This window comes from Pteronotus mesoamericanus, unplaced genomic scaffold (assembly GCF_021234165.1).
Source record: "Pteronotus mesoamericanus isolate MK-2021 breed Mesoamerican mustached bat unplaced genomic scaffold, CSHL_Meso_final contig_116, whole genome shotgun sequence".
In the NCBI taxonomy this organism is placed as follows: domain Eukaryota; kingdom Metazoa; phylum Chordata; class Mammalia; order Chiroptera; family Mormoopidae; genus Pteronotus; species Pteronotus mesoamericanus.
Genome location: NW_026555027.1, coordinates 39,634,730 through 39,706,818, shown reverse-complemented (window position 1 = coordinate 39,706,818; position 72,089 = coordinate 39,634,730). Strand labels below are relative to the sequence as shown.

At 38.4% G+C, this 72,089-nt stretch overlaps 1 protein-coding gene across 1 annotated transcript; it reads right to left on the bottom strand.

The window, feature by feature from the left end:
• Positions 1-31,326: 31,326 nt before the first annotated feature.
• On the bottom strand, positions 31,327-61,329 carry KCNMB2 (potassium calcium-activated channel subfamily M regulatory beta subunit 2). Its single transcript, XM_054577074.1, has 4 exons — positions 61,259-61,329; positions 46,273-46,443; positions 43,703-43,898; positions 31,327-31,782 (listed from the first exon to the last, which is right to left on the bottom strand). The coding sequence occupies exons 1-4, from the start codon at positions 61,312-61,314 to the stop codon at positions 31,498-31,500; spliced, it is 708 nt and encodes a 235-aa protein (XP_054433049.1). The 5' UTR covers positions 61,315-61,329; the 3' UTR covers positions 31,327-31,497.
• Between the last annotated feature and the right edge of the window lie 10,760 nt (positions 61,330-72,089).

Here is a 72,089-nt window from a genome sequence, read left to right as displayed (position 1 = left end):
TGCACAGAGACCTCTGGGGAGGGACTGGAGACAGAAGTGTTGGGGAAAGAAAGGGAGGAGGAACTGGGGAGTCCCAACTCCTTCTCCTTTCCCTAGTCTCCGTTGTGCGGGAAGAGGACACACCCCCGAAGAGCCAAAAGCTGAAAAGCACACAATAGAGAGCCCCAAACCACCCAGTGCAGGTGCGCACATTTGTGCGGAGTGGCCGGTGAGGGTTGGCAAGTGTGTGTGGGGACCCGCGTGGGCTGGCAAGGCCTGCCACAGGTTGGCACCTAAGGGGCCTGCGAGGGAGTGCACAGATCAGCTAGGGCAGGTGTAAATCGACCCCCACGGGCCGTGAGTGCAGAGCAGTCTGCAGAAATAGTAGATCCCAGGCAAAAGGGGTCACAGAGCTGCCCAGAGTCCCTGGAGGAGAGACTGGAGACAGGATTAACGGGAGAGTCCTGGAGCTGACTTCCTCCCATTTCTGTAGTCTCCATTTGGTGAGGGCAGGCAATGCATCCAAAGAGCCAAAAGCGGGGAAAGCACACAATAGAAGACCCTAAACAGGTGCCGGGGTGCCCCCGGGCCTGGTGGGCCAGATGAGTATGCAAGGTCGTGAAGAAGCCCCATGGGCTGGGGCAAGCACACACTAGCCCAGGTGGGCGGGGGATCCGCTGGGCCGGGGAGCCGTATCAAGGAGCCGGTGTGAGAATGCAGGGCGATCCACAGAAATAGTAGATCCCTGGTCGAAGGTGTCACAGAGCTACCCAAAGTAGGAGTCAGACACAGACAGTAGACTCCTGGAAGGCTCAAACAAATGACCCAAGGTCATATAGGGTCAACAACTGACATCATCAGAGGCAGGCCCAGAAAGAAAAGGAATAAATAAATAAATAAATAAATAAATAAATAAATAAAAAGACCCGTCAACTACCATAGAAGTTTAATCCACAAAGTCAGGAAATCTAGACGGCCCAATTGAAGCAGAAGCAAAAACAAACAAACAAACAAACAAACAAATAAATTACTTAACAGACTCTCACAAAAATGGGAAGAAAAAGAAGTTCCCCCCAAATGAGTGGAAAAGGGGACTCCCCACAGAGAGAGCTAAATGAAATAGAGGCAAGGGAACTATCAGATATTGAATTCAAAACAATGGTTCTAAGGAAGCTCAATGAGCTCACTGAGCTCAGAGAGAATTACAAAAGCCTACAAGAAAACTACAAGGAACTTACTGCAAACTATATCAGCATGAAAAAGGACATAGAAACTATCAATGAGAGGAAATGAAGAATACAATTTCTGAATTGAAGAACACAGTAGAAGGAATCAAAATCAGGCTAGATGAAGCAGAAGATCGAGTCAGTGAGCTGGAAAACATGGTAGAAAAAGCTCCCAGAAAGAGCAAGAAAATGAAAAACGACTCAAAAAGAATGAAGAGGCATTTAGGGAAATGCAGGACAACCTGAAACGCAATAATATCCGCATAATAGGGATACCAGAATGAGAAGAAGAGGAGCAAGGGATAGAGAACCTCCTCGAAAAAGTAATTGATGGAAAATTTCCTTAATTTGAGGAGAGAAAGGCTCTCATGGATCCAGGAGGCACAGAGGACCCCACTCAAGAGGGACTCAAGGAGGTTCACTCCAAGACACATCATCATTAAAATGGCAACTATCAAAGACAAAGAGAGAATCCTCAAGGCAGCAAGGGAGAAGGAGAAAGTAACATACAAGGGGGCCCCTGACAGGCCTAGAAGCTGACTCCTCAACAGAAACACTACAAGCCAGAAGGGAATGACAACAAATATTCCAAGTAATGAAAAGCAAGGGTCTACAACCAAGGCTGCTCTACCCAGCAAGGCTCTCAATTAAAATAGAAGGGGAAATAAGGAGTTTCCCAGACAAAAGAAGGCTAAAAGAATACATCTCTACCAAACCAGTGCTCCAAGGTATGTTAAAGGGACTGGTTTAAGATGAAGGAAAAGAGTGAGAAAGAGAAAAACACAGGTACAAAGAGAAAAATAATAAGTTTCTATCAGTAATAACTCTCAATGTAAATGGACTAAATGCCCCAATCAAAAGACACAGGGTAGCTGAATGGGTAAGAAAACATGACCCACACATATGCTGCCAACAAGAGACACACCTCAGAGCAAAAGACCTACACAGATTGAAAGTAAAGTGATGGAAAAAAAATATTCCAAGCAAATGGGCAAGAGAAAAAGGTTGGGGTTGTCATACTTGTATCAGACAAAGTAGACTTCAAAACAAAGGCCATAAAGAGAGACCCAGAGGGGCACTTTATAATAATTAAAGGAAGAATCTATCAAGAAGACATAAACATTGTAAACTTATATGCTCCCAATAGGAGCCCCCAAGTATATAAGGAAATTGTTGGATGACTTCAAAAAAGATATAGACAGCAACACACTGATAGCAGGGGATTTCAACACCCCACTGTCAAAAATGGACAGATCTTCGAAACGAAACATTAATAAACATATTGTGGCGCTGAATGACACACTGAATCAAAGAGACTTAGCTGACATATATAGAACCTTACATCCCAAAGAAGAAAAATACACATTCTTTTCAAATGCTCATGGCAGTTTTTCAAAGATAGACCACATGATAGGACACAAAGCAAACCTCAGCAAATTCAGGAAAATTGAAATAATATCAAGCATTTTCTCGGACCACAAGGGCTTGAAACTGGAAATCAACCTCAAAGAGAAACTTCAGAAACTTGCAAACTCATGGAGACTGAACAGTAGACTATTAAACAATGAATGGGTCAATAATGAGATAAGAGAAGAAATCAAAAAATTTCTGGAAACAAATGAAAATGAACAGACAACAGTCCAAAACCTATAGGACACAGCAAAGGCAGTCCTGAGAGGGAAGTTCATAGCAATACAGGCTTACCTAAAAAAGATAGAAACATTTCAAATAAAAGACCTAACACTACAACTTCAAGAACTGGAGAAACAACAAATAAATCCCAGAGCAAGTAGAAGGAAGGAAATAGTCAAGATTAGAGCAGAACTGAATGATATAGAGACGAAAAGAACAATTCAAAGGATCAACCAATCCAGAAGCTGGTTCTTAGAAAAGATAAATAAAATTGACAAGCCTTTAAGCAGACTCATCAAGAAAAAAAGGGAGAGGACCCGAATTAATAATATCAGAAATGAAAGAGGAGAAATAACAACTGATATCACAGAAATAAAAAGGATCGTCAGAAACTACTATGAACAATTATATGCCAAGAAATTTGAAAATCTTGATGAAATGGACAAAGTTTTAGAAAAGTATAATCTTCTAACACTGAAGGAGGAAGAAACAGAAAGCTTGAACAGACCGATAACAGCTGGGGAAATTGAAGCAGTCATCAAGCAACTCCCAGCACACAAAAGCCCTGGGCCGGACGGTTTCACAGGAGAATTTTACAAAACATTTAAAGAAGAGCTAACCCCTGTCCTTCTCAGACTATTCCAAAAAATCCAAGAGAAGGGAAGACTCCCAGACTCCTTCTATGAGGCCAGCATCACCCTGATCCCAAAACCAGATAAAGACCCTACAAAGAAAGAAAACTGCAGGCCAGTTTCGCTGATGAACATACATGCTAAAATCCTCAACAAAATATTGACAAACCACATCCAGCAATACATTCAAAAGATTATCCACCATGATCAAGTGGGATTCATCCCAGGGGTGCAGGGATGGTTCAATATACGCAAGTCAATAAATGTAATACATCACATAAATAAAAGAAAAGACAAAAACCACATGATCATCTTGATAGATGCAGAAAAAGCATTCGATAAGGTACAGCACCCATTTATGATCAAAACACTCAGCATAATGGGAATAAATGGGGGCATTCCTTAATGCAATAAAGGCCATATATGAAAAACCTACAGCCAACATCATCCTGAACAGGCAAAAACTGAAAGTTTTCCCACTAAGATCGGGAACACGACATGGATGTCCACTTTCATGCTTCTTTTCAACATCGTATTGGAAGTCCTAGCCACAGCGGTCAGACGAGAAAAAGAAATAAAAGGCATCCATATAGGAAAGGAGGAAGGAAAGCTATCATTGTTTGCAGATGACATGGTAGTGTACATAGAAAACCCTGTAGACTGTACCAAAAAACTACTCAACCTAATAAGTGAATTTGGCAAAACAGTGGGATATAAAGTCAATATTCAGAAATCAAAGGCATTTTTATATACCAGCAATGAAATAGAAGAAGAAAAAAATACCATTCGATATGCAACAAGAAAAATAAAGTACCTAGGAATATATTTAACCAATGAGGTAAAAGACCTGTATTCATAAAACTATACAACATTGAAGAAAGAAATTAAGGAAGACACAAATAAATGGAAGCATATACCATGCTCATGGATTGGAAGAATTAATATCATCAAAATGTCCATATTACCCAAAGCAATTTATAGCTTCAATGCAATCCCTATTAAGATACCAATGACATATTTCACAGAAATAGAACAGACATTTCAAAAATGTATATGGAATCATAAATGACCCCGAATAGCTGCAGCAATTTTGAGAAAGAAAAACAAAGTAGGAGGGATCACAATACCGGATATCAAACTTACTACAAAGCCATTATACTCAAAACAATCTGGTACTGGCACAAGAACAGATCCATAGACCAGTGGAACAGAATAGAAAGCCTAGAAATAAGCCTAGATCTATATGGGCATCTAATATTTGACAAAGGGGGCAGAAGCATAAAATGGAGCAATAACAGCCTCTTCAACAAATGGTGTTGGGAGAGCTGGACGGCTACATGCAAAAAATTGAAATTGGATCATCAGCTGACACCATACACAAAAATAAACTCAAGATGGATAAAAGACTTACATATAAGTCGCAACACCATCAAAGTCCTAGAGGAGAACATTGGCAGGAAACTCTCAGATATCCCACACAACAATTTTTTCACCGATATGTCTCCTAAAGCAAGGGACTTAAAAGAAAGAATAAACAAGTGGGACCTCATCAAAATAAGAAGCTTCTGCACAGCTAAAGAAAACCAGCAAAATGAAAAGGGACTCAACCGTATGGGAAAATATATTTGCTAATGATACATCAGATAGAGGTTTGATCTCCAAAATATGTAAAGAACTCACACAACTCCACTCCAAGAAGACAAACGATCCAATCAAAAAATGGGCAAAGGACCTGGGCAGACGCTTTTCCAAGGAGGAGATACAGAGGGCCCAGAGGCATATGAAAGGATGCTCAGCATCACTAGCCATCAGAGAAATGCAGATCAAAACCACCATGAGGTACCATCTCACACCAGTCAGAATGGCCATCATAAACAGATCAACAAACAACAGGTGCTGGCAAGGCTGTGGAGAAAAGGGAACACTAGTACGCTGTTGGTGGGAATGCAGACTGGTGCAGCCATTGTGGAAAGCAGTGTGGAATTTCCTCAAAAAGCTGAAAATGGAACTGCCTTTTGATCCAGTGATTCCCCTGCTGGGACTATACCCTAAGAATCCCAAAACACCAATTCAAAAGAACCTATGCACCCCAATGTTCATAGCAGCACAATTTACACTAGCCAAGTGTTGGAAGCAACCTAAATGCCCATCAGTAGATGATTGGATAAAAAAATATGGTACATTTACGCAATGGAATACTATGCAGCAGAAAGAAAGAAAGAACTACTACACTTCACGACAGCATGGATGGAACTCGAGAGCATTATGCTATGTGAAATAAGCCAGGGGGCGAAAAACAAATACCATATGATCTCACCTATAAGTGGAACCTAACCAACAATACAAAGATGCAAGGAAAATACGACCAGCAATACTGAAGGGAAAAGAAACCAACAGAGAGAAGAGGGAAGGAGGGAGGCGGGGCAGGGGAAAAGGAAGGGAAGGGGAAAGTCAAGGAACATATAGCAAGGACTCATGGACAAAATCAAAGGGGAAAAGTTGAGAGAGGGAGCATGGGAAAGTGGTGGGGGGTAGGCAGAGACAAATGTATTTGAAAAAAATAAATAAATTAATTAAAAAAACCCAAATAAAATTACCTCCACCCCCCCAAAAGATAACAAAGGTTAGAGCAGAAATAAATAAAATAAAATAATAGAAAAAAATAAGAAATCAGCAAAACTAAGAGTTTATTTTTTGAAAGAATAAACAAAATTGACACTCTTCGACTAACTAAAAAAAAGACTCAAATAGCCCTGGCTGGTGTGGCTCAGTGGATTGAGCCCTGGCCTGTGAATCAAAGGGTCACCAGTTTGATTCCCAGTCAGGATACATGTCTGGGTTGTGGGCCAGGTCCCCAGTAGGAGGTGTGTGAGAGGCAACCACACATTGATGTTTCTCTCCCTCCCTTCCCCTCTCTCCAAAAATAAATAAAAAAAATATTTTTAAAAACCTCAAAATCAGAAATGAAAGAAGAGACATTACTACTTTTGTCACAGAAACAAAAAGGATCGTAAAATACTATATGAATAGTTATTTAACAAAAATAGATATTTTAGAAGAAATGGAAAAAATTCCTAAGGACATAAAATCTATTAAGGCTGTATCATGAAAAAGTAGATAGTATGGGGATGAATCAGTAATCCAAAACCTCCAAATAAATAAAAGTTCAGACTAGATAAGTTCTACCAACACTTAAAGAAAAACAGATACCAATCTTTCTCAAACTCTTCCAAAAAAAAACTGAAGAGAAGGAGATATTCCCAAACTCACTTTATGAGTCCAGAATAATACCAAAGCCAGAGAAAGATACTACAAGAAAATAAAGCTACACTACAGGTCAATATCCTTGATGAATGTAGATGCAAAAATTCTCAATAAAATACTAATATACTGAATCTTACAGCACATTAAAAGGATCATATACCATGTCATGGGATATTTATCTCTGGGATATAAGGATGGTTCAACATGCAAAAATCAATTAATGTGATAAACCACATTAACAGATTAAAGGATACAAATAAAAATTACACAATCACCTCAATAGATACAGAAAAATATTTGATAAAATGTAATACCTTTTCATGATAAAAATTTTTAATGAAATAGAAGAAAAGTATCTTAACAAAATAAAGTCCATATAAGAAAAGCCCACAACTAGCATTATACTCAATGGTGAAAAACTGAAAGTTTTTTCTCTAAGATCAGGACTAAGGCATGGATGCCCGCTCTCACCACTTCTAGTTAACACTGGAAGTCCTAGCCAGAGTAAGCAGGCAAGAAAAAGAAATGTATCCAATTCAGAAAGGAAGAAATAAAATTGTCCGTGTTTGTAGATGACATGATCTTATAGAAAACCCTAACTCCACTAAAAAGCTGTTAGAACATACAAATTCAGTACAGTTGCAGGATACAAAATCAATATACAAAACACAGTTACATTTTTATATACTAAACATTGAATTATCTGAAAAGAAAATTAGAAAACAATCCTATTTACAGTAGACCAAAAAAAAGTTCCTAGGAACAAATTTAACTAAGACGATGAAAGACTTGTATACTGGAAGCTACAAGAACATTGATGAAACAAATAAAAGAATATACAAACAAATAGAAAGACACACTGTATTGATGAAATGGAAGATTTAATATTGTCAAAATATCCATACTACTGAAAGCAACCTATAGGTTCAATGTAATCCCTATCAAAATCTCAATGGATTTTTAATAGAAATAGAAAAAAATAATTCTACAATTCATGTGGAACCACAAGAGACTCTGAATAGCCAAAGCAACCCTGAGAAAGAAGAACAAAGCTGTAGGTATAACAGGTGGAGGAGAGCAAAGAGGGGAAAGTTGGGACAGCTGGAAAAGAAGAACAATAAAATTAATAAAATATAAATGAATGAAAAATATATTACTATATTTTATGTTAACCAAAACAACATATAGATGGATGGGACAGAATAGAGACCCCAGAAATACATTCATGTACATATGGCCAACTTATTTTCAAGGGTGTTGAGAATACACAGTAGGGGAAGGATAGTCTATTCAACAAATGGTGTTGGGAAAACTGGGGATCTACATGAAAAAGAATGAAACTGGACTATTATTTTACATCATACATAAGACCAACTCAAAATAGATTAAAGACTTAAATTTTAGACCCGAAACTTTAAAACTGCTAGAAGGAACTGCTAGAAACTTTGCTTAAAATTTAAATCTTGGCAATGATTTAGTGGAAATGACACCAAAAGCACAGGAAACAAAAGCAAAAATAAACAAGTGGGATCACATGAAACTAGAACTCTTCTGCCTAGCAAATCAACAGAGTGAAAGTGCAAAGTATGAAATGGGAAAAAATGTTTGCAAACCATATATTTGATAAGGGTTTAATATCCAAAATATATATGAAATGCCTATAATTCAATGGCAGAAAACCTAGTAACTTGGTTAAAAATGGGGTAAAGAGTTGAATAGACATTTCTCCAGAGAAGACATACTGATGGCTAATAACTGTATGAAACATTCTCAATGTCAGTAATCATTAGGGAATGCAAATCAAAACCACAATGAGATGGTTCTTTACACCAATCAGGATGGCGTATAGATATATCTATCTATCTATAGATAGATATATCTATTTCCCCAAAGACAACAGTACTGGAGAGGATGTGAAAAAAATGAAACTTTTGTTGGTAGAAATAGAAAATAGTGCGCATCTATGGAACACACTGTGGAGGTTGCTCAAGAAATTAAAAATAGTACTATCATATGATCCATCAATTCCACTCTTGGGTATTTATCCAAAAAGAACTGTCATCAGGATATTGAAGAAATAGCACCCATATGTTCATTGCAGCACTATTCATAAGCTCCAACCTAAATGTCTACTGACAGATGAATAGATAAAATGCAGTATATACGTACAATAGAATTATATTCAGTCTTGGAAAAGGAGGAAATTCTGTGATAGATGACAACATGGATGAACCTTAGAACATTATTTTAAGTGAAATAAGCCTGTCACAGAAAGACAAACATTGAATGATTCCATTTATATGAGGTAACTGAAACGGTCAAAATCATACAATTAAAGAGTGAAATGGTAGTTTCTAGGGGCCGGCCAGAAGGAGGAGGGGAATGGGGAGTTACTAGTCAGTGGGCATAAAACTAATCAGGATGAATAAACTCTGGAGATACAGTGTACAACATTGAATCTGCAGCCAACAATAATAAATTAAACTTTTAAAGATTTGTTGAGGGTGGATCTCATGTTAAGTGTCCTTATCACAATATAATAAATTAAAAAAGAAAACTATATTTTCTTCAGAGAGTTTTATGTTTTCATGTAAATCACTAATCCATTTAAAATTTATTTAGATTTAAGTTTTGAAATAGTGATTTAACTGTATTACCTTTCCCCAAACTGATAGTTATCCTAATGCCATTTGGCATCATCATTATTTTTCCATTAATTTGAAATCCCATTTGTGTCAAATATTTTATGTGTTTCTGGATTTTGTATTGTTCCACTTATTTTTCTTTGTGTATCTGACACTGGTACAATGCTGGTTAATTGTTCCATCTTTACCATCTGATATGACCAGGCTCTCTGTATTATTTTTCTTTTAAAATTTTCTTGAGTAGATTTTTAGCTTACTCTTGCAGAGGAAGTTCAGAATCACATTGTCAAGTTCCCAACAAATTCTTTTGAGAGTTTGAAGTGAATTGCATTAAATACAAGGATTAATTTACTGACACTTGTTTACAAGTATATTCATACAGGAATATGGTCTCTCTTTAATAAAATCTTTCAGGTCCTTTGGTTAAATTTTAGCATTTTCTTCATGTGGGTTATATGCTTTTCTTTTTGCCACTGGGGAATGACTTTTTTCCATTATATTTTATAACTAGATATTGCTGGTATAAATAAAAGCAATAGTTTTTTTGTTACATTTATTAGGTAATGGCCATCTGCAAAACTTGATTATTGCTTCTTACAGGTGAGAACATTGTAAGTGTTTTAAAGAGGCGAACAAGTGCCTTGGGAGCCAGGAAGGGGCTGCTGAGTGGCCACCGTAGAGGCCTCACAGGTTGTGAATTTCAGACTTGCAGTCACAGAAACTTAACCTTCAACAGTAACCACTCAGATGGATATATACCACATTAGCAGAGACCTAATGGATAAACAAGAACATTAATTTATTAATATCCTATTAAGGATCATCCCTTTGTAGGGATAGAATGATCTTATGTCTCAACTCAAGGCACTCTGATACTTTTTTTGTGAGGTAATTAGGAAATAAAAGTAACAAAAATTTGTTTGGGGAGCAGGAATTCATTTCAGCTGGGTCATATTGGAATTGAAATTTCTCAAACCCTAAGCGTATGGCAAAGATTTCTCCAAGGTTCAGAGTTCTGCCTGAGCAAATTCCATTCTCCGAGCCTACGTTGGGCAGGTGCTCTGAAAGTTTGCCTTCAGGGCCCAGCGGTTTTCTGCCGGCCACTGATTTCCGTGAGTCCATTCTTTGTTTACTTGTATTCTTGCCACCAAGAAAGAGAGCTGTTTTTAGAAGAACGAGTCTTTCTCTGAGGACAAAGACACCTCGTCTCTCTCATTATGTGTTGATTTAATTAGATTAACATTCAGAAGTTGGCCTTAATTTTCTAATTTCCAAGTTTAGGAAGTGTGGGGGAAAATTACCTAACAATGGATCCCTCCACCCATGGCTTCTATAGCCATAGTGAAAAAAATTAGGATAGGTGGCCATAATTGGTTTTATTCTTTTTGTGCCGATTAAAATTGTTAAAAACACAAAGGTAAAGTTAATTAATACATTTTGGTAACAGAGGGGGCATTGTCGAAGCTGGGAAGGAAGGGCCAGATAACCTTGAGCGTGTGTACCTATGCCCTTCTTCACCTCAGTTCCCTTTCTGTGCTGACACCAACACCACGTCTGCAAGATCTCTAATGACAGGTGAGGGATGCTCCAGGGAACAAAAGGCCCAAATACTTTCTAGAATATGGTTGGATGGTGAGCAGAGTGTTCTGTTCCTGTCTATGCCTCAGAAGAGTGTATTTTGTTTTTTCCTGAACCAGAGGAGAATTAAGCCCTTTTAAGAAAAACTAGGCAGATAAAACTGCTCATCAACTTAGTAAATAACTATCATTTCATTACAGTTGGGCTTAATGCGATTTATTGTAGTCAGTCCATTGACTATTATCTGAAACATTTGCCAGAAAAATGGTTTCAGCTAGGCTTGCTTAGGCTGAGAGAACATGCAAAATATCCACCACAGTCAACAGAAATACAAATCGAAAGAGGAGCCAGATAGAATGTAACGTGCACTGTACACATAACCTTAGAAGGCATAAGGGCTAATTAGTCTAAACAGGTGCATTTTACTTGGTCCTTCTGTTTGAACATCTATTGTTGGCCCTTTACTTATCTTCTTTATGATTTACATGTTTTCTACTTACAAATTATACTTTAGATTTCCCACGTGCTGCTGAAGTGGGTGATGGTCTTATTTCCACCTTACAAACAAAGAGCTTTCAGAGGGTGCCTTCCTGGGCTGAAAGTGTAAAAGTGAATAGCCCTCCCACAGCCCGTGTTTCCTGTACCCTTTTCCAGGACCAGCAAGGCTGTCACAGTGCATTTCACTAGGGTACCTTCACCAGGTGGCAGTTGGCATGCCATGGCCACATCCTGAAATAGCTTCCACATTTGGTAGAACAGAAGTTTCAGAAACAGAAGAAGAAAGCCTCGAAAAACTGTTGTTGAATTACTGAAGGTGTCCTATTAATAAGATTGATTTTTTTTATTTTATTGATTATGGTACTACAGTTGACCCATTTTTTTCCCCTTTATTCCCTTCTGTCATGCCCACCAGTATTCTGCTGCCCCCACCATAGTTCATGTCAATGGGTCGTACATATAAGTTCTTTGGCTTCTCCATTTCTTGTATTATTTTTATATTTTTAACATCCCTGTATCTATTTTGTACCTACTATTTACAGTTCTTATTTGCTGTACATTTCCCCCCATTCTCCCCAGTCCCTCTCCTCTCTGATCTCCATTTCTGTGATTCTGTTGCTATTCTAGTTGTTGGCTTAGTTTATGTTTTTTGTATTTTTTAGGTTCAGTTGCTGATAGCTGTGAGTTTGTTTTCATTATACTGTTCATAGTTTTGATCTTCTTTTTTTCTTAGATAAGTCCCTTTAACATTTCATATAGTAAGGACTTGGTGGACTCCTTTAACTTGACCTTATCTGGTAAGCACTTTATCTGACCTTCCATTCTAAATGATAACTTTCTTGGATAGAGTAATCTTGGATGTAGGTTCTTGCCTTTCATGACTTTGAATACTTCTTGCCAGCTGCTTCTTGCCTGCAAGGTTTCTTTTGAGAAATCAACTGATAGTCTTATGGGAACAACTTTGTAGGTAACTGTCTCCTTTTCTCCTGCTGCTTTTAAGATCCTTTCCTTATCTTTAATCTTGAGTAATATAATTATAATGCGCCTTGGTGTGTGTTTCCTTGGATCCAACTTCTTTGGGACTCTCTGAGCTTCCTGGATCTCCTGGAAGTCTATTTCCTTTGCCATATTGGGGAAGTTCTCCTTCATTATTTTTTCAAATAAGTTTTCAATTTTTTGCTCTTCCTCTTATCCTTTTGGCACTACTATGATTCAAATGTTGGAGCATTTAAAGTTGTCTCAGAGGTTCCTAAGCCTCTCCTCATTTTTTTTGAATTCTTGTTTCTTCATTCTGTTCTGTTTAAATGTTTATCCCTTCCTTCTGCTCCAAATCATTGATTTGAGTTCTGGTTTCCGTCCCTTAACTGTTGGTTCCCTGTATATTTTTCTTTGTTTTACTTTGCATAGTCTTCACAGTTTCCTCCATTTTGTGGCCATACTCAGCCATTTCTGTAAGGATCCTGATTACCAGTGTTTTGAACTCTGCATCTCATAGCTTGGCTATCTATTCATTGCTTAGTTCTATTTTTGGAGCTTTGATCTGTTCTTTCATTTGGGCCGTATTTCTTTGTCTCAGCATACCTGATACATTGGAAGAGGAGTAGCCTTAGGTATTTGCCAGGGCAGGGCAACCCAGGTAGCTGCATTGTGATGCCGTTTGTGGAGAAAGGGTCCAAGAGGGAACAAAGCTGTGTGCTTGTCTCTTGGCCAGCTTTCAGTCATTTCTCCTGCTACCCACAGCAGATTGGGCCATTCTAGTGCTGAGTCCTGGGTGGGTAGGTTTGTGTATATTGTAGGACCCTGTGGGTCTCTCCAACAAACTCTCCTGTGAGGCTGGGAGTTTCTCCTGTTGCCCTATACCCCACAACTTTTTACAGCCATAGGTTTTGAAACTTTCTTTTCCTGCTCTGGAATGCTGGATTGAGTGGCCTGTCTTGCTCCTCAGCTGTTCCTCCTGGTTTATCTGCATGCAAATGTGGGACAACCTGGTCCTCCAGCCACCACCTTGCCTCATGTCCTCTCCTCCCCAGCTGCCTGTCTCTGCCCCTCCTACAGGTCTGGATGAATGTTTCTTTAACCTCTTCGTGTTGGATTTCCATACAGTTCAATTTTCTGGCAGTTCTGGTTATTTTTTGTTCTTAAATTTGTTGTTGTTCTTTTGGTTGTATGAGGAAGCAAAGTGTATCCTGCTATGCCTCCATCTTGGCCAGAAGTCTGATCTTCCTAAATAGGGTTGATTTTTTAATGTTTGGGAATGGCTTCCAGCAAAAGATAAGAGTATAAAGACTGAAAAAGAAAATCAAGAGCAGACCTTAGCGGAAGAGCACTTCAGTAGAGGCAGAGTAAGAGAAATCAGAGGAGAAGGAAGAAATATGGACTGCAGTATCTCTGAAGTCAAGACAGGATCGAATAACCATTTTGGAGAGAACCTGGAAAAAGCCACTGGATTTTGGGACCAAGAATTCATTAATGACCTCAAGGAGCAGTTTGAGAAAGAATGTGCAGAGCAGGGTCATACCACAGAGGGTGAGAAGGGAAAGGGCAGTCAGGGCAGGAGGCAGTGTAGCTGGGTGTGTAAGCTCAGGCATCTGTGATTAACTGGTCTGGGTCCAAATCTGCATTTTCTACTTACTGGCTCTGTTTCTGATGAGTTACTTAAACCTTCCAAGACAGTTATCTTCCTGCTGTACAGATGAACTAATGACAGTACCTACCTCAGGAAGCATGAACTTGATAATGCATATAAACACCTAGCACAGTACGCAGCAAATCATTCAATACATATTAGTTGTTTAAAATAGAGGCAGTAATACCCTTGAGGTCCATCCATGCTGTCACAAGTGGTGAGATTGCATTGTTTTTTTTATGGACAGGTTTTATATATATATATATATATATAAAATCTCACAACTTTTTTTAAAAGGCATTAAATAGTCACTTTATTTTCTCAAGCATCTGATCAAAATCATGAAGGAGCAAAAATATGGAAAAAGGGAGAAGAATCATGGGGAATGTGTAGAAAGAATAAATAAAAAAGAGAGAGCTATGATTTTTAAATAATGGTAAAAACAAGACAACTCATAACCAAGAGTGCTGGGTAATGCATAAGAAAGTGAGAAGCATATATTGAGGTACCACAACTTTTTTATTCACTCATTTATGGATGGTCACTTGGTTTGATTCCATATCTTGGTGTTTGTAAATAATGCGGCAATGAACATAGGGGTGCATATGTTCTTTTGAATTAATGTTTTGGATAGACCAAGAAGGCATTAGGCTAAGTGAAGTAAGTCAGTTAGAGAAAGACAAATACCATATGATTTCACTTTTATGTGGAACATGAAGAAAAAAATTGAAACAGAGCACACTGGTGGTTGCCAAAGGTGAGAGGGGTTGAGGGCTGGGTGAAAGAGGTGAAGAGATTAAGAAGTAAAATTGGCAGTTACAAAACTGTCACAAGTATAGAAAATACAGCATAGGGAGTATAGTCAGTAATATTACGATAACTATGGATGGTGCCTGTTGGGTACTGGAAATACCAGGGGGAACACTTTGTAAAGTATATGATTGTCTAAGAACTGTGCTATTCACTTGAAACTAATACAAAATATTGTTGAAAGTAAATTGTAATTTAAAAAATATAGGCAATAACTTTAGCCACTCCTAAAAAAGGAAGAGCGAAAGGTGTTTGAGGAACAGGAAATGCTTGAGTATGTTTATAGGCCAAGTGAAATAGTAATTGTAGAGGAAGGTATTGGTGCTGGAAGAAAGGAGAGTTAATGAGTGTGTGAGAGGAGAGTGAAGACAAAATGATGAAAGGAAGAGAGCCTTGGCCAAGCATGCCATTTTAGGCAGAATAAAAGGAAGTTAAAGAGCTTGTTAGAGTACCCTGATCTTCAGAGTAAAACTCAGTGGTAAATTTATTTGCTGAGAGAATGGAGGTGGGGTGAAGGAGATGGTGTGAATGTTTAATGGCCTAGTGGAGAAAAAAAAGATTTAGAAGGGTTGCCATGGCACATGCTACGATAAACTAATGAAAGAAGAGCACAGGCTGAGAGAAAGAGCTAAGCCCTATAGGCCAGACTCACACAGTATGATTTCATGCTGGACCAGGCATCCAAACGGTCCAGTTAAGAGACTAACACTGGGAGTTTTCCCAGAGTGGGGACTGGTAATGAGGTACAGAAGAGAGTCTAGAGAAGATGGGTCCCAGAAAGCAAGGAAGAGCATACTGGCTGTCTGGTTGTGAGATCCAGGTGGGAAACAGCTGGGTGATGTTGCTTGAAATGAGCTGAGGGTCAAAGAGACAGGGAATGGAAGGTTAGGTATAGGCAGTCAGATGGACATTTTACTGCATCTTTCTAGAATTCACATTAACTTCTGTGGCATCTGAGGGATGTTGGCGTCTTGAACACACTAAGGTAATTTTACAATCAAAGAAAACTTGTAAACGCTCACTAAAAACAGAAAAAAACTTTGAGTCTGTCTCCTTTGGATAAACACTAAAAAATGCCCAGAGGTCATTCCATTTTCTTCGCCAAATGCCTTCCCTGAATATTGACTTCAAAGTCAGAAAGTCAGGAAATTAAAGAAAATCTTTCTTCTTTCAGCTTCTGGTGGCCACTGGCAGACCTTGATTTGTAGCCACATCACCCCAATCTCTGCCTCTGTCTCACATCGCTGTCTTCTCTCAGGGTCTCAAAATTCCCTTTGCTGCTTTCATATAAGGACACTTGTGAGGACATTTAGGGCCCATATGGAAAGTCCAGGATGATCTTCTCATCTCAAGACCATTAACTTAATCACACCTGCAAAATAATCCTTTTTAAAATAAGGTTATATAGGTTCCAGACATTAGAAATTTTTCAGTCAGGGTTCCCAAGAGAAACAGAACCAATAGGAGACTGTCTGTCTATATATCTGTCTATCTATCTATCTATCTATCTATCTATCTATCTATCTATCTATCTATCTATCTATCTATCTATCTTCATCATCATCATCATCATCTATCTATCTACCTACCTAAGTAATCTGCTCATGTGAGAGCTGGAAAGTCTGAAATCTGCAGATCAGGTGGGCAGGCTGGAAACTCAGGCCAGAATTGATGCAGTACTACTGGGGCAGAATCTCTGCTTTAATTTTTACTTTTAAGGCCTTAACTGACTAGACAAGGCTCACCCACTGCATCAAGCATGACCACCTTTAAAGTCAACAAATAAGACGTTAACCACATTGACTAAATACTTTCACAGTAAAAACTAGATTAGTGTGGTATTTAATAACTGAGTACTAAATTCTAGCCAAGGGGACACGCCAGACTAACCGTCATAGAACACATATCTTTGAAGGCAAAGTATATTTAAGATTTAGGTAGTATTGAAAAATAAAGAGTAAAAAGTGAAAGCCCCTTCTTTATTTTTTGTCCTCCATCTAACTCTTCTTCCTAGAAGAAACCACTGTTAACTATTTGGTTGTATAATTTCAGATTTTTCCCATGTTATTTATAGATTTACTTAGTATACTTCTATGTGCATATACCTATTTATATGTGTTCTAAATTGGACTTACTTTTTAAGTATTATGTCTTGGAGAAATTTCTACATCTGTACATAGAGGTCTACTTCAATTTTTTAACCACTGTATAGGTGTCCAAGGTACCTTGTGAGGCTTAAAGTAGTGTAATACAGACCAAAGTTCCCTTATATTGGGTATTCTAGTAGCTCTGGGCCCAGCCTCCAAAGCAAGCATGAATCCTGTCTGAGCCACATCACAAGCACCGGAGCACCTGTTCTGGGTGCCCGGGCTCAGGTGGATAAGAGGTTGGGGCAGTTCCCAGGGCTCTCCCTGCACACAGAGCTTAGTTCTAGATTTAGGTGTTTAGCCTAAATCTGACCCTTGTCTGAGGTGAGAATGCTCCCCAGCAGCGCTTTAATTTAGAGCCCAGGTGCCATCAGCTCCACTTGTTAGCTAAGGAGAACTCCAGAATGTTTCAACATTCTCCCCTACCTGTGTGGGGGACTGGAGGAGGGGGACAACCCAGGCAGCAGATTTTTGTAGCGCTGAGATACAGCAGCAGCCCAATTTTGCCCTTTGCCACAGAAAATGGAAAAAAAAAATATACTGTAACACATTTAACTATTTCCTAGGTGATGGGCCTTAATTTTCAATTTTTTTTTACTATGAACAGCACTATTACAGTGCACAATCCTCGCTCATATGTCTAAGTGTAATTATATTTCCAAGAGATATCCTTAGCTGTGGAATTGCTAAATCAAATGGAATTCACATTTTGACATTTGATGACACTCCTAAATTATTCTTCATAAAGGATATATTAATTTGCACTCACACAAACAGAAAGAGTACTCATTTTTACATAGTCTTCACATTAGGAATCACACAGTTTTAATATTTTACAGTTTGATGAGGGGAAAGTAATACATCATTGTTGTTTTAGTTTGATTTTTTTTGATTAGTAATATGACTAAACATCTTTTCACACATTTATTGGCCATCTTAACTTTCTGTTCTATTAATTGCCTATGGCTATTCTTTGCTCATTATCTGTTGCCATGTATTTTTCTTCTTGATCTTTAGGAGCACTTTATTTATGAGACAGAATCTATTTTACGAGTTACAATTATTTTATACCTATGTCTTTCACTTGCTTATGAACTTTATTTTTGTTTTGTTTTATGGACATTTTTGCATTTGTCAGTATTTTCCTTTATGGCTTCTTGGTTTTGTGCTCTGCTTAGGAAAGTCTTACCAATTCTCTATTAGGTTGTGAGTATAAAACTGAATGATTTTATGTTTTTCACAGCGAGTTTATAGTTGACTGCCTTGGCACTAGCAAACCCAGAAAGCTGATAGTTGGCTACAGTTATCATGATTTTCTAGAGACTGTATTCTCCCAGGGCTTTGACAGAACTAAGCTCTATAGATATTTTTAAATAACTTTTCTGTGCTTACTAATTCAGCTGTTATTTTAATTACTTTTTTCTGAAAGCACCAGAAACTAGTTTATTCAGTTCCTTATTTCATACCCTGTAATTCACAGATATAACTTTTTTTTTTTTTTTTGCTTACAGTGGAATTAGTGACAAAGAAAGCAAAAAAAAAAAAAAAATCAGGAGATAAACTCACAGTTTAATAGGGCTGCTTCTTAGTTCCCCTCTGTGTCATTTGTATTTCAGTTTTTTATTCCCTGCCATTTTATTGATGGAGAGGTTGTTCCCTAGAGCTTCATTTTTTTCCATAGCAAGATTCCAAATTGAAGATGGTGTCTGGTATGAAAATTGTATTTTTTTTTTAATAACAACATCTGCCATTTCACACTGCAGAACCTGGTTCTGATCAATGCATCACCATCAAGTTACATGGCTTCAAATGACATTCCAGCATCCCAGGAAACACTAAATATGAATGATTATCCTGTAACTTAGTATAATGGGGCTCCCTGTTGGGTTGCAATTGAGTGCTCTCTTGTTTCTTTGATGTTTTGCCCACTTCAAAGTAAATCTCAATGGTATTTTTATACGCAACACTGGAGCAACTAAATTTTTTTTCTGTAGGTGTTTATTTCTATGCAATACTTTATTCGGTTTGTAGTCCCAAAGTTTGACAAATATAGACTCTTGAACAATTTCAAAGTGTTTTAAAAGTACATTGTCCATTGAACCTTTTAAGGCATGGATAGTTTTTTTAAAATAATTTTTTATTTTTCACTTGCAGTTGACATAAGGCATGGATAGTTTTTAAGGAGTTACATTTTGAAAGTTATTTGTTTAAAGAGTAACTTTCCTGGTTTTATGTTGTCTTTCTTATTTGTTTATTTATTTATTTATTTCTGCTTTTGTTGCCCTTGCACCAGGGAGACATATCTGAAATAATTGCTAAAACTAATATCAGAGTTTACTGCCTGTATATGTTTTCTAGGTTACAGAGAATAAACGATGGTTGTAGAGGGGAGAGGACTGAAGATAGGTTAAAAAAAAAGGTGAAGGGGAATAAGAGGTACAAACTGTATGACATCACTTATATGTGGAATCTAAAAGAAGCTGAAATTATGGAAACAGAGAGCAGAACGGTATTTGCCAGGGGCTGGGGTCAGGAAAGGAAATGGGGAAATGTTGGTCAAAGGGTACAAACTTCCAGCTATAGAATGAGTAAGTTCTGGGGATCTAATGTGCAGTACGTTGAGCATAGTTAATAGAACTGTATTATATACTTGACAGTTGCTAAAAGAGTAGATGTTAAATATATTCACTACACACAAAAAAATGCTAATTATGCAAGGTGATGAAGGAATTAACTAACCCTACTTTGATTATCATTTCACGATATGTATGTGTATCAAATCATGTTGTACAGCTTAAACTTGCATAATGTTATATGTCAATTATATCTCAATAAAACTGGGAAAAAGCTATGGATTAATAACCCAGGGACCTTACTCCTAAGGTGGAGAACTCTTAGGTGAGATGACTCTGAAGCAAGAGTTCTTCACTATTCCTCCGAGTTTCCTTGTGTAATAAAATGTCAGCCATCCAGACAAATAGTTGGATTGATAACATTCCTTTCATTGTAGAGACCTATCTTTTCTTTCTTGCTTCCCCCCACTCTCCTTCTGGTATATTCTAAATCTCCAGATAAATTGCTGTCGCTTGAATCCTTGTCAGAGTCTGCTTTTGGGTAAACCCAAATCAAGACAAGCCTACTATAGGATTTCAACCCAGGCTTTTGGACTCCAGAGTCCATGCTCTTACCAATTCCTCTGCTGACACTAGGAAAGTCTGAAGTACAGAGTCTTGAGAAAGTCTGGTGGGTTTGAAGAAATAGTCCAAGATGGCTTGAAAGGAATGTCTTGAGGAATGGGATGTGGGAGAAGGGAGATGGGTCTGGAAATACGGCCTGGGATAAGTTCGTGTAGTACTTGCAGGTGAAGTTCAGGTGTTTAATCTTTATCACAAAGGCAACGGGGAGTCATTGCATAGTTCTACTCAGGGTCTGATATGATCAGATATACATTTTCAAACTTTCTTTTGGTATAAAGGATGAATTGGGGTAAGGGGCAGTGTAGGGACAGGAGATAGGAAGACTAGTTCGGAGGCTACAGCTAGTAGCAGAGTGACACTGTGGAGAGAAAAGAAGGGGCTGGCCTGGCAGATGCTTAGGACACAGGGTCAGCGTGCCGTGGCGATGGGTGTGGTTGGGCGCTTGCACAGAGAGCAAGAGGTGTAGCATGAATGGCAAGGAGGACTGTTTGTATGGCTTTAGGAAGAGAACGGTTTCAACTGGACACACTGAGTTGCAAGTGGCTGAAGGCTACCCAGGTAGAGAAACAGATGAAGAAAAAGCTCTGAGACTTAGGAAAGAGACTATCAGTAGATATACAAAATTTGGAATATTGACTGATATTTGAAGACCTTAAAGCCCTGGGCATGGATGGAATTCCTTGGGAAAATGGAGAAAAATCTTTGGAAAGTATATGAAACGTTTTCATGTTCATTATCCTATTTGATCTTTATAACAACTGTCTGAAGCAGGGAGGAAAGATATTTTCACTAGCATCTTGTAAGGGGGAAAATTAGGACACAGAGAGATTAGGTGGCTTCTCCCTAAAAGGGGCAGAGCTGAGGTAAGAAGTAGGTCTCCTGGATTAATGCCCAGTGCTCCTACCGCCACACTACACTGTCCCTTTCAAAATACCTTTGCATGCCTATAGTGAGTGATATAGGCCCTTTCCAGAAAAGTGATTTTAGAGAAGGCATCATATCCTTCCCCACATTATACACATCTCTATTATACTGTAGAAGCCTGTCAAATTTCTAATCATGATATATGATGTTCTTTTCTATAATTTTTACTTGTTTGCTGATAATTGGACAGACACTTAACATAGTAACTGGACACAGGCATAGATGACACCAAATCCCATTTTTCAAGGCCGTGCTTGCTTCGCAGGTGAATGCTTGGAGGCTCAGCTAATGCCTGCTCATTTTTCTCGGTCCATTTATTCCTGCATCATCTGTCACCCAACCTAACTCTACAGAATGAAGTTCTAGGCAGTAATAATTCACATTTATTTAGTGGACATCCTAAATGCTTATGACCAATCTTCTTGAGGTTTTTCTTGTCCACCTTTTATGCTCTGGGGAAAGCAGTCCCCAAACAGGACCATACGTTATGTCATGAAAGGTCCCTGAAGCTGAGCCACCTCTGAATACAGAGAACACAAGCATTTTTGGCCAAGATGTTAAAAAAAAATTTTACTTTCCTCTGTTATTTATCAGGGAGATGACACTGAGATTTTGAAAATATTGCAAAAAAGGTTTTACATGTGGCAACTTATGACGTTTTATTATGTGATTTGTGGCATATTTTATCTATTTGGGGAAGGAGGCTGGCGATGTGATGCATATGGGAGTCAAGTCCTTGTACCATCCCTGGAGATCGTCCCAGCCAGAGCTCTGGTGAACAGCCTGAGAAGCAGCCCCCGTACACAGAGAGGCAGAAGGGGGCTTGCCATGTTCTGCTGTGGTTGGCAATTGGCTTTCCCACCTCTTTAAGCATATGGTAAGTGGTGCTGGGGAAATGATCCCAGATTATGGCAGAACACCCTCTGTGTTGTGTTTCTCAGCTTTCTTCTGTTTTAACTAATTTCCAGTCAATTATATGGATGTCTGGGTGTATTAATGATTTTGTTTTAGGCAGAAAAACATTACCCTCCTGATCCTTTTCTTTGACTGCCAGAATTTGCTTATTTTATTTTAATTGTGATGGAAATCAGATTATGACTTACTTGTGAGAAGGAACAGTTTCTGGAACTTTTGTCCCTTACCTTGTCCCACACTTCTTCCTTTCAAATGGCTAGAACAGAACCACTACATGACAGTGACTCGTTAGGAAGCATACGTGCCCTGCCTGATGGAAAACTTGAATACGCTCTTTCTTCCAGATGGGGGGGTGTGTGTGCGTGTGCGTGCGTGTGTGTGTGTGTGTGTGTGTGTGTGTGTGTGTACGCTTTTGAAATACTGTGGACTTGTTCCCACCATATCAGACCTCCTGAGTATTCAACTTATTTTTGTGAGGGCAGGAAGTATTCCACCTATAGCCATCCTTTCCTTTTAGGAAGAATAAAAGTGTTTCTAGTGTGATGATATTTAGCTATATATTAGGTCACTTTCTTCTTACGTTTCCCAGTTAGCTGAAAATTAGAGACAGAAAATAGGGGATGAACACGATTTTCCTTTTTTGAGTTGATAGCTCATGTTTATACCCTTCGTCTCAAGTTAGAATAAGTCTTCATAATCCCTTGCATAAAAATGTCAACATACTTGGATAAAGGTGTGGTTAATCAGAGCCCAGTTTCTTGACTCTTTCCTAAGAAGAAACAGGAACTCGGATCCAGTCTTTGGGGCTCCTGAATGTAGCCTGGGTGTTAATGACTCTGGTTCCGCTTCTCCTCTGCTATGTCGCTCATGTTCTTTATGGGTGGCTCTCTGGTGCCCTTAACTCAGATACTTGTTTGTTCAGCCTCTTTTGTCCCTGTATTTAAAAAGGTTTCTGGGATTTTATGCACTGGCGAGATGAGATTCAATGGAGAGATGAAATCTCACCTCTCCCCGCTTGGAGCAAACAAGAATTCTCTTCAGAGCTGTTTCTTTCGAGGGAACTAGGGAGTACGTGACATCATATCTCAAGTCAAACTCTTGACTCCCTATGCATGTTCCTCCATTGGCAGAGACGCTTTAAAACCTCCCCAGAATTGGCCTCAGTTATGAGATTTTAATTGGCAGTGCTAAGGCTGGGGCCAGTCCTCGGGAAAGCTGTGAGAGAGATGAAGCTCATCTTAAGAACTTGCATTGTCCATACTGCGTCCATCTTTCTACCTTTGCCTCCAAACTCTCAGTGCCCAGTCCTAAAAATAATGATAGTCTCTGTCTTTTATTATTAACCATCATAAAACAATTGCCATCATTTCTTAAATGTTTATTATGTGCTAAAAAATTTGCTAAGAATTTTATGTATTTCATTCAATCTTATGACTTAGATATTACTATTCCCACTTCCAGATGAAGAAACTGATCTATGCGGAAGTTAAGTATATTTCCCCAAGTCTCAGAGCTATTGAGTAGCAGAACCAGGATTCAAACTCATGTCTGAATGATTTCAAAACCTGCGCGCTAATCACTTATGTAGACTACCCTCTCCTTCTTGGGCATTATTTCATTTTGTAAATTTACGATTCCCACTGTCTTCCATCAGCACTAAGCTTTCATGTTCTCCTGCAGCCCTGCTCCTAGGTTTCTGGGATGATGTATGGTCCCAGAGCACATTAGTGTGCTGAGGAATTAATTACCTAGTAAAGCATTGTCCAGGGCCATCTGCAACTTTATTGCCAGGCAATAAGAATCTGCATTAAAGGGACAGATTCCTAATGGTGGCTTTTCAGGTATTTTTGTTCGGGAAGATTTCCAGATCATAATACAGAGAAATCTGCTTAATTGCCTACTTTTTATTAATAATTAAAAACTCATTTATTGGTTTAAGTACATTTATTGCGTTCCTTCTATGGGCCAAGAATTGTGTTGGACCAGGTGACGAGACTATAACAACAAAATAGAATAAAGATGAATAAAATAAATCCGTGTCATGGATCTTGTAGGAGTGCCAGAGAAATGAACCATGGCCACAATGTGGGGTGATAAGTGTTTTTATAGAGGGGTGTTTGGGGTGTTATTGAAACATAGAAAACAGACACCTAACCTGAGTCTGGGGAGCTCAGGAATGACCCCCTCGTGCCGATGAAGTTGAAGCTGAATCTTAAAGGGTGAGTGTGAGTTAGCTAGGGCACATTAGTGGAGAGAAGGAAGGTCAGAGAAGGGAGTCTCAGGCAGAGGAGAGAGTGAGGCCAAAAACCCGGAGATGAGAAAGAATTTAGAACATTGGGGATGGCCAGCGGTCAGACGGTTGAAACATGGGAGGTGTGGGGATGACAGAGCCAAAGACACTTGAAGGGCCAGATTGCTGCACCACCCGAGTCATTTGCAGATGCAAAATATTACTAGTTCTGGGAGGGCAAGTCTCTTAAATGAAGGAAGAACTTTAGACTGGTCTACTGTCTGTTGTTCAATGTCACCAGGGGGGTTGTTCCTTCTTTACACAAAATAGAAGTGACGATGTGGCAATGACCACGTGAAGATGGCCTGCAGTTTTCCCAGTCGCTGCTTTTCAGGGATCACCAACTATGTTGATATCAGTGGTAAAGGAAACTGCTGGCTTTACCTGGTCTTCCAGAGGGCCCTTTGTTCCAGTTCTCCATGGGGGTTTTTTGAGTTGAGTTTAGTGGTAAATGCTGGCAGTTTACGCAGCTCCTTAACTATTAAATAAATACTTCATTCCTAAAAGTGGAGACAGTTGCTGATTTTTACTCTCAGATGATTTGGACTTGTGGCTTCTCAAGCACACGAAATGGAATTTTCTACAAAGTCCTGGATGTATGCCAGACTAATTTGAGTGTTGTTAGTATTCAAAGGGTTGTTTATACAGCCAGGTAGTGTGACATTTTTAAAGAAAGAGAGAGTTGGAAAACCTCTCTGTTGATCAGCACAAAACCACTTTGTTGCAAGCAGCCTCAACGGGGGGCGCTGGGCCTGGCCCCTGGGATGGCCACTGACAGACGCCCTCGCCGTATTTAGAGTCCTCTCTATTCTGGGAAAGTTGAAACTTCCCAGATGATTATGACTTTCTAGGGATGGGCCTAAGTGTAGAATTGGCACCAAATTCTGTTTCTGTCATGACTGTTGGAAAGGAAGGGATATGTTTTTCACACAGTATGAGTTCCTCATCTGAACTCGGTGCTTTCTTCTCAATATTGCTAGATGTTAGCTACAGCAGATGAATGTTTTTGGTTAGAGACAGACACTGTTAATTGTTCCAAAATGATACTTCTGTCATGCTCAAGGGTGGCACAGGAAGGCCTGTTGTGTTTGCGCGCCCCAGGAAGGAGCTAAGTGTCAGGGCTTGCAGCTGCCTCACAAACTGCTGGGTTTTTAGTGCAGCAAATAGAAGGGCTGAGCTTTGATGAGTCCAACTGGTGGAGGTGGTACATTTGGACAGACCTATTCTGAGGGTATGATGTGGGTGTTCAGATGTTACAGTCGCCATGGCGGCGTAGCTGGTAGGGGAGGTTGCACATAGATGGTGAGTGTGCTTCCTTGTTGGTGTCTCTATGACAGGAGCCCTTACTGTGTGGTGTGAGGAGTAAATTCTTAAATGTTGTGATGTGTAAAAAACCCAAAGGGTAAGGAGAACCCACCCCCTTTACTCTTCACATGCCCCTTAAATGAATTTAGTCCAAATTAAGTGGTAAATAGGGCAATTGAATCTGTGTTTGCCCAAATAAGAATTTACTAACCCCAAAGGACAAGGCCCTTTGGACAAACACAGAGAAATTCTTTAGTATCTAATAAATAGTGATAGTCACTTAAATTAGATTTTCTAATTCCTAATCTCCTTTCCCCATATCTTATCTTTCCTCTCCTTTCTTTTAAACTAGTTTCTGTTTCCTATGAACTCTTTTCTCTCATTGTGATATCAGTTGCTGCTAAGGGAACCTATTGTTTCTTGCTGAAACCAAATATTCCTGCATCTCTCACAGAGTGCAAATCAGAAATGGTTTTTTCTTTTAAGTTTTTATGAGCTAACTGGAGGAGTCATAGAAAAACTGTGAAGTAATTTATGAGTACTTGTCCTCTCAGCTCCTTTATCTTCTCTGTAATACTAGTTTTTCTCTCCATATGTGGGGCACTTTTTATCCTTTAACCAAAATCTGTGTTGGCAGAAGAATTTGGTATAAGTTTGTCCAAGTTCCCTAAAGTGGACATCTGTTCTTTTGCCTGTCCGCACCCCTTCCTCTAGCCTTTAACACATACTCATTTTCCTTTAGGGAATTATTTGACTACCATGTGTTGAGGCTGCAAATAATGTGCACTGCCTCCATCATTACAGGGGTGGGCCCAGTAGCGGACAAGAGAACTAGCATTTTTGAGGACTGATAGGAATGCTGGGCTTTTCTCCTTTTGTGTTTATAGGCAGAAGGGAGTTTGTGAATGTGTACTTGTAGGGGGTCATCTTTGCTGCTGTATAAAGATTAAGAATGAGAAACAGAGTAAAGAGAAAAAGAGAGAGACAGGGAGATAAATGTTTATTTTTATGAAGAGAAGTTAAGAAAATTGTGGCTCTACTAATAGTGCTAATAGGTGGTGGGATTGTGTACAGGGCCTTGAAGCCTTCTCCATGGCTGATATCATACTACGCTGATGAAGAGCCACATTACAATTTACATGGACTTGAGATTAAATTTGTTTTAGAAGAACTTGGCAGAAAAACAGTTCTGGAAGCCTTAATTAAGTGATCATGTTGATTTCAGAGAACAACTTCTCTTCCTACCTAAATAAAACATTTACTCATAAAGTCACGACTGGAATTCACGAATTGACATTTCCTTCCAATGTTTTGGCATTGTACTGGAGAATGATATCTTAGCCAAGATGAATCCACAGCACACTGTAGCAACATTGTGTGAGGAACACATCTATGCTCCTGAGTAACCTGGCTACTTAGCAAACAACTTAATCTAGTTGTCATGAAGTTGAATAAGAACAGAATGTAGAATTTCAAACAGTCTTACCTTTCAGAAGGCCAAATCATATTTGAGAGGTCGTGCAGGATTAAAATCCACACGAGCATCAGAGAGTTTAGCTAGCTCATCAATTAATTCATCCATGAATGTTTAGGTTCTAATGGCTATATTATTTTTTTAAAGTTGGTGCCATTTATGTGACCTTTATACACTTTCATTTTAGTCATAATTCTGGCTTAATGGGCTATTTTTCATGGTCTTATATTCTTAACAAATAGACGTTGCTCTTTCCCCATCCCCTATTCCATTTTTAACATAAAATGACACTAATAGCATAAGTTAGTGACAGAAGTATTGATCTGATTTTGTGTGGATTTAATGTGTAGATATAAGGAGGCAGATTTCAAACTGATATCAGGAAAACATTCTAGCATTTTCTTATTAACTGGTCATCTATCCCATAGCTGGGAGGATTCAAGTAGTAACCATCTCTGTCACTAGATGATCACTCTCAAGGATGTTATAGAAGGGCTTTATGCACTGGTGTGAGTTTTTGGGGAAAAAATTTTGGAGCTGTTGCAGCTCCAAGAGACTATATACTACTTGTGGTCATACCAATATTATTAATGCTACTATTAATTGTAATAATTACCATTTGGTAAGCATCTGTTATGTACTATATATGGTGCTAAGCATTTGACTTATCCATCCAGTTAAGCCTCATATCAATCCTCTGTAGATATGCCCACCAATGTCGACTGCAGGCCCATTTTTCCCCCCAATATGTATTATCTCGATTCTTCTAGTAAATTACAGACTAATTCTTATGAGAGAAGGCAGTGTTATGTACTTGCATTATTCCTTAAATTGATGCAAATACAGGAAGGTGGAACAGATTCAATTTGAAAGTTGCCTGCTCAGTACTGCTGTACACATCACCTTGATATCTTTTTTAGGAGAGTCCTGAAACTTTGTCCCTTGAGTCAAAATTTTCACATGGTACATACATTGGAGTGGTTACTACAGAATGAGATTGTTTTTACTGAATTGTTTACAAGGGGAAAGGGGGAAAAATAGAAACTGAGACAAGGGGGAACAATGTTTAACTTTTAATCACCTCCACTTCTCTACTAGGACAATGAGAATTACCTTACTTGCACCAACATTGCTCATTTCAATGTTTGGGTGGGGGAGGGGAGGAAATTTAATTATACCTGTGAATAATAAATCATTTCTTTAAAAGTATAGTTTTAACATGTTTGATTCAGTTGCTCCTATTATTTTCCTGCCCTACAGATCTCCCTATTAATGTCAGTGGAATGATTACAATGTCAAGATGTTTGACCCATTGGAATGTGGTAAGATGCTTATGGCTTGACATATTGAAACATATTGACATATAGTATTTGTTATACATATGCCACACATAATCACTTTGTTGGTCACTTACAACAATGAAAAAAGAGTAACATTTGGGAATCCTAAATGCCATGTGGTCTACACAAGATGTATTTTATGCTTACACCATCATTACAATCAGTTGGCATTTCACCAGTGGACTTTTACAGAACTGAGGTTTTTTATTGTAGCTATTTTCAAGCAGTCATTGGTGTATCTACCACTTTATGGCTTTTAATATAATTGTAGCACAGGGAATCTGAAATCACTTAAGGTTTAGATGGAATGTACCAATTGGATAATGAAAGTGGTTTGGGAGCACAGGTATTCTGTGGGGGAAATCATCCTTGTTGAATATGTGGAGACTCAGAGCTCTGCTTCTGGTAGATATAAATAAAGTTTTGGGCCCTAAAGAAGAGGTATGCTACTTAATGGGGAGTATCAACAGGGAAGTTTTTTTTTTTTTTAATCCATGGACTAATATGTGTAGATTCTATTTGAGACTTAGGCCTGTGCTACAGAGGTTGTATAATGGAATTCATTCTTTCTCCGCTCATGATGAAATGTTAGTGTTTAAAGGAACCTTCATGGTCAGCTGGCCTGGTATCCTACTGTGACAGTCAAAGAAGTCAAGAGACTAATTTAGAGCCTAAAGTACCCTAGTCACCATGTCTTGAATGAAATATTTTGACTTTTAGCCCAGCGCTCTTTCTTCTTCATCCATATAACCCCTTCCAAATCTCAGTATCTGTCACTGTCACCTAGAAGACCCAAAAGCCATGGAAATGGTTACCACAACAGGAAAGCTAAAGTCTGGATATTTCCTCAGCCGCCCATCATCTTGGTATCTCTGTAACCCTGGGGAAGTTACTTAACATCACTGAGCCTCAACATTCTCATGTGTGGGATGGGCTAACTGCCCCTCCAACAAGGCTGTTAGGAAGATTAAATTAGCTAACACTTGCAAAGCATTTAAAACATTGTTATTAGTCTCAGTTCTTCCTTTAATAATGAGCACTTAATTGTGTATACATTTAAATTGCTTGGAGGGGATGTTGCTTTATGGGAATTCAAGAAGGCACTGGTTAACTTCTTTTTGGTGTCATTATTTTGATATTTTTATAGTCTTATCAAATTTGATATTTTAAATTTAAAATCAGAGGAAAATAAAGAATAACTCATCTAAAATTTCATTTGCATGTGTTTCACACTTAGCTCACTTGAAGGGAGGCCCAAGGAACATTAAAGATTACAAATTTTGGCCCTGTGGTAACAAAGATTTCTCTGTTGTCTTCAGAATTATGATTTTAAGATGAAGTAGGAATTGAATTTTCCATCATATTTTCCAAATGTTCATAATATTGTATGTATATATTTAGGGGTTAAAAAAGAACCTTTCTTTATAATCTCTTTAAATATCTTTAAAGATAGTGAATCATAATTTTTTGGATCACCACATCTTGTCAGCTTAGAAATACAAGAGGTATTCAAATCTTGCTGATGCAATGGATTGTTTAAAAAAACTTAATTACACATTTGAAGTCCTGATAACACCCTAGGGATTTATTTGCTTATGAAAAGTAAACTATGAATTACAATATTGCAGAAAACTTTCACTTCATCAGATTAGTTTCACCATTCATTCCACAGATATGATCTGTAAAATTGTACAATACCTAGAAAACAACATTACAAAAAGGTATTTAAATATAGATGAAAAAGACAGGTGTTTGTCTTCTTCTTTTGATATTGATGTTAAATAAAAGATGGAATGTTTATGTTTGAAACCAGTCCCTTATTCCCCCCACCCCCTAACCACAGTGAGTGAATGGCAATGTGAACAAAGGCTTTCTTTAAATCTGTTAGTCAGTTCAAGTGTGTGTTTGGAAAAAACGATCTATTCTGTGTATAAAAATCTAGCAACAAAAAAGGCAATTGAAAATAGAAAAAATAAAACATGTACAGGGGACAAATATTCTGTGCACACAGCTTTAAAATCCCAATAGGAAACACATGTTAGAGAGAGACTACACATTCATTAAACATAAACTCCCAAAGAGCAATATTCCAGCATGTTAATTTGCCACAATAGATTTACCCATTGAAATAAGTCCACTAGTCTTGACCAGCAAGTAGGATCTTAATTTTACCATCTAACAGTTCAATTGAAATGGAATAAAGATTTTCACACAAGTATCTTAGTTACATAGACTTTTCTGGATTGTAATGGAGCATCTACTCAACATTCAGTCAGTTCACAGGTAACTCAACTCCTTGCAAGTGTCATCTCACGCAGCAGCAGGGTCTTACATGGAAAAGGGCTCTGTTCATTTTCTATTTAAATCACAGAAAAAAAATTACAGAATTATTGAAAACAGATTTTTCTGAAAATCAGTTGAAAGAAATCTAAAGTTATGAATAGAAAGTGATTAAAGGAAAATAGCTGGCTGGGTTTTCCCCCTAACCCTTCTGTCTTTACAGTGATATGGTAGAAAGAAATACAAGGAAAAAGCATTAACATCTTTTAGGGAGGAAATCTGGTCCCTTCACTTACTGTAGAGCTCAGTTTTGGGTCAGAAAAGAAAAAATATTTTTGGCTGCAGCTTTAGTAAACAATGAATAATAAAAAATATTACAGAAATGTCTTCAAGAGATCTGACAACTCAAAACACAGAACTTACCACGTTAACATTGTCTACATTCCTCCACAAACCTTGGCAAATGAATAACTGAGCCCTATTTTGGCTGAACAAGAGAAGGAAGTACTATTTCCAGCACTGAAACAAGATCAGGAAAACAACCAACACAACATAGTTATTTCTTTTCCTGAATAATAAAGACATCATGTTTGCATATAGAACAGCTTTTACATTATTGCTCTACGTATAAGGAACTCATAACAGACTGCACATTACAAACTTAAGGTTCTTTGGTGAAGAATGAAAGAAAACAGTATTTGAGCTTTAAAAAAAATAATCTCATCCATTTTGCGTTTATCTATTGATCCGCTGGATTCTCTCACAGAGCAGGGAGAGGTACTGTGTGAGTTTCACCATGGCAATGATCACCACGCCGCCAGCCATCATACACGTGGGCCAGAAGAGTGAATGGAACAGCACGTTGGAACTGTAGAGTTTGGTGAGGATGACACTCTTCTGGTTTCCCTCCGGGTCAGAATAGCAGGAAAAGTGCTGGTACTTCCTGAAGTTCTCCATGACAACATTCACCAGAGACATGGATTCTTCAAAATTTTTTCCACACTTAGGGATATAGGAGCACTGTGGAAAATGAGATAAATGGTCACCAGAAGACACGGTGTGTGTGTGTGTGTGTGTGTGTGTGTGTGTGTGTGTGTGTGTGTGTGTGTCTGGTACTAGGAGGGGATAGGGTATTGAGGCCCACTTAATGATCTGTAAAATAAGCAAGGTGGTTATTCTTTTTGCATTCAAACCAGTGCCTCCAGAAAGCCTAAGAATTCACATGTTGGTTAAAGCAATGTTTTTGGTATCCAACCAAGATATACTTTGCTAGCCCACCTATATGTTTAAATATTAATTAAAGTTGGATGACATTAATGAATTCTTTTTGCCATAGTTAAATACAGTGGGTTTTAATTATTCCCTATTAAATACACTTTTCCATAGAATCAGAATGTCAACCTTTCTGTCTTTTGTCTGTTCAGAGCTGTCCATGTATTGTAACATCAAAAGCTACCAGTTCTCTCAGGGAAAGTAGTTTCTCTTATTCTTTTGGCTTGGCTTACTGTGTTCAGCCAAGTCACCTTGTTCACCTTGCTACTATAGTGAAGAAAACTTATACACCTTGGTGAGCTGCTGACAAAGAATATTGGAAAGTGTAGGAATATTGAATGAAGAGCTATGATGAATGCTTCATGCCCAGTTAGCATAATAAGGTATTTTTTCTATAAACCTAGGAAAATTGAAACAGTACCGAATCAGTTTACTCTTTAACCAGCACCCATCTGAGAATTTACAGTATCTTTCCTTTGATCTTTCTACCTCTCCTTCTTTCTTGCTCTATCTCCTGTACACATCTCTCCTTTCTGTCTTTCTACACACTTGTATCCTTTGATTTCTTTCTTTTTATTTCTTTTCCTTCCCTGCATGGCCCCCTCCCCTTGGCTTGCTTTACATTTTCCCCTCTGTTCCTTCTTTGTGTTCTCCTTTCTCTGTCCCCTCTTCCTTTTCTCTGAATATAGATAAAATTAATAAACTTTGTAGTTTTAAAAATATTATTTATTGGATATATTTTTGAACACATTTTCCTAATTATAAAGCAGTTTCTGAGGGGATAAAATCTCTTGGACCCCCTTTCCTTGGTCGGTAAATGGGCAGTGACAAAACTCATGTAACAGTAAATCTCATTTTTTAAATAGTTAGGAAAATGGAAATTTAAGTCATACATCTGGGAGATGTATGGATCCTTGGTTAACTCTTTCTCCTCCCTATGGTGAGGTATATCCCAATATGGAAAAAAAAAAGTCCCTGTCTCTTTTATCAACACATTATCAACTGATTTATCTGAGTTAAGTTGGTCTGTGACAAGGTTGCTGCTAATCTATAGTGTTTTGGTGTGATTTGGGATAGAAGACAGCTAGCGGGGGCGTGGAGGGAGGTTAGAGAGTGGAGGGATCGAGCACCAAGGGAAAAGGACCCATGGACGTGGACAACAGTGTGGTCATTGCTGGGGTTGGGGGGGCATAAGGGCACTAAATGGTAATGGAAAAAATACAATAAAGATTGCGTATTTAAAAACACTTATTTTTCTGTTGAAAAATTGTCAAAGTACTGATTTTATTTTAAAAATCACAAAATTGTACCCTGCTACCAATTTACTGTTATTATAGTCCCATCTATGGCTTTTACGAGGTGACGGCCACTCCCGGGGTGGGCTGTGACACCGACGAAGCGGGCGATGGCGAATGAGGAGGTCCGCGGGTGGGGGCTTTGGGGCAGGGTCCTGGAATTGTGGAACAGTTTACACTTAGAGATCTCACAGCAAGGAGCTATGAAATAACTGAGTTTTGCTAATGGAGTATGTTTGGCTCACTCTTCTCCCGGACTTTATTAGTGGGTATACTGGCTCCTTGCTTTGTTCGCGGGGCTGGAAGCATGGGATTATTTGACTCTAAACAGCAGGAAAATTCTGTGACTAGCTAAGAGTGGAGGATGCGCATGTTGGCTTTTATTGTAAACCAGGCTTAAAGTAATGTTTTCATAACAAGAGAGTTGGTTGATACCTTTAGACTTAATTAGCTAAGAATAAGTGTGAGTACACCCATAAATGAAGTACAGCAGGGAGCTGGTACTAGAACAACACTAAAGGTCTGAAAGTATCTCCAAGAGCACGATTTCCCAGTGAGTTATTACTTAGTACGAAAATATGCCTATGACCAGCATGAAGCAAATTTTCCACTAGCTGGATGCATTCTGGGTCAAAAAGATGTAAGGCAGTGAGGGGATATTTTTTTTCCCCTCTTCAATGCTACCCAGATCAGGCCTTGAAATTTTAAAAAATGTTTTCTGAAGCAAAGTATTAAAAAGAAAAAAAACACAGACAAGCCATTTGTGGTTGAATCCATACAGAGTCAATTTAGATTACAAATGCATCAGGCTTTTATATATTTTTATGCCAAGGCAGTTTATAGTATTAGATTCCGTGGCTAAGAGTACTAAGTTATTGAAATGATCTCAACAAAAACGGCATTCCATTAAAACTGGAGTTTTTTTTTCTTTTCTTATCCTCTTGTGAATTGATATGGCTTTTAAATTTTTTTTCAAGAAACATTTGTCAGCCAAATGACAATAGTTCTGACACTGGGTAAGATTCTTCCAAGTAAAATGAGATATAAATTACCTTTGAGACCAACTAGCAAGATGTGTTCCATACGTGATTGGACTTGGGTCCTGAGGGCCAGCGGCACATATAAGCACAACTCCGCATTGCTAATGGAGAAAAGATTCCTTTGCTTGTGTGTTTTTAGGTTTCTCTAACCTGGCCACCTGCCACCTTCTAACATATGTAACCCGGCTCCCACTAAGTCTGCTACTGATCCCTGAAAACTGTTCCCTTTGTCAATCATTCTTTTACTTTCCTTATTGACGGGCCCTCTGTTGTGATAATGAACACACGATGGAGTCTGCAGAGCCCCTCCCTGACGTGTGTTCAGGGGATCTGGTTACTGCGTTTTTATAAGGAAGATACTTTGCTCCTCAGAATCAACTTCTTTTTGTACATAACAGGGTTAGTAGAGCCTCCCTGGCAGGGTTTGTGTGGGGATTAAATGATGAATAGTAGAAGCCTCAGTATATTTTCCTTAACATATTTTCTTATTGGAATTCCAAATGGTTTTTAACCAAGTGCATATCCTATCCTATGAAAACTCTCAGAAAAGCAAAACTACTAACTACATGGTTTTGACAGGAACAGTCCTTTCGATGGCCCTTGTCTTGTATTCCTTGCTTTGGTGTCTGAGCTTTGACATTACGCTGAATCATGTATTTGAATTCTAGGTTCTTGTTTCTGTGGCTCAGACTATAGCTATGTGTATGTTTCTGAGGCTGGTGTGAATTTGTGGTGAAGATTTAGTGATCTTATGATTTCATCTTATGTTTCAAGGATAATTTGATATGATTGGTTTAGAATACATAGTATATATTTTAATATGTGAAAACTCTACAAAGTAATCTACACTTACCAGGAAAAATGTAATGTAGGCTGAAAAAATAAAAATCCTGGCATTTTTAGATCATTTCATATTTTTAGTGGTAAGTATGGCATGGGAAAGATTTAATTTTAGAGTCTGCATGATGCATAATACAAAGCAATATATGAATAATAATTTTATATATGCAAGACATGTAAGTACTAATCAAAATTTGTTAAAATATATTTTATTTTTCCCTTGGCTATAAGTCATTCTTTTGTGCCCTAACATATGCATATATAAACCTAGCAAACCTCTGAGGCAGTCATTCAGCAGAAGATTTAGACTCACATCTCTCTTCTTAATCTTGAATGTTGTTAATAAACCCTCTGCTTTCCCAAACCCCTTAAATTCTCTTTATTACTGAAAACCACAGAAATGGCTCCGCAACATGACCTTTCCTCTCCCGACTGGGGAAACCTGGGTCCTGTCACCTTCTCCTGACTGTCATTTCCCATACATGGCAACAAAGGCTCAGCAATTGCACCTTCTCTCCCACTCTTTGGAAAGTCACTGAAAAATATTTTTTTCCTCAGGCTCACTTCTAGAATCTTTTACATTAATAGAGTTATTTTTATTCTCATGATAGACAGAAGTTTTGAGAAACTCCCTCTTGCGCTTTGCTTAGACGTACTTTGTAGACCTGTGTGAAGCCCAAAGTGGCAGGTCTTCACCTGAAAGTAAAAGATGTGGGGAGGAGGTGGGGTGGGGGTGGAGGGGGTATGTGAATTACATACCTCAAAGGTCAGCCTCCCTCCTTATGACTATAGGAAGGGAGCTATCAATTCTCAGGATCACCTTAGGAGAAGGTTTTCTTTTATAAAAAATAGAGTGTCTTATTTCAGAGAGGGGTTAGATATTTAATAAAATCCAATCACTAGTTATTGTCTCTAATGTGCCAGGTAGTATGCCAGGCATGGGCATCAAAAACACAAACAATGTAGGATAGATCAACGGGAGAGAAACAGGAAAACCATACAAAACTGCGTGGGGCGATGACACGGCACCAAGAATGAGGCTAAAAAGGCTCTCAGTAAAGATTATACCCTTCACAGAGGGGGCTGCATATTTGCTCTCAGAACTCTGCAGTAGTTGGACATTATAGTCCACAATGTCTGTGAGATACAAACAAAACAAAAATAAAAACATTGTTCATGTGAAGCGTGAATATTCTTGGTTCCGAAGTCAGATAAAACTTTTTCTAGTGTCCCCAAGTATGTTTATTAAGTGTGTACAGCGTGTCAGGCTTTGTGTCCTGGGCCAGAGAAGAAAACATCATCCCTGTATACAATGAACAGACAGGTCACCAGCTGGCAGCCTTGGGTTACTCTGGGCCCAAGTGTATTTTGTACTTTTGAGTCATTGGAATATTAGTGATGGGCAGAGCAGCTGAGAAGGTAAATTGGGACCTTGTGCTCTTTTCCTTTTGAGACTTCCTGCTCTGTGAGAAAGTGAATCCCAGAAAATTTAGTTTACATTTGTTTAGTCTGCACTTCCTGTGTCTGCCTGATTTTGGCAGGCAGGACTGTTTGAAACGTTTGGTAGATTGGAGGAAGATAGTATTCACACTCTGCTATATACTTTAGTGTCTTTCAGTAGTGAAACAGGTTCCTCCTGAGAGAGGTTTTTATTTTTCCTGTTTTCCAGAACTTTTACATTTATGATCGCTTTTATGCTTGATTTGGAGTAGAGAAGAAATTTAAAAGACCTAGGAAATCCACTAATGAAATAGAAGCTGCCTGGAGCCTTGGGATTAGTCGATACCCATAGTAGTTTAACGCATGGAGCCACCAGCCCATGATGTCTCCAATTAGGCCCAAAGTAAAGTAGGTAGATATGTAATCTGACCTCGCTCTTCTCTGTGGTCTTCTTTCTTGGAAACTGGAAAGGAGTAGGTTCCTTCTCCATTCATCTCTTCTTGATGCTCAGGATAAGTGTCTTTCAGGCACATTCTTCCTTTCTTTCATGCATAAAAAGACCCTTAGCTTTTCCAGAATTTAGCTTTGGTGAGCCGTGACTAAACTCCATCAATAACCAAAGCATTTCTGAATCTTTGGTCCATTGCAGTCTCAGCAAATGTCTAATAAATATTCCTAAAATAAGGTGCTCATTATGAAGATGTCATATGTCAAATTTCCATGTTTTTCTTCCTCCTTTTCAGGGTGCACTTATATCTGTCTAATATCTACCCTATGTAAACTGGTGCTAAATATATACCCCTGACCTTCCCTATGGATTGCAGATAATTCTATTCTTTGCTCAGAGCATTTTATTTGATGCTAAGTACCTCTTGGAATATGATGGAATGGCATGGATTCTCAGCAGTTCACTAAAATATACCATCAAAAGGATAAATATCTCGTGGAATTTAGATTTCTCAGAGCCCTTATCGTTCCTCTCTCAAGAGAATGCTTTAATATTTTTCTCCTTAAGAGATAACATGATGAGGTAAAAAGACTTAGATTTTTAATTTGGACCTCGTTAGTGTGTGTGTGACTTTGGGAAAATTATTTCATTTTCTGAGCTCAGCTGCATTATTGCAAAGCGGAGCTAATGGTGGTACCTAATAATTGGGATTTCTGCTGTAATCAAATGAGTTCATGTAAAATATTTAGTACTGTGCTGTGGCTGGAACATTCTGGGCTCTTGGTAAAATCTGGTTGTTATAACTTTACAAGAAGAGGTTTAGTCAGGACTAAATGAGATAATTATTATGAAGTTCTTAGCATGGTGCTGGGCACATAGTTCATAGTAGACACTTACTAAATATTGGGTCCCTGTTATTTCCCATTTAGATTTTCAACTTCACATTATTTTCTTCCCTTTCCCTTACCCTACCAATGCTGTTCAGAGGAACCCAATGAGTACAAGCTTTGCTTAGGATTCCGGGATCTTATAGCATCCAAGCTCAAAGCTCAATAAAATCTAGACCAGTGGTTTGGAACTCTCTGGAGACATTTTTAGTTGTCACAACTAGAGGGAGGAAGATGCCAGTCATCTAGTGGGTAGGACCAGGGATGCTACTAAACATCCCACAATGTACAGGGCAGCCCCCCCCCGCCCCCAACCTTTACAGAAAACAAAGATTTATTCCATCCTGAATGTAAGTAGTGTTGAGGTTGAGAAACGTTGTTCTAGGTACAAATATTCTCAGGATTTAGAGAACACAGAAGGCTTCAGAATGGGTGACAAAATGAGGGACGATATTGAGTTTGGAGTTGTAAATAACTGGTGAACTTATAGAACTTATTCTCCACCCAAAATAGCTATTTTTCCCATTACAGTAATATATAAATTACCATACATAGAGTATTGTGCCACATACCAAAAAATAGTTACATTTTCTGGTTTTGCATCAAAATTCATTTAAATTCACTCTCAAACCAGAGGTTTGGGTATGTTTAAAGACTCCCTGGTGGGTATAAAGATTTTAAACTCCCAAAGGAGACCAGCATTGGAAAATTGAACAATTAGAGTGCATGAACACTTAGCCACTGTTTATGATTCTAGTGACACCAAGTCACCGGGAGCGGCGGGGGCCGTCGAGCCCACCTGCAGCCCCCAGAGGCTGTCAGTGGGGCGGTCTCCCAAGACAGTGCCCGCTTATCAGCTTAAGCAGCTTTAGGTGTAATGCTGACAAGAGGCTGGGCACTGCCTTTAAAGGCTAAGGAAAAAGAATACATTAGAGAGTGTGAAAATTGAAAATAAAATCCTTTGAATGTTTTCTACAAAGATGCAGACAGCTTGCTTGCTTGATATCCTTTGCCTCCTGTTGTCTCAAATCAAACATTGTCAGCAGCGCCTTATCTATCTTAATAAAGCTACTGTTTTTTGGTAACTATGGGGAAGGTTATTCTTTTTGGTAAGCTTAGGGGTGGATAACAGGAAGGAGAGATCCACATAGAGAGTATTTTAATTTTTCTCCCTTCAGGAATATCCTGACTATTTCTTAGGTTGGATTAAGATCATGGCTTAATAACCTTCTGGAATGAAGATAACTGTATTTTCAATGTATACACTTCCAATTAAGAGCAGAGGACAGCTAACTAGGGGATGAAATACTACCAGGCCAGGAGGGTGTGCCAGTGTTGGGTGCCACCTTTCCCCTGGGAGCATCTGCTGATTCTGGGAGAGGGCTGAGAGCCAGGAAGGCTGAATGGTGTTTTTGACAGCCTTGCAGAGGTAAGGCCTGTCAAGTCGGGGCTCTGATGAAATCCCCCCATTCACTTTATTTTGGGACTTTTAAGGGCTGCTTCATAGGAGTAATGGTAAACCTGAGGCAAAACAGGTCCTCACAAGGATTTCCACTGAGACGCGAATGTCTCAACTTATGAAGTCAGAATGAGGGGATCATGAACAGCCAATACACCCAGGGTCCTGGTGGAAGCAAATGAAAATAAGTTTGGGAAAATATGACATCATCCTAGGCTTAAAAATAGTTTTATAATTAATTTTGTAAATATGATATATTAAATCTAATAAAAATTAACCAGCTATTATACAACATGTGGAAAAAGAGAAGAAAATAGAATAGGCACATAGGGACTCCAGATATTGAAGTCATCAACATAAACTTTATCTAAAATTTTGCTTTTTATGCCAAAGGATTTAAAAGACAAGGATAAGAATATTGTCGAAAACTAAAAATTATAAAATAATACCCAAATGAATGTTTTAGAAATGAAAATTACAATAAGAGAAATTAAGAACTCAAAGGATGGGTTTAACAGTAGATATATTAGAGCTGAGGAAAAAATTGAGAATTAGAATATAGGTCAGTATCCAGAATGAAGCACAAAAAGACAAAAAAAGGGAAACTATAAGAAGAAGCATAAGACACATAGGGAATACAGTGAGAAAACCTAACATATGGCCAACTTGGATTCCAAGGAAGAGAAATGGGAGAGAATGAAAGCAGAGATTCTATATGATATGATGATGACTAAGAACTATCTAAACTTGACAAAGAACATCAAGGAATAGGCCCTGGGAACACTAAGCTGTCTAAATAAAAATAAATGTGCATTTTGGCACATAATGGTTAAACTGTAGGAAACCCAAGAAAATAATCTTTGAAATATACCAAAATTACTTTCAAAGAAGCAGCAACGAGCTTAAAGCTGATTTCTAAATAGTAACAATGTTCACCAGAAGACAATGGGATGTTTTCAATGTGTAGAAACAAATATCAACCAACTTAGAATTTTATATTCAGTGAATGTATCCTTCAAGGATGAGAATGAAATAAAATATTTTCAGACAAATGAAAGCTGAGATAATTCTTTAAAGTAGATATTACTTAATACTAATTAAAAAGTGTTCTTCAAACAGTAGAAACATGATCTCAGATTGAAGACCAGAGATAAAGGAGGGAATGAAAAATAATGAAAATGGAAAATCATGGGAACACATGTAAATTAATATCTACTATATACAAAAACAATAATAATGTCTACATGAGCTTTGGTATATATAGAAAATAATAATATATAAGTTGAGAAGAGAATAAGTGGAGTTAAAATGTTTTATTGTTCTTGATTAGTCAAGATTTCAAGTTTTAATCTCTAGGCTAAAAATGAAAATAACAGCAACAGAACAGGTAACTTCCAAGAAAACAGAAGGGGAAATGGGATTATAAAAATAATCAGGCCAGGAAAAGGTGGTCTTTTCATGAATGGACTTGGACAACTGGATGTTCACATGAAAAAAAAAAGATACTCAGAAACTTGGCTCCTACATAAATATCAGTTCCAGGTTGATTGTACTCTAAATGTCAAAAGAGAAACCATTTGCTTCTGGAAAATACTTTAGGAAAATTATGACCTCAGTGTACATAAAGACTTTAAACAGGACAAAAAAGAAAAGAAAAGAAAAGAAAACACCACAAAAGCTAACATTTGGCTGTATTGAAATTATAAATTTCTTTCATTCAAAGACATCATTAAGATAGTGAGAAGGCCACATAATGGGAGAAGATATTTTCAAGACATATAGCCAATGGATGTTCATATCTAGATTTAAAGAATTCCTTGAATGAATATGCAGAAGAAACAGTCCAATAGAAAAATGGAGAAGGGGCTTGAACAGACATTGTACAAAAGAAGATATGCAAATGGCCAATAAATACATGAAAAGGCATTTGGAAACACTAGTCATGAGAACCAAAGGAAATATTACCATATTAACTAAATTAAAATTACAGGTGATACCAAGGATTGGTGAGGATTTGTAGCAATTAAAAACTCTCATACCCACAGGGCTGGTGAGGGTATATAAGGCTGGTGAGAGTGTATATTGGTGAAGGCACTTTGGAAAACCATTTGGCATTATCTCCTAAACCAAGTATACGCCATGATCTAGATATTCCATTCCCAGGTTTATACCCTACAGAAATGTGCGTGCTTGTGCACCAAGAGATATTTATGAAACTATTCATGGCAGAATTACTTGTAATGGTGCCAAACTGTGACTCAAAATATCCACCAACAGTAGAATGAGTAAGTAAATTGGCATGTTCATACTATGGGAAATGATACATTAATAAAAATGAGTGAGGTATCACCAAATGGAATGACTCTAACAAATACAGTGTTGTGCAAAGCAAGCCAGACACAAAGGGAAATATTCTGTGTGATTCCACTTATGTAATGTTTAAAAACCAGGCAAAACTAAAATACAGTGTTTGCGGATATATGCTTAGGTAATAAAACTACAAAGAAAAATAAGAAAATAATTGCCATAATGTCAGGAGAGTTGTTGCATTTGGCAGGGGCATAGTTATTGGGAGGAGGCATGAAAGGTATTTTTGTGGTGCAAGAAATGATTTATTTCTTTAACTTCATCATAGTTATATGTAGGAAACTCTAATAAATGCTTGAGCTGTATTCTTTCATTTCTTGCATGTTTCTGTATGTGTGTTATAAGTTACAGTCAAAAACAAGGTAATGGGGCAAATAAACCAAAAAAATGACCTACTACCATGTTGACAGCAGACAAGATACTGGTCCTAAATTTTTAACTGAGACTTTCTATGGTAGGTCCAATTCCTGTTTATAGCCCTGTTAGTGCATTTACAGATCTGTAGTGATAAAATATCAAAACGAGGAAATGGAAATACATCTCACTTTTTGATGCTTATTTGACTTTGGCCAATTTCCAATTCCATGAAGTTTTGAGACTTTTATAAGCATTTGTTGTTACAGGTCAGCTTTGATTTAAAAAATCTGACTTGAGGGAAGATCTTGAAAAACACACACTTTGTGGGAGAGCTGAGCTTTATAGATTTGCAGAAAAGGGTGAGGACTGGTATTATCTGTGGCTATCCCAGACAAAAGAAGTCAGAGCTATTTTTGAAAATAGCTATTTTCAAAAGCTATTTGAAATATTTATTATGTTAAATCCTCAGGGACATTTGGGAGAATTCTTGTAAGTTATTGCAGTAAAAATAAAAGATGGATTTCCTTAATTTGTGTCAATATATTGCAAAATAAAGCCTATGTTCTAGTATCAAACTTCAAAGCTACAGCATTTTTCCAATACATACAATCTGTGTCACTTAAGTGCTGATAATTGTAATGAAAAGTTTTTACAAGGGAAGCTGGAGTAATGAGGGCTGTACCTGGGTGATGAGGGCCACTTATCCTATTGGAGTGGCACCGGGTTGCTTTGGCATAAGAGTACTCTGGTCATCTGAGTTGCTACCATAAATCCAAAACTCAGTATATTTAATTTAAAACTGATAGTAGCAGGTTGGTTGTGCTGACACTTGACGGGTTATCCCAGGCCTTATAACTGCAAATTTTACCTGCGTCTTGACCACCTATCATGTGAACTTGAATATGCTGGAAAAATTCAGCCTCCATATGTACTATGTCCACATAATACATATGAAAGACAGGCACACACACTGTGACCTTGGATTGACAGTCTCCCCCGTGCCAGGCACCGCACTCTGCTCAGCACCTTACATTCTCTGCTCTAATTCTCACAGTGACCTTGAAAGATGGCCATTGTTTTTTACCTTTTTAGAGAAAAGGAAGCTGAGGCTCAGAGAAGTTAAGTTACATCTCCAGGATCACAGAACTAAGTGACAATGACTGTGGAAAAGCCAAATACAGCTTTACTCCGTGGCTCCCCGATATATGACCAATAGTTGGGATTCTGGCTTGTACAACTCTTAAGCTGTGCATTTGCTTTGAAAGACTCAGTCTACTAGTGTATAAATAAGGATATGATGTTTATTCTTCTAAATGGAAGTAAAGGGTAAATCTGCACTACCGCAAAGTGGGGGGATGATTTGTCTACAACTTGCACAGAAAATAAATGTTTCTCAGGCCAGAGTTAAATAGTGAGTTCTGTTTATAGATAAGGCAGGGCCTGCTTCCCGGTGGCATTTTCCTTTGAAATTCTGGCCCAGGGAAACTTCAGAGAGAGATGAGCTGGGTGCGGGGGCTCTGAGGGGGGTGACCTACCTTCTGATTGATTTTTATCGTCTCTTCGGTGTGGTAGAGAAGAAGCTTTTCACCTGAAGAAGTCAGGTTCACGTACACCTGGAGGCAGGGGTACTGAGAGAGTTGCCAGCAGTCGGGGCCACAGCTGAAGGAGCAGTTAAATGTTTCCGTAATGGACGCGTTCAGCAACGTGCACTGAGACTCTTCAGTCCACACGCTGCAGAGGGATGGGGAGGGTAAAACACAGGTTCAGAGAGCTAATAGCAAGGGAGGCATAAATAGAGGGGGTCATTTGTCCTTAACCTGAGAAATGTTTTCCAGATCTATAATACAATCTATTAAAGTTTATACCTTTAAATAGAGCAGCTTTAGGCAAACAGTAATACAAACAGACAAAATTTGCCTGGCACCTGAGAACTCTTTCAATGACTATCACTGGTTATAGTATAATATTTTTTCAATGCTTGGTTTAAGTTATTTTTTTCCTATCTTAAATTCACTGATAGGCATAAAGCACCTTATTACATCACAACCTGCACTCACTCTGTATTTCTACCTTGTAGGCAACTTCCTGCCATGCCCCAGCCCTCACCTCTGCAATGTCTGCCCAGTTGGTAGGCAGAGAAGGTGTAAGGGAGAAGAGGGCGGGACGTGACAAAGGGGCGGAGGGGCTTGAGGTCCAGCTCGGCAGATGGAAGGACAGGGATCTATTTCTTTAAGGTATTCCTAGTAAGGGAGAAAAGATAGCTGCACATTTTGATTATACCAAGAACAATCACTTGCGCATTCTTCTCTCCACCCTAATCAGTATTTTATCTGATTACATTACATTAATTTATACATTATCCTCTCTTGTCTATAAGTTGGGTATTAGTTCCCTTTAAGGGTGAGTGAACGAAGGGTCAGAAATCAAGTAACGTGCAAGCATACAGAACTAGTGAGTGACGGAAATTGTGAGTCCACCTAAGCCTGGATTTCGTTCTCCAAGGCCCAGGCTGGTTCCATGTTGCTGTTGTTACCTCCCATGAGCACAGTGGAAAAGAGGACCTTCTATGTTCACTACTAGCTTCATGTTTGCGCCCTGGGACCTTGCAGATAGAAAGATTAAAGAAAAAAAAACCCCTTCCAGCTGCTTATTGACTAGCTTTTTATTCTAAAATATTTATAATTTTATAACCACAAGTAACATTTGTGATTTGGAAGTAACACACCAGCAGTCGATGTTTTGCTTCTGGGTGTAAGCCGATTTCCGTAGTGAACAGAAGACGTGTTTTCTTTGCAGATTAATACCCCTTTCTTTTGCTGGACATGTGCTGGCAGGGCCCCCTTTCTTTGTCCTGTTTCATACCAGAGGCACTATAGTAGTCCTGACCCCCTCTGGTGTGGCAAATTGAATTTCCTTAGGGCGTGGGTGACCAGAGGTTGCTTATCCAGGGAGGAAAAAGTCTTAGATGGTTCTAAACAGATGTGAGGATCTGAAAGAGGTTTGGAATCCGTGAACGCTCAGGGCCTGAGCCATCAGCACTTCCATTGAGAAGGAGAGAGCTGAAGGCATCCAGGAAACAGGGCAGAGCAGTCACAGATGAGAAGATGTCTTAATTTTAGCAAATTACTATATTTCAGCCACAGTTTTCTTCTGAAGTGAAAGTATTAATTTAGGTGGAGAATTAAATGCCACAAAGTGGTTTGCTTCTTTTTTGGATCACAGCCTCAGTTTTTATTTTGAAAGGCTCTCATCTCTTTAAGCTGAACCACTGGGAGACTTTCCCTACTTGTTAGAATAATGCTGGGCTCTCCTGTGCTCACAGCGTCCAATTTACAAGCAGTGTTAGCTAGAGATGCCGTGGCTTACTCAAGGGGGAATATGGAATCTCAGTAATTTAATTGCCTCCCTATGTATTCAGTAAACCATGGGCAAACAGTAAAATGAAAGGGGTTCAAACTCTGTACTTTTTTTCCAAGGTGGTGCATAGCAGTGTTTCTCGGCTTTGACAGCGTATTAGAATCACCTGGGGAAATTAAAAAACTACTGGTGTCTGGTTCCCATGCCAGAGCAATTAAGTCTGACCTCTGGGGTGATGGTGGTGGGGACTGAGCATGGGTATTTTTAAAAGTTTCTCAGGAAGTTTAAATGTGCAGTTGAGGACCACTGATGTGTGGAGGGCTGGAGGAGCGGGGGTGGGGTGGAAGAGGAAAGAGGGTGGAGGATGAACAGAGGTATGGAGAGACAGGAAGAGAGTCCCTGGAAGTATCTGAGGGATGTGTGTTTGGATCTTGGCTCTGCTGTGTGCTAGAGCTGTGGGACACTGGGCAAATTATTTCTGTCTTGAGCCTCAGTTTTGCCGTTTTTATAATGAGTATACTAATGTTTACCTTATAGAATAGTTGTGAAAATTAAACATGTAATATATGGAAAGTTCCTGGCACATAGTAGGCGGTGTATAAATAGAGATCATTTATCATTATTACTAGACAATGTCATTGAAAAATATTATGTGCCAGGCACTGCTCAACATTCTGATTAGGGAAGAAGGGGAGGAGGGAGAAGGAAGAGACAAAAGACGAGTGTCCCGTCCTGCCAGTGGTGTTACCTCTGCATATATGAGCGCAGGAGTGTGATCCCCAGCAGAAAGTACATCATGACGGAGCACACCATCATGGTCAGTCCCAGGAGAATGGCCCGGTCCTCGCCAGCTTTCAGTGCTGTGACAGTTTTTCTTTTGTCCAGTAGGTCGTGGTCTCTGATTTTTTGGTAAATATTTCTGAGGTTGAAAATAATAGAGCCTTATGTGAGGTTCACAGTTACTTACCTAGGGAGTAAGCCGCTGCCCAAGCCTTCCCAGGCCAGGGAGGCCGAGAGGAGCCCACTCCAAAGCTGCCTGAGGGCAACAAGATCCCAGCATGTGCCTATTGCCCCCCAACACACACACACACAGACACACAAATACACTGACACACAAACATCTCAACTCTGAGCAAGAAACAAGTAGCCAAACCCTTCTCTTCTCTTTTCTCATGGAACAAATGTATTATTTGACCGTTTTCTGTTAATATAAAGACAGTTTGATAAAGATACTAATCTCAGGAGCATACTCAAAACAACAATAAAAATTATCCTAAGTGTTTTTAAAATATAAATTATTATAACTCATAACAGGAATTCTTTCTTCAAAAAGAAAAAAAGAAACAAGTCCTCATTCTTTACTTGGGGGCCCATGTCTACCTGTAAATACTTTGTTCTCTCTAAAGAAAGAAAAACAATCCTCTCAACCATTAACATAATGCTTTGGGTTTGTTGCTTTTGCCATTTAACCCCCAGCTGATCATCCCTGATCACTTTATACTTTCTGAATACACAATGGAACATTAATTCAAATAAATGGCAATGTACATTGAGAATCTATAACTTAAAACCTTATTTTCCCTCAAAAGTAGTAGACAAAAGTTATTTTGGCTAACATTTTCCTCAAGCTTAGGTTTGCTTGGGGCTCCGTTGGCTTAAGATTTATAAGCCATGTTAAGATGTGGAGTGGTGACTCAGCCTTATTTGTAAACACTTGAGAGCATTTGGAAAAGTGTTAGTCAAATCAAGGTGAGACTCTAACTTTGGCTAGCGATTATTATTATTTTTGACATTTATTTTACAGCAGCAACATTGGGTATGAAAGAACATGAGATCGAAGTCAGATGATCTCCTGAGTTCCAAACTGGATTTCGCTGCTTACTAGCTGTGTGATCAATGACAAGTTCCTCAGCCCTTCTGATTCCCAGGTTGCAGCAATGTGGGAATCACATTTCCACTGCATTGTAATGGTTGAATGAGATGTGTAAGTAAATTATCCAGGAGAATGACTGACATGCGGTATCTAACAAATGTTCCCATTGAAAAATAGGTTGCGAGCTTTGGCTCCATGACGTGAGCCTCAGAGCATCCTAAAATTACTATTCTCCGAAGAATTTTAAAGGGCAGAATGGCAAAATAATGATAAATAATGATGTGAAAAGTTTATGAGTAGAGGATTGAATTTGAAACAAGATCTGGAGGAAAAGGCAAAAAAAGCAAAGTAGGAAATTGCTGGGGGGTGTGGGGTGCTTGGAGAGGTCCGTGAGGAGGATGGGGAGGAAGGCCAGGCTCAGGGAGTCCAGCGAGGCAGGCAGCCCACGAGCAGCATGGGTTCTCCTTTAGTTTCTATTTTGAGAAGGGAGCTGGGGAGTTGCTGGTCTTTAGGGCCTGGGAAGAGAGATAAGGACAAGTAGAAGGCTGAAAGTGGAGAAACTCTTATGTCATTTTTTTTAAAGCTTAAGGCAAAAAAAACCCCCCAAAACCAACACAAGAATAGCTTCAGATTTTTCTTTCACATTTCTATTACTAGTCATTCTTGTTGCTTCAAAAAGAAACCAGAGTAGAATTCAGTATGGAACTTTGAAGGGGAGGGAAGAAATGCCTGGTTTTGTGCAGTTGTGTGTATATTCACTTGTGTGTATATGCATTTAACTTTGTGATCCAGGACGGCCTTCCTGGTGTTTATAGTGGGCATCTGTTCTGGTTGGCTGGTATATTTTGGGCTGGTTATTAAATATTTTGTTCCCTGATAGAGGTGTGAGAGTGTGTATATGCTTAATATATTTCCAAAAGGTTTTAGGGTATGATATTTATTAACCTGGTTATCAGGTGTAAAATTAACCAATTAGCTTGCTATTATTATTATTTTAAAATTCTCTTTACAAGGTAGTTTATACAAATCTTACTCTTTCGTGGGGAAATGGGCCCATGGTGGGGGGAGAATCACAGAGGCCTTTGCTCCTTACCTTTTCCCGGTCAAGTTCTTTCTGGCGGCCTCCTGCCTGCACTCACTATGGCCGCTCATTATCCTCATTGCCAGAAGCACCGAGAGACCCTCTCATTCATTATTCTCTGGTTCCCAAGCCCACTGCTGTGGGAAGAGCTCGCTGCCTCCCACCCTCTAAGATTCCCCATTGCTTTCTGAGACTTTCTTTGGAAAAGGTAGGGTTTATATCAAAGCTCTTTAAACTTGACCCTGTATGAACTGAAATGAAAAAAGAAAAAAAAGAGAGATCAGTGCCCGTTCACAGCTAAAGCCCTTGAGCAGGCCGACTTCTGAAAAAAGAAGAGACAAGCGGAACCTGAGTGACTTCTAAGGCCTGCTGTGAAATAATAATCTGACACTATTTTGCTATTATTGTTTATCAAAGTGTGCTTAATTCTGATGGCTGTCATTGAGATTTGCATTTTCTGCAGATGGAAGCCAGCAAGGAGGGAGCGATAGTCTCACAGTTCCAGGGTATTAGGCTGTCAAGCAGCATCACTTATATTGGCCTATACCCATAAAAGAGATGCAGTGTAATGTCAGGAATGTCACTGGAACAAGAGCTTATAAAAATTACTCAAATGGGTAATTTACCAATCACAACTTGAAAATGACTAACAAACGTTCCTCATATACTCTGGATGTGTAGCAAAGCAGGAAAATGATTGGTTTCCACACAGGCCAAACACTTCTGGGAAATCAGGATATTACTCAGCCAGGCAAAAGTGGGTGAGTGAGGTGAAAGTCATAAAATTCATCGACAAGTTATTGCTGAATTAATGGATGAATTAAGGAATGAATTAATAAGTTGGGAAAACAAAGTGTTTAGTTTAAGCCCACAAGCTTATCTTGAGTGCTGGTAACCTGTGGTTACTGGGGATTTGGCCGCTAACCAATAGGAAGACAGACATAGAAAAAAAATCAGTAAAGCGTAGTCAATCCAATGATGTAGCTATTCACAGAGCGAGTACAGAAGAAGAGTACTTTCTCCAGATTGAGGGAGCAAGGCAGGGACAAGTACGGAGGTTACGGAAAGCTTCCTGAAGAAGAAGTTGAATCAGAGTTGACCAAATAAGACAGGAGCCAAGAGTATTTCAGACAGGAGGAGTTGCATGAACAAAGGGATGAAGATTTGCAGCCGCATGGGCTGTCAGAAACTACCGGCATTTTCATATTACTGGGCTGCGTATGGGATGGGGAAATGGGGCAGATGAGTTTGGAAAGGTAGTAGGTCTTGAAGGGTTTTGTAAGTCATTCTAAAGAGCTTGGCTTTATCCTTGTAGTTAATGGGAAGCTGTCAGAGGGTAACATGATCAGATTGAGTTTCAGAATTACTCTGGTTGCGATGTGGAGATTAAATTAGAAATGGAACAAAATCAGAAAGAATTCGGAGATTGTTGCTGTTGTGTTGGCAAAGGATGATGAGGACTGGACCTAATATCAAGGGTGGATAGATGGAGAGAAAAAGATGTATGGAGAAAGATCTAGGAGATAAAACTTCAGGATCTGGTGATCGACAGAAAATAAGGGGTGATAAAAGAAGTAAGAAAAATAATGTACTTTAGATTCATGGCCAAGCACTTGGCTTGGATGATTAGGGAAATGGTAGAGAGGATTAAGGCTTGTTTCTCTAGTCATGAGAACTCCCAAGAGAGGTTTTTTGCTGCCCTGGTAAGAAGTGAGAGGTTTATTGTATATTTGTAGATTCTCTCTCCCACAAACATAGTGTCCTGAGCTCAGGTGACATCTGATTGGTGAGCTGCACCAGAGCCTGAGAGTCAGGGGCTGATCTATCTTTTGGGTGAGTCTGAAAGTCACACTACTCAGGTGTAGCAGTTTTTAATTTATCACTTGGCATTGCCTTTGTTCAGGCCTGGTGTGCTTTGGCCTTCTTATCTCTAGGTAGTAAACTTCAGCTGGGAAACAGAATACCCACAGCCTGAGATTAAGTGGATTAGCGATGTGGTCCCTCCTATCCCAAGTTGCCTTCAATGCTAGGGAGGAGTACAATGGTATATTTTGGGCCTCAGGCCTAAACATCATTCTTCAAACTAGGAAGCCTTGTAATTTGGGAGTTACTGTGCCACTATTATCAGAGCTGATATTTTATCTCCCTTTGGCTCTTTGTATCTATTCTCTGTGAGTCTTCCTAAAAGAGGATTTGGGAGAAATAAGGGAATTAATGCCAGTATAGGTCACTAAATTTGAGGTCTCAGGAGGGAGAATAAGGCTGGACCATGACTACAAATTCAGTTTCAAATATGGGGGATGTACAAGAGTAGGTATATAGCAGGAAATTGGATTTATAACTTTGGAGCAGATCAAGCTTTGGCATGTGCTGGCAAAGCAGTATGTTTAAGCTCTGATGGTGCAGTGTTGGCTTCATGGTTCCTGCTGAACCCTGAATCAGCATGGTGGATACAAATCAACATTTACACATGTTGACAATAACAACTAGAAGATATGTGGAGTCTTTTCTACATATACAGGGAACATTTTGTCTAAATCCTTTTAGAGCATGTGAGTTATTGAGAAATCACGGGGCAAACCCAAAAATAACTGACTATTTTGCATAAAAAAGTTTAATTGTCCAAAAAAGTTTAATTTTTTTTTACCTCCAGCAATTATCAACATAATACAACTTTATTCCAAGCTTCATATTTACATAGTTTCTTAAATTTTGATATTAGGCCTATAGTTCATAAGCAAAATATTTATGAAGATATGTGTATATATGCACACATGTATGTGTGTATATGTGTGTATATATACATATATGTATGTGTGTGCATATATATAGATAGATAGACAGAGAGAGAGAGAGAGAGAGAGAGCTGTCCAGAAAAATCCAGCCATTGTTAATATAATGAGAATGGTTTGTGCAACATCGATGTAACCTGGTAGCAAAGGAGACGGGACAGGAATGTATATGTGTGAACACTGACAACTTCACTATACTAGTCAGCAGGGGCAGTGGACACCATTGAGTGAGCATGTGTACTGTGTGGCCATCGCATTCAAAATGACTGAGCGAGTAGAGCAAGAAATCTGCATCAAATTTTGCATTAAGCTTGGACATTCCTACACAGAAACTATTCAGATGATACAGAATGCTACAGCTGTGGGCAACTGGTGATTGACAGCCTCATCACAACAATGTGCCCATTCATGTATCACGTCTCGTGCAGAGTTTTTTGTTGAAACATCAAGTCACCCAGGTGACTCAGCCCCCCTACAGCCCAGGTTTGGTGGTGCCCTGTGAGTTCTGGCTTTCCCAAAAACTAAAATCACCTTTGAAAGGGAAGAGATGTCAGACCATCTATGATATTCAGGAAAATATGATGGAGTAGCTGATGGTGACTGGGAGAAATGTGTGAAGTCCCCAGGTGCCTACTTTGAAGGGGACTGAGGCATCACTGTCCTATGTACAATGTTTCTTGTATCTTGTATCTTCTTCAGCAAATGTCTCTATTTTTCATATTACATGGCTGGATAACTTCTGGACAGACCTCATACGAACATGGTTATAAAGAGTAAAATGTGGAAAAAGATTTTTCTCCTTGGCCTTCATCCATTTAAATTCAGATTCCCTTGTTATTTAGTCTGCAGGAGGAAAGTATTCAGGTTAATGCAGGGTAAAGGTCATTAATGAATTCATTTGTTTATTCATTTGTCAATGTTTTTAAAAGTCTTCACAGGGTGAAACACATTGTGCCAAATTCTGGGGATACAAAGTGAATAAGACATCTCCTGAGGGAGCTGGGTGAGATACAAATAATTATGTGCATTGCAATGAGACTGATTAGAGAAGAGTCCAAGAGGGAAGCAGGTTAATATGCTGGGAGTGGATCTGCTGAAGGATCAGTTACTGAATGGCTAATGTACCGAGATGAGCCAATTCACTAATTTGTTGAAGGATCACTTTGCTAAATGAATAATTTGCCCACTTTATCATACTTATAGATTTAATAAAGGCTTATTTTAAGGTGTATTATTTTAATTATGGTAAAGAATATGAATATATTTTTCTTATGCATATTTTGAAACAATACTTTAAAAATAAATTCAATTATAAAGTATATTCTTTTTATTCTTCCTGGCAGTGCTTTAAGATGTTTGATTTTTTCTTAAAAGCTAAGTTTCCTAGGGAGACTTAGTCTCCTTATAAACATATTCTTATGAATATATTCATAGATATATCTTTCTTGAATATGTGTTGGAATATATTCTTCTAATAGATGTAACAGAAGTTTAGCATTTCATATGGGAGCCTTTCAATTTATATTGATTTTTTTCAAATCTCTTTTAGAATCATTTGCTGTTTTGCTAACCTTTCAGCATTGCTGAGGTCCTTGTGGCAAATTTCACATTGTGACTACTTAGATGTGTCAGCTTTATCAATTAACCCAAATTTATTTCTTTTAACCATTCATAAGGTTATAATAATTGATTTTGTATGGAAATTTTTAATAGCTTTTTGAAAATTCATGAATTTTTACTTAATCAGTTTTTATTTTGTCCTTATAACAGTATTTTACAAAATATTAATTTGTCTCTGCTCTGGTCCTGTTATTGCAATAGGAGGGATCTGGGTAAAAATGGTGGGGCTCCCTGCTGGGGCAGAGCTGAAGGGGAGAATCAGCGTAATGAACAGCGTGACCTGCTGATCCTAGAGAGAGGCAGCCCAAGAGGGGGAACTGCAGAAGAGAGGGAGCTATAGGGCATGGCTGTGGTGGGGGGTGGGAAGGGAAGACCAGGGGACAGAGAGAAGAGAAGACTAGAAGCAGAGGATGTTAGGGACACAGGGAAGGAAAGATGAAGGGGCAGAGAAATAGAGGAACCGTGGCTGCAGAAACTGAGCAACAGAGGGGGAGAGGATGAAGGCCCCAAATCTGGACCTCCTGCAACCTCTTTCGTTGCTGCTAACCCAGAGAACCATGTGGGGTTACAGTGATCATACAAAGTTTTTGGAAAAATAGCAAATTTGGTAAATTCATCAAATGATTGGTAAATGATTTTTGTGTGTGTGTATATGTGTGGCATATTGGCTTCAGACAAATTGGTTATCGCTGTACTGGGCATTCCTTGAAGGGTTAGTGGTAGATAAATTGACCCAGGGCTATGATTATTATTAATTAGCATGAAGGTGGTTTAGAAGGCTGCCAGCTGGAGGCCATAATAACTTGATTTAAGCAGGGATGGTTCAGGTCCTGTGACACACTGAATTGAGTCTCCAGTGAGCAAAACAACTGGGAGGGGAGAGAGTATCCAAGCGGAATGTGAGGGAATTGGGGTAGCTGAGTGTGGTTGGATTCCAGGATCTAGTGGGTGGGGGATGGCAGGCAGTGAACTGGTTAGATAGGCAGGAGCCAGAGATAAAAGACCTTGTGTGTCTCTAAAGTTAAAGGAGCAATTAAAATAACTTAAGCAAGGAAGTGCTGTGATTAGATTTATACTTTAGAAAGCTCATTCACGTTAGTATGGTTGGTTGTTTAGAAAGCTTTACATTAGACTGATTCTGAAGGGACTGATTTTGAAACTCTCCCAGCATTTCAGGTATGAAAGAGGGAGGGGTTGGGAAAAAGCAGTGGCAGGGTGATGAAGATTTAGATGTAGGCATCATTTGTGCCCAGAGGTAACAATGAACACCGTAGATTTTCTTGAAACTTTCTAGATAGTCAGAAAAACAAAAAGACGGCTAGGGCCCTGGAGCACACAGCGGGCAGGGAGGCAGGTCAGCAAAGGGTGCTAAAGCTGCAGAGAGGTGAGGGGACACCTAGAAAGTGTAGAAAAGGGAAAAGGAAAGATGTGAATAGAAGTGAAGAATTATACGTATCTGAAATTACTTGGCAGAGAGTGTTTCAGAAACTTACGCATACTACTTAACATACGGAATATCTGTATTTAGGCTTCTCTGGCCCACTGAATACTGAGCTGCTCAAGAGCCAGAGCCAGACTGCATTCATCTTTGTAAGCTCAGTCTCTTGCATTTATTAAGCTCACAAAGTGTGTTCCTTTTATGTGGGCTACAAATGGCTGTACGTATGCTTACGTTGTGAGATAGCCAGCACTGGGAGGTTAAATGGTTACTGAAACCAAATAAATCAGAGAACAAGGGTGGAAGCAGGTCCCTGGCTTCCGCCTCTCTATCAGTGAACTCTGCTACCAACAAAGTGAGCATTCCTTCTAGAAAAACCTCAAGCTTTTCAGGTACTAAGGGCTCTGGTTTCCAGACTTCAAGGAAAAGTGCCTTCTGTTAGGTCCTGTGAGGATGGACCTGTGGGGCAATGAATTGCTAAGTGCCAGCTGAGCTGAAATGAGCAGAGTAGCTGTGTGGTTCTGCCCCAGGAACCCTCAACCTGTTAACCCATATGGCAGAGCTGGGAGTGGCATTAAGACAGCCACCGGCCTGCCTTCTGTCCACCAAAACCTCCCACGTGTTTGAGATGTGCTTCTTATGTGTATATCCTCATCTATTAGTTTCAGATTTCACTGTTCGTTCTTTGTTTTGGAGCTAGTAGGTATATATTTATATGATCCAATTTGATCAGTTTAATTGTTTTTCTGTTTTCAATCTTTTTGAGTGTCCATTCCATTGGAGGGAATGTGCTTTTGGGTTTGGGAACAAATGACAGTCACACTTAATTCTGTCATTAACGTGAGGGTTTTGCCCATGAACCTAATGTTATTATTGTCAAGGAAGACTTGTAATATTATTTTATAAATAAGAGACTATGAGTGAGAGCAAAATTATGGAAACAAAAGTAGAAGTTAATTCTTTTTGTCCTGTCTTTAACTTATCAGATCACACAATTTCCCAATGGTATCTTAATTTCTGACTCTTATTTATTTTTACCTGATATATCAGCATATTACATTCTATAAGTCTTTAGTGAAAAATATAAAAGAAAACAGAAAATTAGGTGAATTATTTAAATAAGTTAGGCTATCCTTATAACCTAAAGAGCCTTTGAGGAGTATAACCTCTATACTGAGTATATTATTTGGCTCTAGTGCACCAATGGTAGAAATAAATAACAAAAAATAAATAGAGTGACTCTATATGTGGAAATAAAAATATAATTCCAAAAACTCATGAGTCATAGAATAAAGCATCATCAGTTCAGATGTATTTAAAACTGAATGATAAGAAAAACATTATAGAGCAACTAGGGGCATGCAACTAAAGCAACACATACATACAAATATATCATCTTAAATGTTTATATTGGATAAGAAGAAAGCCTGAAAATTAATGTGCTAGACATACAAATTATGGAGTTAAAATAAAGTGTAAAAAAGGAAATAAGAAACAGGAGCACAAATAAATAAAATAGAAGATAAATTTTATTAGGAAATCAATAAATTCAAAGGTTATTTTTTAAAAGATTAATGAAATAGACAAATCTCTGACAAGACTGATCAATAAAAAAAATAGAGAAGGCCCAAATAAATATCAGGAATTAAAAAGCCATAAGCACAGATACAGAATAGATTGGAAAGATAATAGAGGATATTAAAAATAACTATAGCAACACATTTGAACACTTTGATATATCAATTACAAAAGTAGATGGTAAATTCTTATAAACATATGACTAACTGAAACTGATTCAGAAATAACTAGAATATCAAAATAGTTCTAAATCATTAAAAAATTGAGTCATAAATTTAAAATATCTTCATACTAGAAATACTAGGCTCTGATATGTATAAGTGAGTTCTAACTAATTTATACAAATCATTCAAGAGGAGAGAATGGGAGGGAATGTAAACCAATCTATTTATGAAGTTAGCAAAATTTGATATCAAAACCAAATCAGACAAAGAGGAAAACTGCATAAACATAAATATGAAAATTTAAAACCAAGTTAATTCACTGAATCAAACAATATATAAAAGTGAAAACATGTCATAATCAAGCTGGGGCTATCCCAGGAATATAATGTTGTCATCAGTTGATTGTCTATTAATGTAATATATTACATAAACATTTTAAGTTTTACTTACATCATAAGATAATGTAATAAATGTAGAGAAATATATTTGATAAAATTAAAATCTATTCATGATGAAAATTCTTACCTAATTAGAAATAGAAACATTCTTTCTGTGATAAATTGCATAGAGAAAATACAATACTGAAGTTTATACTTAATAGTGAAATGTTTAAAGGATCTATTTTATGAACAACAGCAAAGCAAAGATGTTCACAATTGCCTGTTTTATTCATGATTTACTAACTAGTATGATAAAGCAAAAAAAAAACCAAACCCCAAATCAATGGCATATGTTATATTTACGGATAAAGAAAAAACAAAAATGTATTATTCACCAATGATACAATTATGAAGAAAATACAAAAGAATCTACAATTAATAACAAAATTTAGCATAGTTGAAACAAAGTTTATATATCATTTGCTTTCCCATATACCTGCAAAAGTAAAAAATGTAATTTAAACATTGAAAAAAGAAGGTACTTAGGAATAAATCTAATGAACTATGTGCAAATTCTTTAGAGAAGCTATTTGCACACAATAAACAGATAATATAATATAAACTTCATAAAGAATTTTTACAGCCCTGGCTGGGCGGTCCAGTTGGTTGGTGTGTCGTCACATGCACCAAAAAGGCTGCGATTGCAGGTTTGATCCCAGTCAGAGCACATACCTATGTTGCATTTCAATCCCCTGTCAGTGAGCGTAGGAGGCAGCCCATAATTGATGTTTCTCGCTCTCTCTCTCCTCGCCACTCCCTCCCTCTCCAAGAAAATCAATAAATATATCCTCAGGTGAGGACTGGAAAAAAAAATCTTGAAAAGAAAAGAATTCTTACAAATCAATAAGAAAAAGACAAACAATCTAGTAGAAAAACGGGCCACATTCTTAAATAGACACTTGGCAGAAAAGAACCAGAGAAATAGGCTTGATCTTATTACTAATCCGAGAAATGGGAATTGAAAGCACAATACCTTCTGATTGACGAAAATTAAAAACCTGAAAACTCTAGGCAAGGCTGTAGGGCAGTAATACCACATCCACATCTATAGCTGCTCTGGAAAGCAATGCCATTACCTAGTAAAGTGGAAAATGCATGCTTTTGAACCAACCATTCCCAAGTTAGATATATATCCTTAGAAGTGTTTGTACATGTACAAGGAGACATCAATAAAAAGTATTACAGCAGCATTGTTGGCGTAAAAGGAACTGAAAATGATACAAATGTCTATTAGCAGGAGAGTGAATGAATACACAGCAGTATATTTATATGATGGCAAGCAACAAGAGAGAAAATGAGCCACAGCTACTCACGTATAAATCATAAGAACGTCGCGTTTGGTGAAAAAAGTGAGTTGCAGAACAGATCATACTATAAGCTTTCATTCACATAAACTCTCCAAACATTCAGAAGTAAACAGCATACTGCGAAATGGGAAAGGCACATGAAGAAAAGCAAGGGCATGGTAAATGCAAAGTTCAGGACGGTGGTTCTCTTTGGGTGAGGGCTGGGGTAGAAAGGATGGTGCTCTTAGAGAAGCATCCTCAAGGGTTTCAAAAATTCTGATTTGTTTAAAGCTTAATGAAGGGTACTTAGATGTTTATTATATCATCATTATTAGTGTGTTAACATGTGATATATATATATATTCCTTCATATCAGCTTAATATTTAATAAAACAATTGAAGAATATTTGATAAACACTCAGTTGTATCCTTGGCCAATAACCGCTTTCTTCTAATTCTAAATTAGTTATTCCTGCTGCTGTTAAATTTTGTCACCTGTGATTTAGGTGACCTGTAAGCTCACCTATCAGAAAAGAAAAAGTATCTTTTCATCTTGCTGGGCATGTGGAATGGTGGATAAGGATAGAAAACTTACAGCAGATAATGAGAAAAAGGAGTGGTTTTGAATTAAAATAATAAAAAAAGGTAAAATTGACTTCAACTTCCCTTGAGCTTTAAAACAATTGGTTTCAGAATTTTCGGGGTACTTTTCCTTCCATTTGGTTTCTGTACCTGTCTGTAAGCTACCTCCTGCTATTCCACCTCCTCAGGAGTCCCAGGGCAGCAATATCCTGAGAGCTTTGGCACAGATCTCAGGAGAGGGGAGAGGCCATGGGGAGGGGAGCCACAGATATTGATCAGCCGGCTGGCTCTGGGGCGCTGCTGGAGCACAGCTGGGGAAGCCCGACTCAGCGGCCAGGTTGGCCGAATGGGAAGAAACTGAGGGTGGAACAATTACCAGCAGTTCTGGGCAGTGTTGCCAGACAACCTAGTTAATCTGTTTCATAATAATTAAGTCGAGGACCTTAATTATCTAGATTCCTTATAAGCCTTCATCAACTTCATTATCACTGTGATTACTGCCACCAAGAACATCTTAAGCAGAGGAGTAAATGCTGTTCAAAGTCAGTTTTCAACTCTGAGTCTTATCCTACAGTGAAGATGAAAATGTGGTCAAGAAAGTACAGACAAATGAACCAACATCAAACTAAGGATACTGGCCCAGTGGAAGATTCTGTTGCTGTATTCATTGGCTCTTTTTCCATTTGCCTTTGAGTCTGTAGGCCAATGATATGCAGATTAATTAATTTAATAAGCCTTGGCATCCCCATCCCATAAATAAAGTCTGATGAAAGTGATTGACTTATGGTCAATATTTTAATTAGTTTGCAATGTGAAGCTAATTATTGGTTCCATTTAATTCCACAAGTATTGCCAATATGTCATGTTCACATGTTTATTACCTCCTTTAACATTACTATTTTCAACTCTATCTTAACACCATTTTCCCCTTGTGGGCTTGGCCCTTCACTCCTTCTCCAAACATCTCATGTTTGATGCTACGTAAGCTGTGAGGTGCAGGGGGCAGAGAGTGACCTTGGGTTCAGACCCTGATTCCATCACTGGTGACTTGTTGGACCCTAGGGAGTTGTTTAAAAATCTTTGAACCTCACCTCCCTATCTGTAAAATGGGCACAATAATTCCTATCTTATACATTAAAAGAGAACAGTTCATGTAAAACATGCAGTACACAGTAAGCGTTTGTAAATGTTAATCTCTTCACTTGTAAGAAAAGATATATAGAACAAAATGTACTCAAATAAATTTTTTTATGAGAGTCTGAAACATCTCACTTCACCTGCTCTGATGAAGACTTAATCTCTACCCCCCTGCACCATCACTGGTAGTAGACTTTCTTTTTATTTTTAAAGAAAATGAGGATAATACATATATAATATAGAACTTTGAAATGACACATGGGATTTTAGTCTTTTATTATAGGTCTTGCTGAAAGATGATTCAACTTATTTGGCTTAAAAGCAAATGGAAAAATAACCTGATTAAGCATTGAGAAGCATGTGAAAGTCTAGAGATGAACAAAGAAGTCAATTTTCAGTTGATCTGCTTGTATTATGATGAACACTGAAGTTTTTTTTGAACTTTGTTCAAACACTAGTTGCTTCTGGGCTGTAATTTTACTCAAACATCATGTTAATATTTTTTCTGTAATTAAGATAATATATTACAAAGCTCTTGGAAAATTGAGAACTGAAAAACATGTTTTTTTCCTTCTGTGCTTTTTCTTATGCATATATTTTTTGTGGCTGCAATTATTGTTTATATGTATTTTTTCAATTTGATTTTTAGTTAATATTATGACAAAATATTTAAAAATGCTAAGTGATATATTTATTATATTCTGTGATTTATATAATAGGTTTTCTGTTATGAATATTAAAGTTGCTTCAAGATTTTTTCTGTAATATACAATTATTATGAAGAACAATTTTGTTTTCAGAATTTTTCAAAGGCTTTTATCTGTATGGAAATATAGATTTTAAAAAGAAAAATGAAAGTACCAGCTCTCAAAACTACATTCCAGTAAACTTCCCTCAGGTCTTTCTTCTCATGTCCAGCACAATTTATCAATACTGATTTCTATCACAATCTGCCAGTAGGTGAACTGTGCTGCTGAAGTTGCAAAATGCTGGCATAGCAGTTTTGTTTAAAAGTTAGCTTCACCAAACCTAAGTAATAGAACAAGGTCAATGAAAAAGAGAGAGACACTGAAGAAAACAAATATTAAAACTGGCCAGTGAATTTTATGCATGTATTTACTCCCTAAACCCATGAGAGAGGGGAGGACTGAGCTGTGTATTTGTCATTTTGTCTTCTATTAACACTGCCTTTGTCTTTTAATCTTTCTTCTTATTCCCCCTTTTCTCCCCTACCCCAGACAGTTGTTTCAAGGAATCTGAGGGTTTCAAAGACTTGTCCCTCCTCTTTTTATCTTCTCATGGTTTCTGCTTTCTTTCCCTGCCATATGTCCAAGTGTCTTGAAATGCAATATTCAGCATTGCAGTTCAGTAAATACTGAGCATTGGCTATGAGTCAGCTACAGTGGTAGGTGCTGGAAATTCAATGGCGAGTAAAACACAGTCAGTGCTGGTCAAGAGGATGGCGGGAAGTTCTGACTGAATGGGTATCTGAAGGCAGAGATGGAGTTTGCTATGTGATGAGTGGGTGTGTGTGTGCATGTGTGAAGGGCATTTTGCACAGGGAACAGACTCTGCAAAGCTGTGTGGTAGGAGTGAGCATGAAGAGTGCAAGGAGGAGGAAGGCCAGAAAGTCTGAAAGCCTATTCTCTCAACATAGAGCTTAGCCTACATTGGCACATGCAAAACACAAAGCTCATTTGGCCAATGCTTTCCCATCAGCACCCTGTCTGGGTGGTCAATTACCTTTTCTCATCGTGTCTATAAGATGAAGAAGTCCGGCCACTGGTCCATATAAACATCTTAGAGGATGTTGGTCCAGGGGCTCCTTTCCTTATGGTGGAAGTCCTGGAGGAATGATGAAAAGACCTAAAAGAGGTACACACTGAAGTTCAGTGCACTTTAAATTTTGGGAACTCTGTATCAACAACAACCAATAACCCTCAGTGGACTGACCTTTAAATAAGACCAGGTTTCTGCTCCTACAGGGCGGCAGGTCTCAACTTTGGCTGCACATTAAAATCAACCAGGAATCAACTAGGAATCTTTTTAAAACACTGAAGCATGCCCCCGGCCCCCCAAATATGTACAATGTTTTTAAAGCTTCCCAGTTGTTTCAAAAGCACCCCTGGGGTTGAGATCCACTGCCTTGAGGCAGCATTGTTTTCTAATTGAGATTAACATCATATTCCCTCCAAAATGACTCCTCCAAGAATATTGTTTTGGCATGGTTTCCCACGATAGTATGGCATGGTTTCATACTCTGTAGTACACTATTTTTCCAAAATTTTGGTTCAGATTTGGATACTGAACATTTTTTTTCTCCTTTTCTCTGCAAAATGTTTTCCTTGAAACTGACAGATGTGTCATTTTGGGGACAGAGCATTGTCTTTTAAATGCACACTACTGTTGCCAAAGCTGTGGGTTCACCTCCTTGCAGTCGAGTATCTAAGAAAATGACAGCAGCAGCAGCAGCAGCAGCAGATACTCACTTGCTCCTTGAGGCCAGGCTTATAAGATCCAGAGTCAAGATATTAGAGGAATGTCATGTTCTTTTGGTTATGACTGACTTAGGGATAAGTTATTTTATCTCCAAGCCCAGCACTAAAAATTCTTTGCTATTATTATTTATTTTCTACATAATAATCATCATATTCTAGGGAGTTATAAACGTGAACTATCCTAGAAGTCTGAATTATATGTAAAATTTAAAATGATAATTTAACAAGTAGAACAAAGGAAGAAAGAAAGGAAGGTGATTCCTTTATCAGGTCATTGTTACTCTTGGCTTTCTTTTAGGTTGAACACAGTATTAATGGTAAGTGTGAGGATGGATACAATATTAGCTACTATATACTGTGTTAGCTACTATATGTGAGGCACTTGGCTTGTATTATCTATGCATAGGCCATGAAATATACAGGCATATATCTCTTATATTATAAAAACCATGTAAGGTGGATAACGTTGTTATTTCCAGATTACAAACGATGCTTCCAGGAGATTGGGATATTTGCCACATTTAGAAAAATTGGTTTCTTGCTTCTAACCAATGTCTGCTTGCCTCTGGTTCTTGTGCTCTCTAGAGAAAGACAGATTATGGTCTAGACCAGTGATTCTCAAATTGTAAAGTGTGTACAAATTTCCTAGGGATCTACAATGCAGAATTTGATTCAGTGGCTCTGGGGCTCAGGATTCTGCATTTATAACAGTCTTTCGTATGATGCTGATTTCACTGGTCTGCAGACAACACTGAGCAGAAAAAGCTCAGGGCTTGTACTCACAGTCAGTGGCTGGTTATAGGCCCAATTTTGCCACTAACTAGCTGTGTGGCTTTGAGAAAGCCACTTCACTTTTCTCAGGCTTAGTTGTTTATCTGGAACATGAAATGTTTAAAATAAATAACTTCTAAGAACTCTCTCAGCTCCAAAATTTTGTGATTCAGTACGTTGAAGAATGAATCTAAGTATATTTTAAGTCATTATGTGCCGACCTTCTGGGAACAGGTCTGGGAATACAGCTCCTTCGGTAACCCATGGCCAGCATTGGAGGTAGAAGGAACAGAGGCCATGGGAGGTGGCAGCGGTTTGGTAATCAGTATGAATGCAAGAAATCATGCTTCCACCCTTGGTCTCCTAGGATAAATGGCAGGAATGAATGGGTGTACCCAAATAGATGCCCTAAACAGTTTTAAAAGATTTAGAAGTTAAATCTGCCAGCTCTTTCAATGTCTTGGATCTGGTATATTGAAAGTTATTTAGGAAAAAAACAATTAAAAAAAGAAAAAGTAAGAACATTATTTATGTTCTTTTTACAACATCTTTAAAGCATAATACTCTCGAGTTCCATCAATGTTGCCCTGGTCAGTGTGGCTCAGTTGGTTGGAGCATCATCACTTTGATTCCTGGACAGGGCACATACCTGGGTTGCGGGTTTGATCCCCAGGTGAGTCATCTATGGGAGGCAAGCAATGGATGCTGCTCTTTTGCATTGATGTTTCTCTCTACCTCTCTCGCTCCTTCCCCCTCTTTCTAAAAACCAATGGGCATGCCCTTGAATGAGAATAAAATGCACCTTAAGAAATCCATCCATATTGTTGCAAATGGCAATATTTCATCTTTTTTATGGCTGGGTAGTATTCCATTGTGTGATATATCTATCTATATCTATATATCTATCTATATATCTGTATAGAAATCTATATATCTATAGATTTTTGTCCAGTTTTCCATTATCCATTCATAAGCACTTAGATTCTTATAAATAGTGCTGCAATGAACATAGGGGGACATATATCTTTACAAATAAGTAGTTTCATATTTTTCAGGTATATACCACAAAAGGAATTGCTTGATCATATGGTAGTTCTACATTGTTTCACTCATATATGGAGTAAAAAACAAAAAGTAACAAACTAACAAAACAAAAGCAAACTCATAGATACAGGCAACAGAATGGTGGTTGCCAGAGGGGAAGGGAGATGGGAGGAGGGCGAAGTGGATAAAAGGACACAAATACATGGTAATGGAAGGAAACTAGACTGCAGATCACGAGCATGCAATAGAGTATATAGATGTTGAATTATAATGTTGTACTTTTAAAATTTATATAATGTTATTAATCAATGTCACCCCAATAAACTTAACTAAAAACATATAGAATAGAGATTAAATTCATTAGTATCAAAATAAGTCGACCTTCAGGAAATAAGAATAATTTTAATCTATGTTGAATGAACCACTTCATAACAATGAGGGTTGGCTTAAACTTTCAGGAAGTTATTTCAACTTAGACTCTGGTAGAATCTCCTGGTCACTTTAATCACCCCTCAAATGATTGGGGATGTGGCGTAGACAAAAAAAAAGTGGCACAATTTGAGTCAAAGTAAAGCAGTAAATGATTTAGTTCCTGACTAATTACTGGTTATTAGCCACTATTTAATAGAAACACCATATATATTATAAAGGCTTTGAAATCTTTCAAAGTGAAAGGGGCTGCAGTGATTTAATATATTTAGGATACTTTTCAGACTGAGTGTCATTATTCTAGTGTTGCACCCTTTCTCTGTTGTTTTAAGATGCTACAGAAAGAGGGAGATAAAAAATATGTATTTATTCTAGTTAACGGTCTAAATATTGTTGGAAAGGATTTATTGACTCCTCAGGTTATTCCAATACATGGATTTGAGTTTCTTTACTCCAGTTTTTATTTTCATAAAGGCACAGTTATTTAAAACCTGTTAAGTTATTCATTAATTAAAAGGAAAGGAAGTAGCTGCTTTAAGAACAACAGTGTAAGGGTTTGTGGAGGTTGAAAACAATATCCAGGCTTCAAAGAAACACTAGGAGGATTATGTTAATGAAGCTCGTTTGGAGGTTCTCTCAGCTCAAAGGCAGCTCTCCTGAACTCCTTACATAATTACCTCAATTCTGCCAAGGAACAGTTCGTTTGAATTGTGATTAGGAAAAGTTATACAGCGACAAGAAAAGCACTTTATAAAATTTTGTAATTTGGAATCCTAGCACGAAACAGCATTGTGTTAGTGGCTGCACGGAGCTGTGGGGAAGGGAAGGAAACTGGGGTCTAATTCCGTCACGAAATGACCTACGAACTGAGGTGAATTGGGCAGAGCCATGACTCTATGCAGATGAATATGATGTGAAAACCAGAAGTCCTCAAAGATGGAATCTCAGCCTTGAATGAAAACAGTCAGTGAGACTGGGACAATTTCTTTGTCTCAGGAACTTATAGAGGGGCCTTTTCCATGTCTCGAGCACGCACATTGTGGGTTTCTTCCTCCCTGACTTGGGTCACACTTTCCGTCTGCCTCCCCGTGAAGGAATTTCTCTGTTTCTAAGGCCATCTCAGATGTCACCTCTTCTGCAAAGCCTTCTCTGGCCCACGTGAGCAGCCTCCTCAGCTCTGCTCCAGATCCTTCATATTTACCTCTGCCAGAGCAAGGCACGACTTATCCTGCCTCCCCTGTGAGGCCGTGAGCGTTCAGGGCAAGGCTGTGTCTTATGCACCTTTATAGCACAACACAGGACACACAGTGGCACATTGATTGTGTTTGCTGCCTGGACCATCTAAGTGTTTATCGGAAAGCATGACCATGGGTACTGACGCTGGCCTCCTGGGTGTGGCTCACTACTGCTGGGCGCAGCCCCTGGCTCCTTCTGGATCCTTCCCTTAGCTTGGGATGTCCTTCCTTCTTCCCACTGCCTGCCTCCTCTTCTTCCCTCTGATTGTCGTCCTCCCTCTCTCTCATTCATTGACTTGGACAGGAAGTTTCTATTGCTTGCTGAGCTGTCATCCAATAATGTTTTCTTGAGAGAGGGCAGCATGGCCTAGTGAAAAGATGAGCAGCAGAGCCCAATAGGCTGGTTTGTTTGTTCACATCTTGGCACCACCTCTTACCATCTTGTGCGACTTTGAAAGTCAATTTAACTTCTCTGTGTCTTAGTTTCCTCAACTGTAAAAATGGGAACAATAGCACTTGCCTTTTTGGGTTGCTTGAAAGATAAATGAGGTAACAGGTGCAAAAGTACCTAAAGTAGATTAAGGCACATAGTAGGTACATACTAACCATTAGTTTATTTATTTTTCCTCTGTTATTAATTTTAAAAGCACACATAATTGGATTTTTTTTGTTGTTGTTAAAAAATCCAGTTAAGTTGTTTTGCACTTGTACATTGAGACTATTGATTTTCCTTTTCCCCTATGGGTCAGTGCGCTCAATAGGGAAAAAACAGTTTTCTGAGATATTGAGATAATAAAATCTGAAGTACTTCCTTATTCATATTAATTTAATACCTGTCCTGAGCAAGAACAGCATAAAGAAGGTGCTCTGGACACACATTAGAATTGTGTGAGGGGACTTCTAAACAATACTGGTGCGCAGTGAATTCTGCCATGCAGCCAAGGGGAGAAACACTGCTACAAACGCTCAGGTTCTGATTTAATTAAGTTGAATTATTTTTCTTAAAATTTAAGTACAGTTGGTATACATTATTATATTAGTTACATTTATTTCAGGTGTGCAATACAATTATTTGACATTTTTATAGCTTACAGTGGGATCACCCCACTAATTTTTAGTAATCATCATCGCTGCAAACTTATCACAGTATCATTGATCATGTTCCCTGTCACCTTCCCACACATCCCGCCAGTGTCCCCTTCTGGTCATCATCCCTTCGGTCTCTGTTTCTAGAGTCTGTTTTTGTTTTATTTGTTTGTTCATTTGTTTTGTTTTGTTTTTTAGATTCCTCAGTACAAGTGAAACCATATGATATTTGTCTTTCTCTGTTTGACTTACTTTACTTAGCACAATAACCTCTAGATCCATCCATGTTGTCTCAAATGGCAAGATTTCATTCTTTTTTTTATGGTTGAGTCATATTCCATCATATATATATGTGTGTGTATCTATCATCTTCTTTATTCATCTATTGAGGGATACATAGGTTGCTTCCATATCTCGGCTATTGTAAATAATGTTGCATATATCTTTTGGAATTATTATTTTTATTTTCTTTAGATAAATATCTAGAAGTGGAATTGCTGGGTCATATGGTAGTTCTATTTTTACTTTTTTTTTTGAGGAATCTCCATACTGTTTTACACAGTGGTGCAGCAATTTGTAATCCCACCAATAGTGCACAAGGGTTTCCATTTTCCACATCCTTGATAAAAAATAAGTTAAATTTTTTTGTTTAAAGATTTTATTTATTTTTTTGAAGCTTATACATTTTTTTCCTTTGCCACCACTTTCTCCTGCCCCCACCCCAACCTCCTACCCTCATGGCTTTGTCCATGGGTCCTTTATACATGTTCCTTGGCAACACTTCCCCTTCCTTTCCCCCATAATCCCCCTCTACCCTCCCCTCTGGTTACTGTCAGTTTGCTCTTTATTACAATGTCGCTGGTTATATTTTGCATGCTGTTTGTTTTGTTGATTAAGTTCCACTTACAGGTGAGGTCATACGGTATTTGTCTTTCACTGCCTGGCTTATTTCACTTAGTATAATGCTCTCCAGTTCCATCCATGCTGTTGTGAAGGGTAGTAGCTCTTTCTTTCTTCCTGCTGGATAGTATTCCATTAAGTAAATGTATCATAGTTTTTTGATTCACCCATTTACTGTTGGGCACTTAGGTTGCTTCCAACACTTGGCTACTGTAAATTGTGCTGCTGTGAAGATTGGGATGCATAGGTTCTTTTGAACTGGTGTTTTGGCATTTTTAGGGTATAATCCCAGCAATGGAATTGTTGGGTCAAAAGGCAGTCCCATTTTTAGTTTTTTGAGGAAATTCTAAACTGTTTTCCACAGTGGCTGCAGCACTCTGCATTCCCACCAACAGGGCACTATGGTTCCCGTTACTCCACAACCTCACCAGCACTTGTAATTGATTTGTTTATGCTGTCCATTCTGACCGGTATGAAGTGGTATCTAATTGTGGTTTTAATTTGCATTTCTCTGATGGCTGGTGATGCTGAGCATCCTTTCATATGTCTCTGGGCCCTTTGTTATGTCCTCCTTGGAGAAGTGTATGTTTAGGTCCTTTGCCCATTTTTTTAATTGGATTGTTTGTGTTCCTGGAGGGGAGTCATGTGAGTTGTTTATATATTTTGGAGATCAAACCCCGGTCCTAGGTATCATTGGCAAATATATTTTCCCATATGGTTGGTTCCCTTTTCATTTTGCTGATGTTTTCTTTAGCCATGCAGAAGCTTCTTATTTTGATGAAGTCCCATTTGTTTATTCTTTACTTTATGTCCCTTGCTCTAGGGGACATATCGGTGAAAATATTGCTGTGTGGAATATCGAGATTTTCTTGCCTATGTTCTCCTCTAGGACTTTTATGGTGTTGTAACTTATATTTAAGTCTTTTATCTATCTTGAGTTTATTTTTGTGTATGGTGTACGCTGATAGTCCAGTTTCATTTTTTTTTTTTGCATGTAGCTGTCCAGCTCTCCCAACACCATTTGTTAAAGAGGCTATTTTTACTCCACTTTATGTTTCTGCCCCCTTTGTCAAATATTAATTGACCATAGAGACATGTGTTTATTTTTGGGCTTTCTATTATGTTCCACTGGTCTATGGGTCTGTTCTTATGCTAGTACCAGACTGTTTTGATCATAGTGGCTTTGTAATATAGTTTGATGTCCGGTATTGTGATCCCTCCTACTTTGTTCTTCTTTCTCAAAATTGTTGCAGCTATTCAGGCTCGTTTATGGTTCCATACAAATTTTTGAAATGTTTGTTCTGTATCTGTGAAATATGTCATTGGTATTTTAATAAGGATAGCATTGAATCTATAAATTGCTTTGGGTAATATGGACATTTTGATGATGTTAATTCTTCCAATCTATGGACATGGTATATGCTTCCATTTATTTGTGTCTTCCTTAATTTCTTTCTTCAGTGTTGTATAGTTTTCTGAGTACAGGTCATTACCTCTTTGGTTAAATTTATTCCTAGGTACTTTATTTTTCTTGTTGCTATAGCAAATGGGATTTTTCCACTGATTTCTGATTTTGTTATTTCATTGTTGGTGTACAAAAATGCCTTTGATATCTGAATATTGGCTTTATATCCCACTGTTTTGCCAAATTCACTTATTAGGTTGAGTAGTTTTTTGGTGGAGTCTATGGGGTTTTCCATGTATGCTATCATGTCATCTGCAAACAATGATGGTTTTACTTCCTCCTTTCCTATTTTGATGCCTTTTATTTCTTTTTCTTGTCTGACCACTGTGGCTAGGACTTCCAACACTATGTTGAATAGAATGGGTGAAAGTGGACATCCTTCTTATTTTCCCGATCTTGGTGGGAAAGATTTTAGTTTTTGCCTGTTGATTATGATGTTGACTATAGGTTTTTTATATATGGCTTTTATTATGTTGAGGTATGCTGCCTTTACTCCTATTATCCTGAGTGTTTTTTTTTAATCATAAATGGATGCTGTATCTTATCAAATGCTTTTCCTGCATCTATTGATATAATTGTGATTTTTGTCTTTCCTTTTGTTTATGTGATGTATTACATTAATTGATTTGTGAATAGTATACTACCTTTGCATTCCTTGGGTGAATCTCACTTGATCATAGTGGATGATCTTTAATGTATTGCTGGATGTGGTTTGCCAATATTTTGTTGAGGATTTTAGCATCTTTGTTCATTAGCAATATTCGCCTGTAGTTTTCTTTCTTGGTTTTGTCTTTATCTGGTTTTGTGATTAGGATGATGCTGGCCTCATAAAAAAGAGTTTGGGAGTCTTCCCTCTTGTTGGATTTTTTGAAATAGTCTGAGAAGGATAGGGGTTAGCTCTTCCTTAAATGTTTTGTAAAATTCTCCTGTGAAACCATCTGGTCCTGGGCTTTTGTGTGCCAGGAGTTTTTTGATTACTGCTTCAATTTCACCAGCTGTTTTTGGTCTGTTCAGGCTTTCTGCTTCTTCTTCATTCAGTGTTGGGAAGTTATATTTTTCTAGAAATTTGTCCTTTTCACCCAGGTTTTCAAAAACCTTTCCATATAATTGTTCATAGTAATTTCTAACAATCCTTTGTATTTCTGTGGTATCAGTTGTAACTCTTCCTCTTTCATTTCTGATTTTCAAACAAGTTAAATTCTTGATGGAGACTCCTCTGCCTCTAGAAGCTTCAGATGGAGAGTAACAGCTCTAGAGTGCCACCCTGTGCAGTGGCTTTTTACTTTCTACCAGTGCTGATGCCTCAAGGTGACAGCTGCAAGGACGAGTGAGACACAAGGCAGGAAAGAGCAAAATGGATGCAGTTTCCTAGTGTCAGTGGCCTTGAGCTATGTACATAGGATACTCTTAATGCACTCTGCTTTATTCCACAGCAAGCAGGAGCTGGAGGAACTATTTAACACATAATTACATGCCTAATCTTGTGTAAAATTATAATACTAATGACATCACAGCAGCAACTTAAAAGGTCACTCAAAGCACAGAAATTTAGGAGTGCTTCTAATGCTTGGGACTTTATCTTTGCAGACGGCAAATTATATGTTCTCCATAGGAATTGAGTTGTTTTGGCTTCAGGCCCTTTGGAGGAAGAAGTCAAATGGATGGTGATAATTTTAGACCTAGTGATTTCATTTAGAAAACATTGGTACTTGTTATTAAGAAGAGTTTGAAATATTGTTGGGATCATTTCTTCCCAAATGAGTTACTGCACCTTGTTTAATTCATCTGGGCATCTGTTTGACAACACTTATTAAGTGCTGTCTATGTGCCAGGTACTGTACTGGGTACTGCAGGCACCAGCCACCCATTTCTATTTCTGAGGAGTACACAGTCCATGCAGGGGTCAGAATAACAAATTGACCTTTGCACTACACCAGAACTGCTCTTTTTAAAGGTGCTATAATTACTTGTCTTTCATCATCTTTTTTTAAAAAGATTTTTATTTATTTATTTTTAGACAGAGGGGGAGAGAGGGAGGAAGAGAGGGAAGAAAACATCAATGTGTGGTTGCCGCTCATGTGGCCCCTACTGGGGACCTGGCTTGCAACCCAGACATGTGCCCTGAATGAGAATTGAACTGGCAACCCTCTGGTTTGCAGGCTGGTGCTCAATCCACTGAGCCATACCACCCAGAGCTCTCCTCATCTTATTTAAGATGTCAACCTAACAGTTTGGAATCAATATCATTGGTCATTTTCTTTTAAAAATGACTTACAGGACCATGCTCTCTTGGCTCTCTTTTTCCCTCCCAAGCTGGTCCTTCCATTCCTTTGTTCCTGTTTCTCTACCCAAAGTGTCAGTATCATTTGGGGGAGTAGCAAGTACTAATGAATGGTCTCCTGACAATGCCTCCTAACAAGAATGTGAAAGACCTTTCTTCTCCGGTTTGATGCCTGGAAGGTTGGGTGAAGATCGCTTGCTGTCCAGTTGTGGGGGTAAAGAAGTGTATTGCTGGGCATTATGGCCTCTTTGAGAAGAATCAAGTAAGAGAGAATGGATCCTCTAAATTTTTATCACAGGCTGCTTTTCAATGGCTGGGTCAGCCATGTATGGACTTTTCTGGCTGGAGATGGGTATGGGAGTCACTATGACCTCTGTCACATATGTGGACCAATTGCTGTTTAGGTAATTGCAGTATGTTTGACTTCTGCTTCAGGAAGACACAGCTCAGGTTGAATAATGTACCTGTCCTTTAGCCTGCTGGTGACTTGGCTCATTGAGCTCAGCAATTCAGAGACTCTGGGCTTCTAATATTTACTCTGTCACTGAGTAATTGTACTATTGCAGGCAAAATGTTCCTTTGTTGTGTTTTTTTTTCAGTGTTGCCACCTGTGAAAGGATGGCTGTGGATTTAACTGCCATTCTTTTGGTTAATACAGAATTATTTCATCATTCAACAAATATTTATGGAAGATGTAATTATGTGGCTGGTACTGAGCCTGGGTATTTGGATATATTGGTGAACATAAGGGCCATGACCCTTGTGTTATGGAGCTTATAGTCTAGAGAAGGAGTCAGACTGGCCAGACACGTGTGGGTTAGGGTCTTTAATATAAGATTTTTATGCATGTACATGAAATTAGATA

Bases quoted from the DNA above. Each gene is read 5' to 3' on its own strand.
- KCNMB2 (XM_054577074.1), bottom strand. From the start codon at position 61,314: ATGTTTATATGGACCAGTGGCCGGACTTCTTCATCTTATAGACACGAT. The intron at 43,899-46,272 runs GTAACACCACTG...ATCCCTCTGCAG, and splicing joins CTGCGCTCATATATGCAGAG to CGTGTGGACTGAAGAGTCTC. The intron at 31,783-43,702 runs GTAGGTCACCCC...CATTTTCCACAG, and splicing joins CGATAAAAATCAATCAGAAG to TGCTCCTATATCCCTAAGTG.